Source organism: Panicum virgatum, chromosome 5K (assembly GCF_016808335.1).
Source record: "Panicum virgatum strain AP13 chromosome 5K, P.virgatum_v5, whole genome shotgun sequence".
In the NCBI taxonomy this organism is placed as follows: domain Eukaryota; kingdom Viridiplantae; phylum Streptophyta; class Magnoliopsida; order Poales; family Poaceae; genus Panicum; species Panicum virgatum.
In genome coordinates this window covers 3,569,469-3,637,860 of record NC_053140.1, presented here as the reverse complement: position 1 = coordinate 3,637,860, position 68,392 = coordinate 3,569,469, and the positions used below count along the sequence as shown (strand labels likewise).

General features: G+C 52.3%; 5 protein-coding genes and 1 pseudogene across 9 annotated transcripts; 3 read left to right on the top strand and 3 right to left on the bottom strand.

Moving 5' to 3' along the window:
* The first annotated feature begins 20,555 nt into the window (after window positions 1–20,555).
* Window positions 20,556–22,067, top strand: LOC120710429 (dof zinc finger protein 4-like). Its single transcript, XM_039996116.1, has one exon. The coding sequence runs from the start codon at window positions 20,654–20,656 to the stop codon at window positions 21,602–21,604; it is 951 nt and encodes a 316-aa protein (XP_039852050.1). The 5' UTR covers window positions 20,556–20,653; the 3' UTR covers window positions 21,605–22,067.
* A 3,080-nt stretch (window positions 22,068–25,147) lies between these two features.
* LOC120705722 (uncharacterized protein KIAA0754-like) lies at window positions 25,148–26,804 on the top strand. Its single transcript, XM_039990213.1, has 2 exons — window positions 25,148–26,123; window positions 26,219–26,804. Exons 1-2 carry the CDS (start codon window positions 25,159–25,161, stop codon window positions 26,499–26,501), a joined length of 1,248 nt encoding a protein of 415 aa, XP_039846147.1. The 5' UTR covers window positions 25,148–25,158; the 3' UTR covers window positions 26,502–26,804.
* Window positions 26,805–26,902: 98 nt separating this feature from the next.
* LOC120705721 (F-box/LRR-repeat protein At4g29420-like) lies at window positions 26,903–29,080 on the bottom strand. The gene is made up of 2 exons (XM_039990212.1): window positions 28,491–29,080; window positions 26,903–27,938 (listed from the first exon to the last, which is right to left on the bottom strand). Exons 1-2 carry the CDS (start codon window positions 28,957–28,959, stop codon window positions 27,082–27,084), a joined length of 1,326 nt encoding a protein of 441 aa, XP_039846146.1. The 5' UTR covers window positions 28,960–29,080; the 3' UTR covers window positions 26,903–27,081.
* Window positions 29,081–29,227: 147 nt separating this feature from the next.
* LOC120705720 lies at window positions 29,228–54,580 on the bottom strand (annotated as a pseudogene). The gene is made up of 11 exons (XR_005688043.1): window positions 53,945–54,580; window positions 53,691–53,861; window positions 37,439–37,548; window positions 36,799–36,907; window positions 36,329–36,484; window positions 35,949–36,064; window positions 35,630–35,796; window positions 30,185–30,315; window positions 29,965–30,090; window positions 29,793–29,859; window positions 29,228–29,706 (listed from the first exon to the last, which is right to left on the bottom strand). The product of XR_005688043.1 is annotated as an uncharacterized RNA methyltransferase BH0687-like (transcript).
* A 281-nt stretch (window positions 54,581–54,861) lies between these two features.
* Window positions 54,862–63,220, top strand: LOC120705718 (protein ALWAYS EARLY 3-like). Of its 4 annotated transcripts, XM_039990209.1 has the most exons (17): window positions 54,862–55,131; window positions 56,075–56,218; window positions 56,389–56,484; window positions 56,588–56,650; window positions 56,904–56,981; window positions 58,189–58,366; window positions 58,536–58,637; window positions 58,728–58,970; window positions 59,288–59,371; window positions 59,476–59,624; window positions 60,147–60,413; window positions 60,511–60,692; window positions 60,802–61,084; window positions 61,634–61,813; window positions 62,003–62,185; window positions 62,275–62,421; window positions 62,503–63,220. In XM_039990209.1, the coding sequence occupies exons 2-17, from the start codon at window positions 56,111–56,113 to the stop codon at window positions 62,701–62,703; spliced, it is 2,544 nt and encodes an 847-aa protein (XP_039846143.1). In that variant the 5' UTR covers window positions 54,862–55,131; window positions 56,075–56,110; the 3' UTR covers window positions 62,704–63,220. The 4 variants fall into 4 exon arrangements, 3 of the variants coding, with proteins under 3 accessions (XP_039846143.1, XP_039846142.1, XP_039846141.1); XM_039990208.1 differs by having other exon boundaries at window positions 54,862–55,127; window positions 58,536–58,970; XM_039990207.1 differs by having other exon boundaries at window positions 54,871–55,131; window positions 58,536–58,970.
* An 81-nt stretch (window positions 63,221–63,301) lies between these two features.
* LOC120705719 lies at window positions 63,302–67,033 on the bottom strand. Its single transcript, XM_039990211.1, has 4 exons — window positions 66,483–67,033; window positions 65,158–65,334; window positions 64,564–65,001; window positions 63,302–64,446 (listed from the first exon to the last, which is right to left on the bottom strand). Exons 1-4 carry the CDS (start codon window positions 66,825–66,827, stop codon window positions 63,625–63,627), a joined length of 1,782 nt encoding a protein of 593 aa, XP_039846145.1. The 5' UTR covers window positions 66,828–67,033; the 3' UTR covers window positions 63,302–63,624.
* Between the last annotated feature and the right edge of the window lie 1,359 nt (window positions 67,034–68,392).

Below are 68,392 nucleotides of genomic sequence, written 5' to 3'. Positions count from 1 at the left end.
TATAATTATCTATCTCACGTCCTCTTTCATCTATTATTCTAACACATACTCTTAAATACATATTTATCATTATCTAGTTGCAATAGATTTTATTTTGTACCACACCTCCGTATATGTATGTTTGAACCATTAATAATGAATTGGTATTCTTATCATTATCTAGTTCCAATATATTTTATTTAATTGAACCATTTATTTGTGAGTTGGTATTCTTATCTCTTCCATCATACATGAATACATGGTGACACATATCATGAGTAGTATTTTGTATAAATAATAACGTAAATAATATATTAATAAGGATAGAAATAGTAATCTAAAATTTTATATTGGTGCACTTTAATATTTTATTATAATTATAGAATTCATATTCAGATTTAAGTGTTACTTAAACTTTTAATGATGAAATAATTGGATAATTTATATGCAAATTTAGAGGATTACTTGTATTATTTTTATAATGACATATGTGGGAAATTTACATGAAGATTAGTGAATTACTTTAGATTTTTTTTATAATAGCAGAGGTGGGTAATTTGGATATATGTTTAGAGGGTTACTAGTCTATTTTCATAATGACAAAGATGAGTAATTTATTAGGAAAAATAACAGATCCAAATGGCTGTTATAGTTAGAAGAGTTGTCGGATTGATGACCGGATGTTTCTGATTTTTACGAGAATTTATGTGATTTCTCTATTTTGCAGAGTGTCCACCTAATATGCTATATGGCTTCACATGAAGGCTAAAAGTAGCCTCCAATTATAGTAATAGTAAGATTGTTGGATGACAATTTGGGATCTTGCTTTGTTGGCAATGAATCCGGTTTTGCTTACGCTGCGTAGGCGCCAGAAATGCAGGAAACCGTAGCCGCTGGAATTGACACAGCTCGACCGTGTGTGGTTTTGCCAATCAGCTTTCCGGAAAAGCAATGAGAAAACCACGGAGCTCGTTCAACGGTTTTGGGGGCACACGCACGCACGCAATTTTAAATTCCACGTCGCTTGCTTGAAAAAAGCATCTGGCTTCAGCGCTAATCCCTACATCAGCAACATCAGCATCAGCATCACGGCCGTGGGAGCACCAAAAGGGCAAATTTTGACCGGGTCCTGATTGTTGCCATATTGTATCCAGGAATGGTTGCTCCTGCATTTGAATCCAGCATGATTGAAATGGGGGCTACTGTATTATGGACGCCATTTATCCACCGACGGCTAGAAAGAGCCAAATGGTGTGCCATACCACCAGTTGGACTGTTAGGGTTTTCAAGGAAGAAATAGAAAGAAAAACAGGATGGATTGTCCAATGACTTGCAGTTTTTGTTTCATTCTTGTTTCTGTTTAAAACTGCATCATGCACGCTTTTGGTCTTTCATTACACCAAAAAAAAAAAGTGTCAATGTAAACTTACCAACCCCAACGAGTGTGTGATTGTGTGAAAACAAGCTTGGCCTCCTTTTCGAGTCCTTACTTGGCTAACGTTAACCATGGTCTTGGATCTTTGTTTATTTGGACGAGACGGAGCACCGCTTTCAATTCTTGGCTGATAGTGCTTTTATTTCTGTGTGTGCGTGCTTTGGATTGTGAAGGACGTGGTGAAGGACCGAAACCGGCGACCAGAGGGGGAGGTGAATGGGAGCCGATCAAAATTTCTTCGAAATTCGAACCGTCGGCCTATGTCCCAAAATCGCCGAAGCCCTCAAGCGTTCTGACCAAAGTTTGGAGTAGTTATTGAAAAGCTAAACCAACTCAAAAGACCTCGAACGAGCGAGCGAAACCACGAGGCAAATCGGAAGCGAATTGGAAAACCTGCAGCACTGATCTGCCGGGACCGGTCTGACCGGTGCACAGGACCGGTCCGACCGGTCGAGTCTGTTCAAAATCCAGCAGACCGGTCTGACCGGTCTTGCCTACCGGTCTGACCGGTGGCACCCAGAAAACCCCGAAAAACTTTGATTCAAATGGTGAATCTCGACCAAACGACCACGAAAATCGATGAAACTTGAGGAATTGCTTCGCCCCTACCCCGTGAACATATCCCCAAAAGATCTCGTCCTAAAGATAAAAAAATCTTGAGAATTATGGGAGAGATCAAAAGGGATTGAGGTTTTCTCAAGAACTCAAGAAATCGAATTCGAACGAGCCAGTGATTCCAGAGGGTTTAGGACAGAGTTAGAAGCACGGGAATCACAGCAAAGAACCCGTAGCCTCCTCGCAATCAAGTGCACCAAAAACGAAATCGAAATCCATCACACAAGGGCACAAAACGAGGAGATGGGATTAATTCAAAAAAGCCCAGAGGGCACTAGGAGGTTAGGGCCTCCTTTTCCAATCAAATTCACACAAGGTCTCACAAATCCATCAACCAAATCTACTCTAAAGAGAGGAACAGAGGGAGGGAGACGCAGGGGCGGCGGCCTAAAGAACAGAACAATTCACGGACACAATACAAAAGTCGCAATTAACCTAACACAAGTGAAGGGGTATTTATACCTGCGGGACCGGTCAGACCGGTTGGTTAGACCGGTTGGTTAGACCGGTCAGACCGGTTGGCCTGCAGCACCCCCTGTACATGATCTCATCCGACGGCCGAGGTTCTTTCTTCGAAACGAAGTCTTCTCCGCGATGCCGCCGTCTTGATGAAGATCCAGTCCGCGGTTTTGGAGGGTCCGCGAAACCCGGGTAGGTGGCCGGTTTTGAGAAAACCGCCAAAACTTCACGCGCGGGAAGATTCCCGCCTCCACGCCGTGGCCCTAGACGCCGTTCCCGCCTCGGCCTTCTGACGGCCCTAGACGCCGCCCGACGCCCGTCACCTCCTCGCCCGCAGCGAGGCCCTAGACGCCGTCGACGCCCGTCGCCTCCGTCAGTCCCGAGACCGACGCCCGTGCCTCCACGACTTGGCGTCTTCAACCGCCGTCCGCCTCCTTGGTTTTGTGGCGCAAATCAAGAAACCCGCCTCCCGTCATCGCTTGCGCCCTCGATCCAGGAGTGGACGCCACAGCTGCCGCCCAGTCCGAGCTCCGGTCCCGGCTGCCCTTCACCGCCGTCCACCGCACGGTCCATCGGCCACAGCACCTCCACCTGCAATCCAAAGACCTAGCGCACGATCACACCACACGGTTGACAATTCACTCATCACAAGTAGGATAGAGTACTCTCGTTCCTCAATCTCCCCCTTGATGAGTGCATTGTCAACACACCACAAACGAACCAAGAGAAGTGAAACCAAAGAAGAACAAAGAAGCACGAAAGAGAAGAACTCAAGCAAGTGACGAAAAGCTCAGAAAGACAAGAACAGTCACTTACTCAAGCAAAGATTGATTCCCTAAGACAAGGGCAACGGCTCGACGCAATCGATCAAAAGCTAAAACATGACTCCTCAAAGACAGAGGTAACGCTCGACGCAGTCATGCAAGAAGCAGAGGGAAAACGAGAAAACCAGGAGCCAAAACCAAAGCTAAAACTCCCCAAGAAAAGTTTTTCCCTCTCACAAGTGCAACTCTCCCAAAATGATGCACTCTCAAAGCCCTGTGCACAACAAGTTTTTTCAAAAATCAAACAAGTCTCCCCCTTGTTCGATCACTTCTCTCAAAATTCTCCCCCTTGTTGGCACATGCACACATCAAGCCTAAAAAGACCTAAAGCTCCCCTTGAAGCTGAAACTCCCCCTGAACAGATGCTATAAAATGAATGTGATGCAGGAGGTGTAAGTGAAAGCATTCAGGGATACAAAGATATGAGCAACATCTAGTCTCAAGCACGTGTGCATTCATAAACTAGACCTGCATCTAGCTCAACAGGGTATATCAAATCAATCTAGAGCTAGGCAAGTTCAGTTTAGGAGAAATAAAAGCATCACCCATGATCTAGCACTAACAAGTAGGAAATGGAAAGCAGTGCTACTCAAACTCATACAGGTGAGCCAAACCAGCCAAAGATGTTGTTAACATTCATTTTTCCATCAAATTTATAGCAATCAATTCTTAATGTCAGGGGTTGAAAGCTTGTCATGCTTCACTTAGCAACGAGGGCAAGCCTATGCCAAAAGACAATCAGAAGCTTAAAGCACTCGTTTCAGTCATGCACAGCCTTGCCCGGGTTCTCACAAGTTCAGTGTGAGCCGTCCCGAAAGCTCGATCAGTGCGACAAGCAATCCCACCTGGATCTTTTCAATCCATTTCAAGAATAGTTCAAGCGATTTTATCAGATTTAGATCATTTCAAGTATGAATTGCTGAACGAAAAAGGCACACTAGCATGAATAAGATAGCAAAGTACATCAACACGCCATAACATGCTAGTAGCCAAAACATGGTGATCATGTTTTCAGATTTTCAAATCAAAATAGCTTAACTCAGATGATGTCATATACACAATGGAGCAAGCTATACATGATCAAGTTTATCAACTCACACTAGCAGGCACTAGAAGATCATAGCAATTTATACAAGAATGCTAGTGCAAGTGAAACAATGCAAAATGCAAAATGTATAATGCATATGCACAATGCAACTACCAAACCTAGAAAACAAAGAGAAGCAAATAAAATCTACAAAGCTAACCAAAGAAAAGTCAGCAATCAAAAGGGGTAACAAACCCCAAGCTCCCCTCGCAAGCGAGCAAAAGTGTCCTGCTCAAGCGGCTTGGTGAGAATATCTGCGGTTTGCCTCTCTGAAGGGACATGGATCAGGTCTATGTGTCCTCTCTCATGGTTGTCTCGCAGGAAATGGAATCGGATATCTATGTGCTTGGTTCTGGAGTGTAGGACAAGGTTCTTTGCAATGCTAATGGATGACATGTTGTCTACAAAGATGGAAACCATACCAAAACTCAAGCCATAATCCTGCAAGGTTTGTTTCATCCAAAGTATCTGGGAGCAGCAGCTAGCAGCGGCAACATACTCAGCTTCTGTGGAAGAAAACGCTACGCTAGCCTGCTTGCGAGAGGACCAAGACACCAAAGATGTACCGAGAAATTGACAAGTGCCGGATGTCGACTTGCGATCCAACCGACACCCACCAAAATCGGCATCAGAAAAGCCCACCAAAATCAGAGAAGAATCCGCAGAATACCAAAGACCAAATTCAGGGGTGAATTTCAGATACCTGAAGATGCGTTTCACCACCTGCCTGTGGGAGGTGCGCGGCGAAGCCTGATACCGCGCGCAGAGGCAGACGCCGAACTGGATGTCCGGTTGCGTCGCCGTCAGGTACAGGAGAGAGCCGATCATGCTCCTGTACTCCTTCTGGTCCACCGCCTCGCCGTCCAAGTCCTCATCAAGCGCCGTCGATTTGCTGATCGGAGTCAGCTAAGGAGACAGGTCGCTCATGTCGAACTTTCGCAGCAAGTCTCTAGTGTACTTGGCTTGATGGACAAAAGTGCCCTGAGGAGTTTGCTTGATCTGCAGCCCGAGAAAGAACTGCAACTCGCCCATCATGCTCATCTTGAACTCCCTGGACATCTGATCAGAAAACTTGGAGACAAGAGCGTGAGAAGAGCCACCAAAGATAATATCATCCACGTATATCTGAACCAAAAGGAAATCAGTGCCAGATCGCATGAGGAACAAAGTTTTATCTACACATCCCATTTTAAAGCCCTGAGCCAGCAAAAAGGTTTTCAATCTATCATACCAAGCTCTAGGTGCCTGTTTCAAACCGTAAAGAGATTTCTGAAGTTTATAAACACGGTTTGGAAATTGGGATTTTCGAAACCAGGGGGTTGCTTCACATAAACCTCTTCTTCGATAAAACCATTCAAGAAGGCAGATTTAACATCCATTTGGAAAACCTTAAAACCATTGGAAGCAGCAAATGAAAGAAAGATTCGAATAGCTTCCAAACGAGCAACAGGGGCAAAAGTTTCCTCAAAATCAATATCCTCTTTTTGGCAAAACCCCTGGGCAACAAGACGAGCCTTGTTTCGAACAACCAAACCATCCTCACCCTGCTTGTTTTTGAAAACCCACTTTGTTCCGATGGGATTACAAGCAGGTGGAGGCTCGACTAAGACCCAAACTTGGTTTCTTTCAAAATTTTCAAGTTCCTCATGCATGGCATTGACCCAATTACAATCAAAAAGAGCGTGTCCAATATTTTTGGGCTCAAAAGAGGCAACAAACGCTGAACGAGCAAAACCAGTGATACTTGTTACCTTGGACCTAGTGCCTCGCTCGTTGAGATCACCTAGCATCTGTTGAGCTGGATGGCGACGCTGAATGTGTCGCGGTGCTTCCCGTGTCGAAGTCGCCTCCTCCTCAACCAAGACTGGTGTCTCCTCAGGTGCAGCTGGTGAAGCCTGAGTTACCTCCTCGAACAGCCCCCGGGAAGTAGACGTAGACGGGTCGGGGCCGTCGTCATCGTCCGAGCTCGTGGCAGAGATAGCTGGGTCCACAGCACGTGTGGTAGCCTCAGCGTCGCCATCTGCAGCTTCTTCCTCCTCATCTTCAAAGATGGAGGTGCCGAGCTCATCATCTCCTGCAACTTCAAAGACAGAAGAATTGCACGGTGCAGTCTCGTCGAAAGTGACTTCACAAGTCTCTCTGACGATGTTAGTATCAATAATCAGCACACGGTACGCTCTAGAGTGAGAAGCATAACCGAGAAAAATACCGTCAGACGAGCGAGACTCAAACTTATCAATATTTCCATCTTTCAGCACAAAGCACCGGCAACCGAAAACTCTGAGATGGTCAACACGGGGCTGGCGTCCAAACCGCAACTCATAAGAAGTCATGTGCATGAAGGCACGTAAGAAAATGCGGTTGGACACGTAACAAGCGGTGTTAACCGCCTCAACCCAGTATTTGCGAGGAGTCCTATGCTCATCGAGCATCGTCCTCGCCATCTCAACCAGCGTCCGATTCTTCTGCTCTACAACTCCATTCTGCTGTGGAGTGTAAGGAGAAGAATACTGGTGTTCAATCCCTTGATCACTGCAAAAGGCGTCAAAACGAGCATTTTTGAATTCTGTGCCATTGTCACTGCGGATCGCTCTCATGGCCTGGGGTAACTCGTTTTTCAACCTCAAGATCAAGTCTCGAACAAACTCGAAAGCCTCATATTTGGTTCTCATGAAAAAGACCCAAGAATAGCGAGAAAAGTCGTCCACAATCACAAGCACGTACTACTTCCCACCAACAGACATCACCCTAGAAGGACCAACTGTGTCCATGTGTAGCAACTCTCCAGGGTGAGCGGTCATCACCTGATTAACAGGTAGATGTGAAGTGGCAATCATTTTCCCGTGGCAACACGGATGGCAAACAAGGTCCTTTTCAAACTTCAATTTGGGCAATCCTCGGATCAGGCCAAGTGAACTCAGTCTCGACAACAAGTCAAAACTCAAATGTCCAAGTCTCCTATGCCACTTCCACAGATCAGAAGAAGGATCAGCCATCAAGCAATGAGAAGGGCCAAACGGAGTTCCAGAGAAGTCAACCAAGAAAACTCGATCGCGAGGTGTAATCCGGCAAACCAAATCTCCCCTGGAATCCAAAACACGCGAACAACCCTCCTTAAAGCGAACCTCAAACCCCTCATCAAGAAGTTGCGAAACAGAGAGCAAATTAAAGCCAAGATTCGAAACCAAAGCAACTTCTCTCAGGGTAAAGCGATCAGAAACTCGAACAGCGCCAAGTCCATGTACCTTTCCTCTTCCATTATCCCCGAACACAATGTACTCCTTTGAGCGCATCGGGGTGAGGCTGGAGAACCATTTGTCATTTCCGGTCATGTGGCGCGAACAACCGGAGTCCATGATCCACCTGTTCTCAACACTGAGGTTAGCAAAGTGAGAAGCAAACCAGTGTCGAGCCATTTGCTCTACAAAAGGGTTAGCAAAACCAGACAAAGCGTGTCCCCCGTCCCGTCTACCGCGTCACTGACGAACACTACCGCGAGAAAAGCGTGGAGCCTCAAAACCTCCTCCAAAGCCTCGGTCCCGTGGTCCATAGCCGTACTGAAAACGACCAGGAGCACGACTGGCAAAGCGACCACCCGCTGGAGCACGATAACCACCACCGTCTCCCTGACCTCCACCTACACGGCGCGACCTAGCATCTCGCCTATCACCACGCCGAGAAGGACCATGCACCCGAGCAGAGTACATGTCCGCGTTCCGTCTCTCCTGCTCTCTCCTCACAGCCCGCTTCCTCCTGAAGCAAAAATCCTCCAGGTGACCTTCCCTATCACAGAACTCGCAGTGGTACCTCTCCTCACGCTTGGGAGGTGGAGGCCTAGCCTGCGGACGGGGAGGAGCAGCCCTCTTCTTCTGGGCAACCTGGGCTGTGGCAGCAGGGAGCGTGTCGAGGGAATTCCTCAGCTCATTGGGCTTTGGAACCCAAACCTGCTTCTACGGAGGTGCTTTCGGTGGTTCTTTAAGCACACCATCCGCGGGGTCAACAAGCGAAGGCTGCGTGCTCGTGCTAGCAGTGTTTCCAGCAGCCTTGCCAATCTTACCATACAACCTGTCAAAGTCTGACTTCGTGTATGTGTAACCGACCTCAAACCCATCACCACGCTTGAACTGCTTAATCATCATGCCAACTGCGGCTCACTACTAGAAACCCAACTCAGAATCGCCCTAAGATAGGTATTCTCATTCTCCAGATTGGCTTTCTCTACCACAAGATTATCCAAATCAGAGATCAAACCAGGGCAAACAGAGCAGTCAATAGGTGGGCTAGACTCTACGACCTTAGTCTTTCCAAAAGACTTGATCAAAGCGTTCTTCTCCTCTAGCTCTGACCTAAGCGTGGGACAAAGCTTATAAGCGCCAAGCAAAGCAGGCCTAGATCTAAGCTCCTCTAGTTCACAAACAATAGTAGCAAATTTGGACTGCAAAGAAGCTAGATCAGACTTGAAGATAGGACACTCATCGCATTCAAGCACATCACTAACAATGGGAGCGTCCTTGACAAGTTCAAGCTCATGCTTGGCCTTGGCTAGCTCGTGAGACACATCAGAAAGCGAAGTCTTGACAACATCTAAGTTCGCGACGTTCTCATCATGCTTGGCACGGAGAGCAACAAGATCATTCATGTGAGATATGCAGCCAGCGCACTCATCTTCGCCGGAAAACACCGGGATCTTACCAAGACTCGCCATGGTCGCCGAGTGGTTTTCGAACCGGTTAAGGTACTGAAAACCTCAACCAAGCTCTGATACCAATTGAAGGACCGAAGCCGATGACCAGAGGGGGGGGTGAATGAGAGCCGATCAAAATTTCTTCGAAATTCGAACCGTCGGCCTATGTCCCAAAATCGCCCAAGCCCTCAAGCGTTCTGACCAAAGTTTGGAGTAGCTATTGAAAAGCTAAACCAACTCAAAATGGCTCGAACGAGCGAGCGAAACCACGAGGCAAATCGGAAGCGAATTGGAAAACCTGCAGCACTGATCTGCCAGGACCGGTCTGACCGGTCGAGTCTGTTCAAAATCCAGCAGACCGGTCAGACCAGTCTTGCCTACCGGTCTGACCGGTGTCACCCAGAAAACCTCGAAAAACTTTGATTCAAACGGTGAATCTCGACCAAACGACCACGAAAATCGATGAAACTTGGGGAATTGCTTCGCCCCTACCCTGTGAACATATCCCAAAAGATCTCGTCCTAAAGATCAACGAATCTTGATAATTATGGGGGAGATCAAAAGGGATTGGAGTTTTCTCAAGAACTCAAGAAATCGAATTCGAACGAGCCAGTGATTCCAGAGGGTTTAGGGTAGAGTTAGAAGCACGGGAATCACAGCAAAGAACTCGTAGCCTCCTCGCAATCAAGTGCACCAAAAACGAAATCGAAATCCATCACACAAGGGCACAAAACGAGGAGATGGGATTAATTCAAAAAAGCCCAGAGTGCACTAGGAGGTTAGGGCCTCCTTTTCCAATCAAATCCACACAAGGTCTCACAAATCCATCAACCAAATCTACTCTAAAGAGAGGAACAGATGGAGGGAGACGCAGGGGCGGCGGCCTGAAGAACAGAACAATTCACGGACACAATACAAAAGCCGCAATTAACCTAACACAAGTGAAGGGATATTTATACCCGCGGGACCGGTCAGACCGGTTGGCCTGCAGCACCCCCTGTACACGATCTCATCCGACGGCCGAGGTTCTTTCTTCGAAACAAAGTCTTCTCCGCGATGCCGCCGTCTTGATGAAGATCCAGTCTGCGGTTTTGGAGGGTCCGCGAAACCCGGGTAGGTGGCCGGTTTTGAGAAAACCGCCAAAACTTCACGCGCGGGAAGATTCCCGCCTCCACGCCGTGGCCCTAGACGCCGTTCCCGCCTCGGCCTTCTGACGGCCCTAGACGCCGCCCGACGCCCGTCACCTCCTCGCCCGTAGCGAGGCCCTAGACGCCGTCGACGCCCGTCGCCTCCGTCAATCCCGAGACCGACGCCCGTGCCTCCACGACTTGGCGTCTTCAACCGCCGTCCGCCTCCTTGGTTTTGTGGCTTGCGCCCTCGATCCAGGAGTGGACTGCACAGCTGCCGTCCAGTCCGAGCTCCGGTCCCGGCTGCCCTTCACCGCCGTCACCGCACGGTCCATCGGCCACAGCACCTCCACGGCAGCTCCCCGTCGACACTCGACGCCCGTGTACCTGCAATCCAAAGACCAAGCGCACGATCACACCGCACGGTTGACAATTCACTCATCACAAGCAGGATAGAGTACTCTCGTTCCTCACGTGGATCGGATTTCCCCACTATCATACATAAACTCTTCGTGCAAATAAGCAATGGTCTTTAACTAGACCAAACTAAAAACGTCAGTGCGTACTTAGCAACGGAATGAGTCTGAAATCAAGGGCAGCCGCTGTTCTGAATCTATCCGCTAAATGGGGAACTGAGCTAGCTAATCCTAAGCATGGTCTCCAAGCTTTGTTTATCTGAAGGAGATCGAGTGCCGCTTTTTGTCAGATATTTGGCTTGTGATGAGGACGTGGATTTGCCTGGGATCAGACATCGATGCTCCGGTTATTCCCGCAGAACCCATCTCCTGCCTCAGAATTGGAATCAAATCAAGCATGCCATATCCGTTAGGTGAACTAGCTAGGATCCGAGTTGATGAGGCCGGATGATGATGATGCTGATCCAACTGTGCGTATGCAGAATCAAATCCTGATCAAAAGGCTCTCGGGGTCATATGCAATCTCATCGGCTTCATATTTTACGGGATTTGAAAGATTGGTTAGGTGCTGGTAAAGTCGCAGACAATGTTTAAGCAGAACATGCGCGCGCCAATGCGTCGCGCTCCGGTGTCACCAAAGAGATTTGCATGGGGATGTAAAGAGATCTGCTAGCAGCTGCAACAACTTGTTCAAGCACTGAGGATTATTACTGAAAGGTAAGCAGCAGGTATCTACGTGGTAGTAGCTGACTGCTGGTGATAGAGCCATCCGGGTAGAGGGTGCAAACTTCTCTCTCTCTCTCTCTCTCTCTCTCTCTCTCTCTCTCTCTCTCTCTCTCTCTCTCTCTCTCTCTAAAAGTTGGTCTTTTTCGTTCTGTCCGGTCAAACTTGTATAACTTGTTTGATGAAAAACTTATATAATTTCAACCAAATCTTTCTTGAAAAATGCATAATTATTACAACATCATATCAAATGTCTTGTTAGTACTTGGTTTTGTAAATATTAATATATTTTCTACAAACTTGAACAAAGCTAATAATTTGGAAGAAAATGTTATTCCTTGGTTGATGCATCGTTGGAGAGAGAGAGAGAAGGGTCATTTGATAGGCTTTTTCCTAATAATGAGTTTACCGGTGGAAAAAGAACACCGAATTTAATTTACTCGATTACTAGATAACTTTAGTCTCTGTTTGCGGAAACGTTTCACACCATATTATCTTGCTTTGCTCGGTGTAAGGAAGTCGTTTCGGACACCAACACGGTCTCCAAAAAAATAACCACTATCTTTTTGCTATAAAAGAATTTATAAAATATATTTAATATATATTTTTACAAAACTACATTTCAAGATGAATTTACCTACACAGCTTTCATATTTTCAAACTCAACCCAAAAGAATTTATTTATAGTTAAAGTTTAAAATATTTGATTTAAGACAAACTCAAAATAACTTTCATTACCAACATGGAGGGAGTACCCTACCTCGAAACTTAAAATTCAAGGTGTGTTTGAATCCAAGTGGTAATGTCTAAAATGCTAAAGTTGCGTACTAGTCTGTCCAAACAGGAGTGGTAATAGGTGGCTAAACTTCAGCCAAGAATTAAAACCTTTAGCCATCGAAGCAGGCCTCAAATAAAGCACCGGCTGCCCGTTTGGGAAATGGAGGGGTTGACAAGCGAGCCGCATGTGCGCGAAAAGGAGCCCCGCAAAGACGAAACATCCTTTTCCCGACCGCGACCATCCATCCAGCAACACAAAGTATAGATAGAGAGCTCCAGCCTCTCTGAATCAAACGCAGCACTCAGTCGCCGTCTGTCCAAACTCTGTCGAGCCCTTTTCTCTCGCAGGGGAGGAGAGACGAGACGGCGTTTTCGCCGACACGCTCGCCAAAAGTCGCGGCCTGTTTTTTTTTCTTCAACAAAACTTAACGCTTGGAAAAGCGACCGTGCGTGGCGGGGGAGTAGGCAGCGGCCGACCGCGGCGCGACTTGTAGCGCAGTGCAAGGTCGATGGAGATCGACCTGACCGCGGAGGTCAAGGGAGTTGGGGACCCTCGCGATCTCCTCGCACGAGCACGAGCACGCGCACGCCGCCCCCGTTCGATTGGCCGGCCGGCCGTCGCCGGCGTCAATCCTCGCGGCGGTGGACATGACCAACCGGGCGGGCTCAGGTGATGAGCCTCCGTGGTGCCAGGCGGGCAGGCGGGAAGCCGCGGCGCCGGGACAGCGACCGGCGAGCTCGCGCGCGCGTGCAAGGCGTGCAGGCGTCGTTCGCTGCTCTGGCCTCTGGTGGCGGCGACTACGCACTGAGACCCCAGGAATTTTAGTGAGCTCAGCTAGGAGAGTTGGCTGACTAATGACAGCTGGCCAGACGCAGGCACACATCCACTAGGCATCGCTAAACAATCGCCTGATCAGCGGCTTAACGCGCTCAACAAGTCGGCGGCACGGTGGAGATGTTACAGGTGTGCGTGCGAGGCCGGACCAGGGGTAGTCACACGTGTGACTAGGCAATTAAATGTCACAGTCATGTTTTTCAAAACCGTGTATCTAAATCAAAGTCCGACTGCATCACTGTGTTACTTGCGGTGAAAATTTTCAAACAAGATCACATGTGAATGATTTTTATATATTTTTTAAATGCGGAACATTTTTTTTTTCAAATATTCCACCTTATGCGCTGAAATATTTCCGGACCAGACCTGGAGCCTTTTGTTTGCAGCCAAGAGATAACTAGAAGCCGAGTAAGCAAGGCCCATGAATTAGCTAACGATCGTGCGTCCGTCTCCGTCCGTTGTTGGGCCAAGGCCCGTCTACATGAATGGCCCAAAAAATCGTGCGTCCGTCCGTCCGTTGTCCATTGAAAAAAAAACTAGGCAGGTTGGCGCGCTTTGCGCGCCTGTATCAAAATGTTTGATCTAAAATAATAATAGAAATATATTATCATGTGCTACAGTTAAAGCAATATCGTATTGATGTATTTTAACAACGTGTTGATGTATCGTGTGCTATAGTTAAAGTAATATCGTGTTGATATATTTTAACAATGTGTTGATGTATTGGATGAAGTCTGAAAGTTACAGGATATAGGTATAGTAGTTTAAAGTCCGAGAGCACGCTAAATGTATGGATATATATATTTTTAATAATTTTTTGTTTTATGTTAGTAGGTACGGTAGGTGGAGTGATTTACATTTATTATTGATTTTGGTAGGGTTAAAGATAAGTTTAGTAATTTTATTTGATAGAAAAATGATAAGATTAGAAATGAATGGATGACTCAATTATATTTTGCGAGTTCACGAAGTGAAAACAAAATCCAATAAATAATAGAGGATAAATATAGTATATAAATTTTTTTATTATTTTTGTGTATAAAAAATAACTAAACATTTAAACATGTGGGTCCCACATGGTTTAGTTTTATATTGTAAATTATTTTTAATTATTTTTTAATTATGAACAGTACCTGGGCCCACATAAACAGTAGCTTTTATTATTTTCTATTATGAACAGTACCCCGGGACCACATGAACAGTGCTCCCAGGCCCGCATGAACAGTACCTCCGGCCCCACGTGGGGCCACGGCTCACGAGAGCGCGCCGAATCCTGGCGCTTTAGTATAGGTTACGAGTGCCTTGCGCGCGCCTTGGCGCGCGTAATTTATTTACTTGTTTCCGTTTGGCAATATAAGTTTATATAGAGGTTTGTAGTAGATGTATAAACAAATGGATATACATAGACAGAAATAGAATATTTGTTTTTAAAGCAAAAAAGTAGTACCTGAAATTCGACGTCTCAATCTCGCCGTCGAAGGCGGCCGGGAGCGGTCCTCGAGCATCTCCTCACCATGCAATGCGCGGCTATCACGCCCGACCTGTGGCACCACGGCGTACTGGAGCGAGGCTGGGTCGCCCACTGGTGACGGCATGAACTCGCCGCACCCGTCGAGGGCGTGCCCGGCGGCCCGCCCGAACTCGCAGCGTGGCTCTCCGGCCTAGCTTCACTGTCGTTGTTGTAGTAGAGCACACACCCATTCGGAGGCCACCAAAATTACCGGTCGAGAGTTCTAGATTTAGATATTTTGCAGTGACCGAATGGAGAGCTGACGTGTGGACCATTCGTGTCTCAAGGCCTCAAAGATAACGATGGCACGGCTAGTCACATGGACTGTCAATTTAGGATCGAATGGTGGGAATCTTTTTTACTGATATGGCCGGTCTGCCCTTGTGCCGACCTTCGGGGCATTCACATATAGAAATTAGGGCCATGATTAGATTCAAAAATTTATCCCAAAAACGTCATCGAATATTTGAGCACATGCATGGAATACTAAATAAAATCTATTTACAAAACTTTTTACACGGTTAGGATGTAAATAGCGACACGAATCTAATGAGCCTACTTAATCTATGATTTTGCAACAGTGATATTACAGTAATCGTTCACTAATTATATGTTAATCATGAATTAAGTATGCTCATTAGATTCGTCTCGTGATTTACAACCCATCCATGCAATATGTTTTGTAAATAGATTTTATTTAGTACTCAGAAATAGCAAGATTCCCTTTCATCCGTAGCCAGACAGCGATTCTACAATAACCGTCCACTAATTTTGAGTTGATCATGAATTAAGTGTGCTCATTAGATTCATCTCGTGATTTACAACCCATCCGTGTAAAAGGTTTTGTAAATAACTTTTATTTAGTACTTTGAAATAGAAAGATTCCCTTTCATCCGTAGCCATACAGTGATACTACAGTAATCGGGGCACTAATTATATGTTAATCATGAATTAAGTATGCTTATTAGATTCGTCTCGTGGTTTACAACTCATCCATGCAATATGTTTTGTAAATAGATTTTATTTAGTACTCCGAAATAGCAAGATTCCCTTTCATCCGTAGCCAGACAGCGATTCTACAATAACCGTCCACTAATTTTGAGTTAATCATGAATTAAGTGTGCTCATTAGATTCATCTCGTGATTTACAACCCATCCGTGTAAAAGGTTTTGTAAATAACTTTTATTTAGTACTTTGAAATAGAAAGATTGCCTTTCATCCGTAGCCATACAGTGATACTACAGTAATCCGTTCACTAATTATGAGTTAATCATGAATTAAATATGCTTATTAGATTCGTCTCGTGGTTTACAACTCATCCATACAAAAGGTTTTGTAAATAGATTTTATTTAGTACTCCGAAATAGCAAGATTCTCTTTCATCCGTAGCCATCGGATCGCGATCGGACGGCCGGATTTTTCCGGCCTACGTGGCCTGCTTGTCCGCGCGCCGCCCCTCGGGGCTTTAACATATAGAAATTGATGAGTATAATGATGCTTAGGCTCCTAATGCTTAATCCAACACCAGGCCCAGATAAAATCCAACACCAGGTTTTTGTTATGCTTTGCAAGTGAACGGAGGCCTAGAAATGGACCAGTGAAAAAGAAGCCCATGCATGGAGTACTAAATGAGGTCTATTTGTAAAAAAATTTTAGGGATGAGTGTAACTTTTCGAGATGAATCTAATGGCAGTAATTAGTGGATGATTGCTACAGTGATACTACAGTAACCATTCTCTAATCACGCGATCAAAGACCTCATTAAATTCGTCTCGCGATTTTCACGGACGGTTGTGGAGGTGGTTTTATAATTAGACTTGCTTTACTACTCTCCGATTTCTGACAAAAACCTGACAGGTACTGGTAGTGGTACTGTGGTAGCAGTAGCACGCAGTCCCGGATTCTGACTTTCTGTATGGACCAGTGCTAGCAGCTAGGACTTGAGATGCCATGCCATGACATGCGATCCGAAACGTCCAAGACGGCGACGCCAAGCCAAGGCCGGTGCCCGACGGGACGGCCATATGCTTGAGGGACTTCAAAAAAGTCCTAGGGACTTTTTAGTATTTAGAAGTATTAAATAAATATTAATTATAAAACTAACTGCAGAATCCTGGGGCTAAACTGCGAGACGAATCTAATGATGTATCTTAATCTATGATTAGCGAATGGTTACTGTAGCATCACTGTAGCCAATCATCGATTAATTAGGCTCATTAGATTCGTCTCGCGAAAAAGCACTCAGCTGTCAAAAAACATTTATAAACAGATTTTATTTAATAATATAAAATAGTAAGATTCCTTTTGATGTGATAGGGACTTTTGGAAAAAATACTGGAGCCAAACAGGCCGTCGAGTCGGTGTCGGAGGGGCGGAGCTCGAGTTCCCGACGGCGATGCCTCGCATGCATCACGCAGGCTAGCGACAGGCTGACTAGCGACGGCGCATCAGACGGGCGCCGGCGCTCCGGTGTCCGGCCCGCCGCCCGCGGCGCAAGGGTTGCTCCGCTCCATGGCCTTGGCCCCCCGTCATCGCCGGCGGTCAAGTCGCGGGTTGGCTAACCGTTGCCGAGAATCCCACGGCGATTGCTCGCATTCGCAACGCGTGACGCAGGAGGATGCGCGCACCGACTGACCGACGCGACGCCCCGGTCCGAGTTACTAGTAGCATGCACCTGGCCCGACTGTTGTAGGTCTGTAGACTGTAGCCCATCATATCGCGGCAGGTGTTGCCTTGTGTAGTTGTGTGCCCATGCTGCTGGCAGCTACTTTCAGAAAAGGTATAACGACCTCTCATTCACGAAAGAAGAAAATATGGGGGTGTTTTGGAATCAAATTTTTTTCAAAAGTCCCTATCACATTAAAAAGAATCTTACTATTTTATAGTATTAAATAAAATCTGTTTATAAATATTTTTTGACAGCTCAGTGCTTTTTCGCGAGACAAATCTAATGAGCCTAATTAATGTATAATTTACTACAGTGATGCTACAGTAACCATCAGCTAATCATAGATTACTATACCTCATTAGATTCGTCTCGCAATTTAGCCCCAGAGTTCTGCAGTTAGTTTTATAATTAATATTTATTTAATACTTCTAAATACTAAAAAGTCCCAGGGACTTTTTTTAAGTCCCTGGAACCAAACAGGGCCTATATATCATGATGCCAAAACTTTTCAGACCCTCAATATTCCCCCCCCTCATTTACCCATGGACATGAGTGTCCTGGTGTTTCAAAAAAAAGCCAAACATGGCCGATTATTGAATGAAATTCCAGGATACTTTTCACTCGAGTTGGATTATTGTAGAAATACCTATATATTTTTATTATATGTTCTGATCCTTTTGATTCAATAGTCATGCACTTTTCTTTCCCCTCTCACTCATCTTTTTCTTCTTCATCCGTTGCTAAAGTGAAACTACTATTGCGGTTCCTGTGCCACCATCTTGCGCACCGGTGGGCACCGGGCAGATCTAACAAAGGCGTATGGGGCAAAAGCCGATGTAGCAAGAAGGGAGGAGAAAGAAGTAAGAAGGGAACGAAATGAGTGGAGAGAGGGAGATGCCGGATGAAAGAGAACTGCTCTTGAGGTTCTTTTCTTTTCTTTTCTTTTTCTCTCTCGAAAATGCAGGAGAGTCCTGCATTTCATTGTGTTAAGAGGATCATGAAAAATGGAGTTTCTTACAACGATGCGGAGCGGCTAGCACTCACGCAAGCAAACTGAGGTTCTCTTCTGCTAAGACTTGGATTTGGTCACGGTGCTGTTTTTTGTACCGATATATTTTACAGGAGGTTCATCAGAGCTCAAATTCATGGGGCCTCAAAAGTTATAAACTCTTGGGGCAAACTTCAGCTTGAATAGCTTACGCTCGCTACAACTGACCTGATATTGGAGTTTGACAGATGGAAATAAGGTGGGTCGGAGGGGTGAAGGAGAAAGAAAAAAAAGCACCGGCAAGAAAAATGAGAACAGATTAAATATCCCGGTATCGTATGACAAATCTTTTCACCCGATTTTGAACCATTCACAGCTATTTGTCCAAATATATATTGCACAAACGTTACAAACGTGTGTGTGTTTCATCTTGTTTTTCCTACTTGGAGTTCCAATCCACGTTAACTCGTGTTAGGGGCACTAAATTGCACTTGCTCCTAGCGAGTTTTTTTAGCTGGTGTCAGACTGGCAGCAAAAGCCGCTTGCAGGATAACCCCATCCCGGCGGCGGAGCCACCGTCGGCGACGGCGAGGCTTGCTAGATCCTCATCGAAGCACCCAGCGCCATCCCCTTATAACTCGTGTTGGAAGCTACTGAGGGTCTCGGTGCATTCAAATCGAGGAGTTCAAACCGATCGATGTGGTGAGCCTGCTCATCCTGTGTCGTGCAAGTGCAACCTCCTCCGAACTCGGGCCGTCGAAGCTCAGCCGGTGCGAGTTCCTCGATGAATCCGATCGGCGATCGACCTGCAACGGCAGCGTGCCTTCACCAACTCCCTGCCGCCGCTCTGCTGCACGCGATTCCACTGCCCGCGGCCTGGGCGCCGGGGCAGGCTTGGCCTCCTCTGCCGGCGGCACGGGAGGAGCGGTGGACAGGACTGGCCGGACAGGCGCGTGGAGACAAAAAACTAGCCTGCCATGCGCTGCCCCCCCAGCACGAACCCTCCCTTCCCCTCTCCCCAGTCTCCACCTCACGCCTGCCACCGCCATGTCACGCACACTACGGTGCACCGCGCCGTGGCGCGGGCCGGCCAGGGCCAGGGCCATCCAGCCCGTTCTGACACAGCCGCTGCTGGTCGCAGCGTCACACGCCTACCGCCTTGTGCAGACGTGCAGTTGGGCATGGCCATGGCCGCCTCGCGTGCTCTGCTGCAGAGCCGAGCCCAGACAAACTGTGAGTCTTTTCGTTCTTCATCAGAAAAAAAAAAGCTATGAGTCCGACGCTGCCTCTAGCGGAAATTCGCTGGATCCCTTCACCAGCAAGCAGCCTCCGATCTCCGTCTCCATGGGTAGCCAGCCCACAGGAATACCGCATGATGGGGGCAGCGACGGCGGCGGCGATGCTGCTGATGCGGACCACCACCTTGGGAGGACGACGACGACGTACGGCGACCTTCCTCCACCGGCGGGGCCTGAGGTGATCGCGCGACAACTACCAGGTCCAGGCCTGCCAAGAAATCAAAACCATCGGCGTGCCGCGCAGCTTCGTTCTCGTTCACGCACCAGCGCCCCCGGGACCTGCCTGCCTGCTTGGTTGGTCACTTGGAGTCTTGGACAGCGGCGGCTCTTCGGTCTAGCTAGCTAGATAGCCGGAGTGGTGTGGTGGATACGCTAGCGTGCGCTAGACGACCATTGCTTGCACCATACCTGCACTAGTGCAGACAAAAGTTTACTCGGTTCAAGGCTTCAAGAACACAGTCCCAGTCGTCTCACGGTTGCTGCCTGCTGGGTCACGGAGCATATGTCCGGCTGGTGAAGCTGGACAGCGTTCGGAACACGAGATGCCCGCGCCGGGGATCACATCGGTCGCGTTGCGAGTCAAGGAACTCGGACGGGCACGGGAACGTCCAGCTAGCTGCAGGTCGGGCGAAAGAACCCTAACCTTTGTCCTATCTACGATACGACGCGAGCTGCCGATCGAGAGATGCCTGTTTGTTGCTCACTCAGAACAAGAGAGAGAGAGAGAGAGAGAGAGAGAGAGAGAGAGAGAGAGAGAGAGAGAGAGAGAGAGAGAGAGAGAGAGAGTAGGGAATCAAACAGGCACCGGTGGTAGTGTCTGAAACAGTGCCCAGGCCATGCGTCGTCGCTCTGCCGCTGCAGCTGCAGGAGCAGCCCCCACCCCAACCCCAGCAACCGAATCGCTCTGCAGATGCCACCGCACTGCTCCTCTCTCTTTGACCGGGGACACACACATCCATCTCGCTCGCCCAAGCGCCAACGCCGCGCCGCCTAGCTGGCTGCACCTGCACTGTACTCATCCACCGCAACTGGACACTGGGCACGCTCTGCCCGTCTGCCGGTGGTGGCCACCGGCAGCAACGGGCGGGCCAGCAACCCCATCAGGAGACAACGGCCTTTGCCCCGGCGGCCGGCTTGTCCGTTTCCCCGGAATAGAAGCCTCAAGCCCCCGATGCGAACGGAAACCCTATTCAAACCTTCCCTCCTCTGCCACCAGCTGCCACTGGCATGTCCCCACGCCGCTGCGAGAGCTTCTTTGTACATCTTGTCCTGCTCCCCGCGTCCCTTGTCTTCTTCCTCCCCCGCCTTCCTCCACTACAAATTGCCTCGCCTGCTCTCCATGTCGCCAGCCACTTCCTCGCACCACTACGATTTGCTGCTTTGGCTAGCCAGGACAGGGAGACAGGCGCGCGGGAGATTCGGGTTCTTGGGGGCGCGAGTGGAGTGGATCGGATGGTTCGCTGCGCTGCTGACATGGAGGCGGGTGATCAGGCGCCGGAGGGAGTCGCGCTGGCGGTGGTGCCGCCGGCGGCCGGCGGGGCTGGCGGCGGCGCTGGGGGAGGGAGGGAGCCGCTGGGCCTGCCGTGCCCGCGCTGCGAGTCCGTCGACACCAAGTTCTGCTACTACAACAACTACACCCAATCGCAGCCGCGCCACTTCTGCCGGACCTGCCGCCGCTACTGGACGCGCGGGGGCGCGCTCCGCAACGTCCCCGTCGGCGGCGGCACGCGCAAGGCCACCCCGGTCACGCGCCGCAAGCGCCCCGCCAGCACGCCTCCCGCGCCCCCGGCCGGGGCGGGTGTGCCGCTGCCGCCGCCGCCTCTCACGGCGTCGGGGCCCCACGCCGCGCTGCTGCGGCAGTACGGCGGCCTGCCGTTCCCCGCGCCGGCCATGGCGTTGCCGCTGGCCGCCGTGGACCCCGACCGCCGGCTGCTCGACCTCGGCGGCAGCTTCGGCTCGCTGCTCGCGGCTGCGCCCGGGCCAGACGTCGTCGGCGCTCACTTCTCCGCCGGGTTCCTGGTGGGCGGGCTCGCGCCGGCCCTCGTTCACGCGCCTGGTGGTGGTGCCGCCGCCGCTGCTGGTACTCTTCCCCCGCCGCCGCCTCAGCCGCAGCAGGTGTCTCAAGCGCTGCCGGAGGGCCTCCTCTGGAGCATGGGGTGGCCGGACCTGTCCATCTAGGAGGGAGCTCTACCTCTCCGCCGGCGGCGCGCGCAGTGCAACGTCGATCGGTGCCCCGACGGACCAATGACTACTGCTCGATCGTCTCTAATCTAGCCTTCTCTTTTAGCTCTTCCGTCGTTAACAGTAGACTGTAGCGCTGCATCCAGGTTATCTTTTTTGGGAGCCAAGTAAGTGGTCTAGGGATCAGGAAAGAGAGCTGTTTGTTCTTTTGGAGGTGGTTCAGGAAGAACTGTGAGAGTGATTTGAGGATGTAGATCTGCATGCTTGTTTGCTTGCATGAAGACCTGCGATGCTTGACGAATCGATGCTGCCAGCATCTTACCAGAACGGATTGCTTGTTTTTTTGGAGCCAGCGAGCTAATTGTGGCAGTGCTTGTTCGTTCTTGTATGATTTTCATTGCTGCTTGTCATTTCTTTTTGTAGTTCTTCGGCAAATACATCTCTTGTGACTTGCGATTAATGATTTTCTTGGTAGTTTCATGCGGGTGCTGGATTCGTTTTCTTCAGGAACACAATCTAGCTGTTGTTACGTGCGCGCGGAATCTGAACAGGAAAAGCCCCATCCCTTTTGGTTCCGTTGCACCTGTTTGGCTCTTTCCTGTTTCCGCTTCCCTGTGTGCAAAATGTCCGAAGACACGGTCCGTGACAAGAATCTGTTTTCCGGCAGAAGATACGATCCGACGAAGAATTGAGGCCACATGGAAATTGACATTTCGGGAAACCGACTCGATTTCTTTGGTTCGAAAGCAACAAAAAGTCGACTGAGGCCATGTTTAGTTATAAAATTCAAAATTCCAAATCTATCACATCGAATGAGAATCTTACATGCATGAAGTACTAAATCTAGACGAAACAAAAAACTAATTACATAGTTTGCTTGTAAATTTCGAGACGAATCTAATGAGCCTAATTAGGCAATGATTAAACACAAAAGTGCTACAGTAACCATACTCTAATGACAAATTAATTAGGCTCATTAGATTTGTCTCGTAATTACAGACGAGTTCTGTAATTAGTTTCGCGATTAGTCTATATTTAATACTTCAAATGCGAAAAGATTCCATTTCAAAATTTTTACACCAGCAACTAAACAAGACCTGAGTTGTTCGCTTTCAGAGTTCCAGAGAAAGATAAAAAAATTTCTCTGAAAAAACACACAAAGAGGGTTCTGGACTTTTACATCTCTTAAACCTATGGCAACCCTTCAATCAAGCCCAACAGAACTCTCACTCGTTTGCGGCCCATATGGGATCGCGTGTGGTCACAAGCCGTTGGGGCGCGCGCCTGCTGCCAAGCACTCATGGCGGCGCCGATCTGGGCCGCACATCCTCGATCGGACGACTGCTAGGCATACAGGGGCGGACGGTATAAACACCGTCCATCTCGTCCCTGTGGGATCGCCAGAGACGCCGTCTCCGCGCTCACGCCGTGGCTCGCCCGAGCGCCGGCCCACGCCTCCCATATCCTTGCTCCTAGAGAGCGTCCCGCCGCCGCCGCACCCGTGCAGTGACACTACCTCCCTCTTTTATCCCCGCCGGCGGCAGCTGCACTGCACGCAACCACGAACGCCGCATGCGCACCGGCCGGCACCGAGTTCCAGTGCGACGGCGAGCGATCAACGTGGTGGATGCGGCACACACACCACACCAGCACCTGCATAGCTGCGCTGCCTTGCTCGCGTTGGCTCTGTCCCAGGACCTGGTCCTTGGCGTTCGTGGCCGGAGTCGTTGACGTACGTCTTCTCTAGCTCCGATCCGGCCGGTTTCAGAGTCGTCGTTCGCTCACACGAAAGACTCCATGGATTCGGAGTCGTTTCTGAAGATCCCGTTCACTTGACGGTGGACGCTCGACCGGGTTCGCTGCACAGAGGAGACCACCATCAGATGCCAATTCGATAAACGATTCGGCGACATGAATTCCGAAATTCAGAGTTCGCTTGGGGTGAATGAACATTCATGCATGCTGCTGCTGCTAGAAAAGGAGAAGACTTTGCCAGCCGATCTCCAAACTGACGATTGTGGTGCTTGCGCCTGGTGTGCCGTTCGAGCGTCGAGCCCATTCGATCGGCATGCGTGAATGATGTGGACATTTTAGTTTTTTCCCCTCCGCGAGGCGGATTGCATTGGTGGCGTGGGCGAGTCGGAGATTGGGGGTTGGGGTGGAGTGTGGGTGCATAAATATCAGGAGGAGAACGCCAAGGCCGCCGATCAAGATCGAGAAACAAAAAAGCGCGCGGGGCGATGGAGAGGGAGGAGGCGACGGCGGGCGAAGCGAAGCCGGCGGCGGGGGCGCGGAGGACGAGGCTGGTGAAGGTGGACCAGGAGATCATCGACCTCATGCTGAAGCAGGGCCCCGCTAGCCGCCGGCCCCTGCCAGTCCTCTTCGACGAGGTCCCGGACAGGCCCGGGAAGCCCGGGCTCCGCGCCATCCATGCCAGCGCTGCCGCCATCGTGCAGAGGCTCAACGACAGGGACGAGGACATCCTCCACCAGTACCGCACCAAGGGGTACGCCGAGGTCGAGGAGGAGGTCAGCGACGACGACAGAGAGGAGGAGGAGGCCGCGCCGCCGGTGAGGAGGAGACCGTCGACGGGGAGGAGGAGGAGGCCAGCGACGACGAGGGAGAATCAGGCAGGATATACTGGTTGATTTTGGTAGTGGTAACTATAGGCCCGAGCTGGGGTTTAGAGTGAAAGGCATCGTTCAATCTACAGGTTTATTATTTTGGTAGTCGATCTCACTATCGACTATCGTGTAATCTGTTCAGGATTGTGATCCGCGTGATCTTGCGAGATCCGTTCCGTTCTTTGATTGGATCCTGATGATCATCCTGTTTCCATGCTAGTACTTGGGTAGTACTGTCAGTCCCATACCACGCCTGTGCCACGTGTTCTCGGCCGGCACCCGTGCCATCCACCTGGACGCCGGCGACCTACAGCAACACCACCGGGCGTTGCCTATGCCATCTGCAGACCTGCACCGCGCGGTCCTCGCTCCGGGCCTCCGGCTGCCGGCGGCGGCCTACTGATAGACTGCGAGCTCGATCTCAGCAGCCGCCGCCGCCGCACGCCGGCGTGTTACCGTCGAACTAGCTACTACGCGCTTCGTCCCTGACGCCTGACAGCTCCACCAGGAAGGAGAAACTGCCTGGCGACCTCCGACGCCTGTCTCACGGCCATGGCTCGATTTGGTGCGTGCCGTTGCGCATTTGAGCGGTGCCCCCGGGGTCGTAGCGCGTGCTGATTCGCCGCGACACGAGTCAACCAAAAATAGAGTGGCCTCGCGTCGCTCGAACCAACCGCCAAAACGGCGGTGCAGTCCTTAGCTGCCGCGGCTGCGTGCAGCCCCGGCCCTCCCTCCTCGTCGCGGCACCGTTCCCCAACTCCTCCTCGAGTTGGGGCTCCTCCTGTATCCTGTTCTTCAGGTAAGGGATTTGATCGTTCACAACCCGTCGATTTTATTTTATTTCTATTATCTGATCCGACTGTTAAATTAAAATCGACTGATTGATACGTACGGGTGATCGATGTGCCATGGCGGCAGGACGTGGTCATGGAGCCCCAGCCCGGCTCGCCGGCATCGCCGCCCTCCCCGGGCACGCCGCCGTCACCAGGCAGTGCCAAGGTGACGACGCCGGACGAGCCAACGGAGGAGGCCGCCGAGCTGGAGCCGGGCAGGAAGTGGAGCTCCTCGTCATCCTCCTCCTCCTCGTCCGAGAGCCCTCGCCATGTCGACGTTGTCGAGCTCGGCGACACGTTGCTGCCAGCGCCGGAGGACGAACCTAGCGCCGAGGGCAAACCGGATGGCTGGGCGACGGTGGAGGACGAGCAAGCCGATCCTCCCGTACAGGGCGCCGGGGACGCCTGTGCGACGCTGGAGGACGAGCACGCCGCCGCCGAACACAGCGGGGAGGTCAAACCGGACGACCGGGCGCTGCCGGAAGACGAACAGGCCGCCGCCCCCGCCGTGCACGGCGCGGAGGTCAAACCGGACGACTGGGCGGCGTGGCCGGAGCCACCGCCCCCGGCCGTCGACTACTCCTCCTCGTCGGACGGCAGCGCCGGCGCGGCACCCACGGGGCCGACGGAGGCGCCGCAGGTCCAGACGATGGCCAAGCTCGACGGCGCCGCCGCCGGGGCAGGGCCTGGCGAGTTCGACCCCCAGAGGATCCCGGCGTCCGTGTTCCAGACCAGGGCGTCCATGTCGCAGGCCGAGTGGAGCATGACGTCCAACGAGTCGCTCTTCAGCATCCAGGGCGCCAGCGACGTCGGCGGGCCCTACGCCAGCAGCAGGTCGCACTTCGACTTCTTCTACGACGAGGCCATGGCGGCCGCGGAGGCGGAGTCCAAGCTGCCGAGCGTCGCGGAGGGGATGGAGTCGGCGGAGTTCGCGGCGCCGGGCAGCGCGAGCTCGCGCGCCAGCGGCGGGAGCGGCAGCGCCAAGAAGGCCACCGTGATCCGGCGGCTCGACAGCGGCTCTGGCGGCAGCTCGAGCAATTTCTCCTTCGCCTTCCCGATGTACGTGACGCCGCACCACCGACCCTTCTCCTCCCTGTCTGTCTATATTGCGCCATGGCCGTTCTTGATGAACACCCCGTCCTCTTCATCCGCAGATTGGCACCGACGTCGCCGAAGAAGAAGGATATCCTCGTCGGCAGCGCGCTGTTCCGGCCGCCGGAGAAGGAGTACGACCAGCCGCCGCCGGAGATGGAGCCCCCCGAGTCGGCCTTCGTGGAGATGACGACGGAGGCGGAGCGGCGGCAGAGCACGGGGTGCTGCTGCTGCGGTTGCTGCTGGTTCGATTGCTCCTGGGCCGCGTGCTGCGGTTGGTGGCGGTGCTGCGGCTCCTGCTCCTGCCCCAGCTTCTGCCGACGCAGCTGGTGCCCTTGCTGCTGACAGAATTGGCGGGAGATCACTCGCTTGTTGACCGGATCATTTGACCCGAGAAGGTTCGCGCCAAAACAGAAGAGGTCTTGTCGCCATGGGAACTTAGATGGGTAGGCATCGTCTCAGGAGATGTAGATCCCATTCGGCAGCTCCTGGCTCCTGCTTGTGTTTTCGGAGGTTTATTTGGCAGATGGGTTTGGCGTGTGCACGTCGGCGGAAACAGAGTACTATACGGTACAGTGTACAATGCTGACATGGAACGGAAATTCAAATGCATGATTTGTTAGCTCACCTGATTAATGAACAATCGATCTCCTTGTTCCATGAACATGAACAAAGATGAACAGCTAATAACTTAATAAGTAAGAGCGAAATGAAATGCAAATACAGAAATATGAGATGGATCAGACTGAGATACAACCATACTTGATTTGTTAATAAGTCTTGCACGATGTTAGAGCACAATACATGCCAGCAAACAAACCAGCTCCCAGTTCTGTAAAAGGGGCTGCTATGATAACAAAAGGTTTAAATCACACAGATACTGTGGCTATGTGATTCAAAATAGTCTACAAGTATACATACATGATTACTTCCAAGTTCCCCACTGCCATATGATCCCTGCAAAACTTTGCATACCAATTGACATTGCACCTTGACGGATAGCATCAGCTGATTCAGTGTGGAAAAGGACAGTCACCTCGCACAGAGGTGCACAGATCTGAAACAATGGTAGCAGGGTTAACAGCTGAAACGAACTCTCTGATTGTGGCATATGAATTAGGAGTTTCTTCACGCAACTTTGAAACCCACTATCTTTGCATAGGGCGAGACATAGTGTCAGTCCACATGAAAATCTTGGTCCTAGCTTGACCTCACTGACGCTAGCAAGCATTTTCAGAAGATAATCTGGGGTACCGGCTTCAAGAAGATCACACTGGCTTGCAGACTCAGGTAGCTCAAGCTCCAACGTCCTGATAGCTCGACTGCCTACAAATACTGGAAACAGGTAACTAAGATCCAGTGACTCAATGCGAAGATCTGTCAAGCTCACAAGACCATCAACTTGGACAGTTGCACCAAGTTTCTGAATGGCGAGCTTCAGAGTAGACAAGGATGGAGTATCCAAAATGAGCTTATCTGGTCGAACACATTTCAATTCTAGAGAAACCAAGTTTGGCGCAAGGACAACCAAAGACCGTGGGACATTTGATACCTCCCAGTAGCAAGTCTTCAGTTGAAGAAGGTGAATCTTAGGGTCCTTGAGCCCTCCGACTCCTATAAGATTAAGAGTGTGAAGGCAAGGGAAGCATTCATTCAGTTGGTTGAGGTCTTCGTCATCTAGTCTAATGAACTCAAGTGTCAGATGAGTCAGATTTGGCATTTTCTTGAGCCCATCAACAGAAAGCCATGCATTTTTTATGCCCAGCCTGCTGAGATTGAGACCTGCGTAGAAACAGATCGCAACATGCGGGATTAACCAGTCAGAAACTTAGAATTAAAGAGAGTATGATGGATAGCTTCTTCATTACCCACATGATAAATATGCAGCATATTAAAGCAAATGCTCAAATGAGCTTACTTGCTTATTAAGTAATAACACCAAGTCTTGAGCTCAGCATTCACATAAGCTATGAACCAAACATGGTATCTAATCTTTCTTTCAGAAAATTTAGGATCTGACACTCATTGTTTGTATTTCAGAATTCGCCATACATTGCTTTAGTGATATGTGACACCCCGGACCAACATGTCAATAATGCATAGACCAAAAAATCATGAGTGCAGATTACACACCTAAACAAGGTACAGACATCAGCACAATTGACAGCCAAATATACATAAAAAGGATATAGCACAATATTACACTATCTGACAGCATAGCCAATGAGCAGCCAGTCAACCAATCTACAAACCAAGAACATCTAACATGGCATCACAGACGGTGGAAACAGCAAAACAATGAATCAAACTGGGAGGGAGGAAGAGAGGGCTCACAGTAGTGGGAGATGAGAGGGAGCGCCTCCGCCTTCCTCCAGCACGCCTGCGGCCAGTAATCGGCGATCTCCACCTCCCGGAGGACGGGTCCCGCGGCGGTGGCCGCCCACGCCGCCACGGCCTCCCCGCTGGTGAGGTGCAGGTCGTCGGCCTCGTCGAATTCCCCATCCTCCACCCACATCGCCTCATCGGGGAAACCCTGCCCGTCGGCCGCGTCGAGCGACAGGGAGCGGGGGTGCGCCCCGAGGAGCGACGCGAGTCCCCCAGCGGTCGCGCGGAAAGCGGAGGCCCCGGCCTGGCCATCGCCGCGGGCGGCGGCGACGCGCGTAGTCGGCGGCGCAGAGGCGGGCGCGGGGGCAGAGGTAGGACGCGGCCAGGAGCGCTCGCGAGGCGAGGCGGCAAGCTGCGATGTCCGCGGCGTCCGCGACGCGGCCCAGGACGTCCGCGAGGACCGCCGCCGGGAGGGCATCCATGGGGTCGCCGGAGGCGGACATTCGGAAATGGCTTCTGGAAACGTCTCTCGGAAGCGGCAGGAAGGCCGAAGCCCAGCTCAATTCTACGGGATCCCTCCTGGCGTCCTGGGCTAAGGTCTCAACTCGTGTCTGCAGCCCAATAGCCTAAGGCTGACCACAGCGGAGGGAGCAAGAGCAAATTTGCTCCCTCCTCGTTTCCCACGTCCTCTCTGTCTACAGTGCCAAACAGTACATCTACAGTATCAAACAGCCCAACCGCCGATGAAAAAACAAATTGGTCACAGCCACCACTTTAAAAAAACATGAACACAATTCTGCTACATTTACCAGACACAGTTTTAACACCAACTCAGAAAGTTTGGTCAAAATAATCAACTTATACAGCCTGCTTCACACGTTTGCAGCAACCGATGGCAATTCTTGATATCCTTTCATAAGTTAGCCTGTGTTTTCTATGTATTCCTCATGAAAAGAAAGCATCGTGCCTTTGCATACACTTTTTCTGTAGAACGCAAGGTCAGCTGCAACCATTGATGACCATCCAATGAAACAGAAGAGTAAACCATATAATATGATACAGGGTTTTTCTCGAGCAAACCAAGCTCCTTCGGTTCTGCTTCATATATATATCTAAAAAAGCTGCATACTCATCAAAAAGTGTTTCCACAAAGCCCGAGCCGGGGTCTTCAAATCAGTTGTCCAGTAACTTCCCAAGCCGGGATCGTGTATTGTATTGTTCTCAACTGCCAGTCCAAAAAGAGTTCCTCGGTCATGTCAAAATCATGGAAAGTGTACCCAGTAATGAAAAGTATCTGATTAGGTATCTCACCATGGCATACATGCCGCACAGCAATTTGCAAATGAGCTTTTCCCTTTTCAGAACACACGAACAACTTCTGCACACGGGACAAAGTGTTAACAAAAGGCATAGAATACAATGTTGATGTCATGAAATATAAGGACAAAACTGCAAGAAAGTAGAAAACCTTCCAGTGGGTTACCTTACCAAAACCAAAAAATCAACGCAGCTCCAATAAGCACACACACTCAATATGAGGAGTATGGGGAAACATATCCACAGGAATTACACTCTTGAGTTCATAGCATCCTCCCAAATCTTTCTCTTCCTGCATTCAAATTATTGAAGCAGTGACTAAGTATCACAAAAGAGCTAAAATATCAAAAGGAATTTAAATAGCTGCGAAGTAGGACAAAACATACCACACCATGACATAGGTAGTCCAAATCCCGTGCACAAGTAGCTGGATTACATGAGACGTACACTATCCGAGGGGCTTTAACTTCTAACAGCCACTTGATTAACTTCATGTGCATCCCTGGCCGATTGGGATCTGTAAAATATATAGTTGTCAGTTGGGTTACAAAGCAGAGTAGAATTATGACTGATCCAGCATAGCTTCCTAAAGTTTGAAACTTCATCTTATGTTTATTTATAAGTGCAACACTCATTAGGCTTCATACTAAAGCTGTTGTCACCTGTAATAAGTAGCTAGTAAATATACTAAAATTAAGGTGATTTTTTTTAAAAAAACTGTTGATACGATCACTTTATTGAACGAGATCACGATTACAGATAGATGAATCTCCCTCGCCCTCCCTAGGAGGCTCTGAGGCTAAGACCTATCCTTCTGCTTGCCTAACAAACTGGCCATCGGCCCCCTTAAATAACAAAGTTTATCCTCCTAAACAAAAGGAAACAAACCAATGTTTATCCTCCTAAACCGACGGAAACAAACCAACCAACTGTAACAAACTAGCCACTAGATGACGCCTGGGTCTTGCTCTTCCTGCGCTGGAACTTCTTCCCAAAGAATGTGTCCATAACACTACCACCCTCGTGACAGAAAAGCTCGTCCTCGAGCTTGAAATTAGGATACTCCTCCTTGAACTCTTCCAAGGGACGCCATGAAGCTTCAGAGGCATCCAGGCCTTCCCACTGAACCAGAATGTCCCACGAAGTGAGAGATGGGCGCGCACGGAGTACCTTGGCTGGACGAGGCAACACCCGACCATGAACAATCGGTGGAAGGTGTGCTACCTGTATTGGTGGCGCGCCATGAAACTTCTTGAGGAAGACGACGTGGAACACGTCATGGATGCGCGACTTGGGTGGCAAGCTCAGGCGGTACGCTACCGGCCCGACGCGTTCCACCACCTGGAATGGGCCGTAGTACTTGGGAGCAAGCTTGGCGTGGGTCTTGTCAGTGATGCCGGCTGCCGAGCGATGATGAAGGCGTAGCCAAGCCCATTCACCCACGTCGTAGGAGAGGTCTCTGTGGTTCTTGTCATGTGCGGTCTTCATGTAATCTTGAGCTTGGAGAAGACGTTCCCGCACCTCGGCCAGGAACTCGTCGCGCTGCATCAGCTGCTGATCGACAGCGGCGACCCTGGCGAGGCCTGGCGCGTAGGACATCAACGTGGGTGGGTCACGACCATAGACCACCCGGAACGGCGTTGACTGGAGCGCGGATTGGTGCGAAGTATTGTAGCAGAACTCGGCCCATGGCAGCCATCGAAGCCATTGCCGTGGTCGATCTCCGGCGAGGCAACGAAGGTACACTCCGAGTACCTGGTTCGTCACCTCCGACTGGCCGTCCGTCTGCGGCCGAAAGGCGGAACTGAGGCGCAGTTTCACCGCCGCAAGAGCGAAGAGCTCCCGCCAGAGAGCACTGGTGAAGACGGGGTCCCGATCACTGACGATCGAACACGGGAACCCATAGAGCTTGACGATGTTGGCGAAGAAGGCCTGTGCCACGGAGAGCGCGGAGTAGGGATGCCCCAGCGGGATGAAGTGGGCTATCTTCGAGAACCGGTCCACCACGGTCAGCACCACCGACTTGCCGGCGACGCGCGGGAACCCCTCAACGAAGTCCATGGCGATGTCGCTCCATGTAGCCGACGGCACGTCCAGGGGCTGAAGGAGGCCCGCCGGGTGTAGATGCTCCGTCTTGTTGCGCTGGCAAACGATGCAGGCCTTGACGTAGTCGCGCACCATCTTGGACGCCTGGGCGTTGTAGAACGAGGCGCGCAGACGCACCAGTGTCTTCTGTGTGCCCTCATGCCCCGCGCCATGCGCCGTCGCGAGTAGCTCTGGCCAGAGCACCGAGGACGACGGAACGAAGATGCGGCCACGGTGCATGACGAAGCCATCCGCCAGCGACCACGCCGCGCCTGCCGAGCCGTCGGCGATCTCCTGCTTCTTGGCTTGGATCTCCGGAAGTAGCTCGGCCTCGCGTCGGAACTCCTCAAAGAGGGAGAACTCCGGCCTGGAGATTGCGTGCATCGCAGCGGTCACGTCGCCTTCGTCGCGGCGGGAGAGTGCGTCCGCCGCCCTGTTCAACTTGCCGGGCTTGTACTCAACCTGAAAGTTGTAGCCAAACAACTTGCTCACCCAAGTGTGCTGAGGGATCGTGGAGAGGCGCTGATCGAGTAGATGCTTCAAGCTGCAATGATCAGTCCGCACGATGAAGTCGCGCGTCCACAGATAGGGACGCCAGTGGCGCACGGCTTGAACCAAGCCGATGAGCTCCCTCTCATAGGCCGCCAACTTCGCGTGTTGTGGAGCGACAGGGCGACTGAAGAAAGCGATGGGGCCTTGTCCTTGATGGAGAACAGCACCAAAGCCCGTTCCCGAGGCATCACAGTCCACCATGAACGGTTCTTTGAAGTCAGGAAGCTTGAGAACCGGTGCTGTGGTCAGGGCGTTCTTGAGGGCCTCGAACGCCGCTGTTGCTTCCGCCGACCAGCGGAACGCCTCCCTCTTGAGCAGAGCTGTCAATGGAGCAGCAATTGTACCATAGTTATGTATAAACTTAAGGTAGTATCCGGTGAGCCCGAGAAAAACCACGCAGCGCCTTGACGGATTTGGGCAGCGGCCACTCCTGGACCGCCTTGATCTTGTCATCATCCATGGCCACCACGTCATTGGATATGACATGTCCCAGGTACTGAACACGCCGTTCGCCGAAGATGCACTTGGAACGCTTGAGGGCGAGGCCGTGGGCGCGCAGCGTGGTGAACACCGCGCGGATATGCTGAAGATGTTCGGCCCACGTCCTGCTGAAGATGAGAATGTCGTCGAAGAACACCACGACGCAGCGGCGGAGGAACGGCTGGAGCACCTCGTTCATGAGCGCCTGGAACGTTGACGGCGCGTTTGTCAGCCCGAAAGGCATGACTAGGAACTCGAAATGCCCATGGTGTGTGCGGAAGGCCGTCTTGTGCACATCATCCGGATGCATCCGCACTTGGTGATAGCCGCTTCGTAGATCTAGCTTCGTGAAGAAGATGGCGCCCTTGAGCTCGTCCAGCAATTCGTCCACGATGGGAATCGGGAACTTGTCGCGAATCGTCTTGCTGTTTAGCGCTCTGTAGTCAACACAGAATCGCCAAGTTCCGTCCCGCTTGCGAACCAGGAGGACGGGCGAGGAGAACGCCGATGTGCTTGCCCTGATGATGCCCTGCTCGAGCATCGCCTTGCACTGCGTCTCTATTTCGTCTTTCAGCAATTGTGGGTATCGATAAGGCCTCACAGTGACTGGCGGTGTAGACGGTAGAAGATGGATGCGGTGGCCGCATGCCCGCTGGGGAGGCAGGCCCGTCGGCGTGGCGAAGAGGTCGGCGAACTCGTCGAGGAGGAGGCGCAGCAGGTCCTGCGCCGTGGTGATGGCGAGGTGTGGCGCGGGGGGCGCGTCGAGTCCCAGCCACTTGACTCGGTGACCGTCGCGCCAAAAGGCCATGGAGCGGCGGTCGAAATCCCACATGATGGGACCAAGGGTGCGCAGCCAGTCACACCCCAACACCAACTCGTAGCCGTCGAGGAGGACGATGTAGATGTCGACGTGGAAAGTCTCAGCGCCGATGGTGATGGGGACGGCCTTGCAGACGCCCGTCGCCGGAACGCGCTCGCCGTTGGCAACGCCGACCGTCAATCCTGGACGTGGTTCCGGCACCAGGCCGATCCTCCGGGCTGTAGACTCAGCGAGGAAGCAGTGGGTGGAGCCGGAGTCGATCAAGGCCGTCAGGTTGGTGTCGCCGATGGACGCGGCCAGATTGAGTGTCCCGCCCATGCGAATGCCCGCCAGAGCGTGCATGGAGATCGACATGTCCTCCTCTGAGTCTTGCTCCGAGGCGGCGTCGTCGGTGTCCATCTCCAGGAAGTAGATGCCACGCATGGTACATTGCTTGGCGTGATCACGAGAGAATTTCTCGGGGCAGTTGAAGCAGAGACCGTCGAGGCGGCGGCGCGCCATCTCCTCTGGTGGCAGGCGCGTAAAACGCGGACTTGGTGGTGGAGCCTTTTCCGGAGCGCCCGGGGTTGTTGTCGATGGGCTAGATGCGTTCGGCGTCGATGGAGACTTTGCGGATGAAGCGGGCGTGCGGTTGCTGGGCTTGGGGGAGCGCGCGGGTGCTCGCATCGCGTCGTCCGTCAGCTGCGCGCGGTGCTCGTACGACCGCGCCAGGGCCATAGCGTCCTCTAGGGTCGCCGGTGCATGCATCTCGACGTCGGTGCTCATAGGCTGCAGGAGCCGGCGGTGAAGAGATTGATCTGCTGCTTCTCGCTGACGTCGTCGCAGCGGGCCAATAGCTTGAGGAACTGATCGACGTACTCGTCGACCGAGCCCGTGCGGCGACACTGGGATAGTTCGCCAGGGGGTTGCTGCGGAGGGGAGGGCCGAAACGCTTGTTGACGCCGTCGACGAAGTCCTTCCAAGATGGAACGCCGTGGTTCTTCTCCCAGCGGTAGTACTACTGGCTGGCGGCGCCCTGAAGGTAGAACGTTGCCGTCCACACCTTCTGGTCCTCGGGTGTACCGTGAGCGCGAAAGAATTGTTCGCCCTTGTGCAGCCACGTGAGAGGATCGTCGCCGCCGTCGTACTTGGGGAAACAGAGCTTGTGGACTGGCGGCGCCGGTGTGCCATCGCCTGGGAACGATGAATGGCTGTCGAAGCGGCCTTGTTTGTCCAGCAGCTGCGTCTGCACGTTCTTGATGGAGGTGGACAGGAGGGAGCACTCCTGACGGACGGATGACACCTCGGTGTCGAGCTTCTTACCGATGTCACCCATCATCTTGACCATCTTGTCGACGGCTTCTTCGAACTCGGCCTTGGAGACCGGCGAGGTGTCGTCATCGTCGCCAGGCATGGCGACAGGGACGATGTGCGGCAGGAAGCGGTGGGGTTAGCGGCGCGCAGGGGAAGGGGTGGACAATATGGAAGTGGATGGCGAGGAAGGAAAGCCTAGTCTGATACCAGAGATGATACGATCACTTTATTGAACGAGATCACGATTACAGATAGATGAATCTCCCTCGCCCTCCCTAGGAGGCTCTGAGGCTAAGACCTATCCTTCTGCTTGCCTAACAAACTGGCCATCGGCCCCCTTAAATAACAAAGTTTATCCTCCTAAACAAAAGGAAACAAACCAATGTTTATCCTCCTAAACCGACGGAAACAAACCAACCAACTGTAACAAACTAGCCACTAGATGACGCCTGGGTCTTGCTCTTCCTGCGCTGGAACTTCTTCCCAAAGAATGTGTCCATAACAACTGTTCATCTCAAACAATTTTTTAGGGAACATCATGATATGAATATATTTGAGTGGAGTGCCAAAGAACAGTAGCAATATATGAACCAATACAAACCTGAGATAATTATGTTAGGCTTTGGAAATTCCTTCCCGAATGATTCATTGATTTTGTTGAGGTCTCCCTGAACGAATGTTGCATTATTGATACCATTCAACTTCGCATTCTTTCAAGCATCTGCAATGGCTTCAGGGACAACTTCATATCCATATACATGCTTTGCCCTGAGTCAAGCAGAAGTGTCTACTGAACATGGTTGCCTTAAGATGGTTTATTGCAATAGCAAAATGGTCTATGTGAACCAAAGAAAGCAATAGCCTCTCATAGAGAGTAATAACTATTTCATATAATATGTACACCCAGAAGAAGAAACTACCTCCTGGCAAGGGTCAAACCAATGGTTCCAGTTCCACAAAACAAGTCAAGAACAATTTCAGAGCCATCTCCTTTAAGCCTAGCAGAATCTTCAATCAGCTTGTAAAGGACATCAGCCTGCAGAAAGTCATAGGCAGAAGAATCGTCATTTGACCATTCAAATTTCTGCCATTTATTGGTCTTTCTCATCTAGACAAGCATACAAGCTCGTTTATCTGCTTATACAGTTCTTTTTTAACTTATGCTTTCCTTAGCTCTTTTCATTCATCTACTGAAGTACTGAAGGAAACACATGATTGGAGAAGCAGCACTATGTCATGGTGCAGTGGTGGCTACAAAATATGTAACAAAACCACAGTTCATTATGCAACAAAAACAAACCTGTTTTGTATTAGTCTGAAAAAAAGAGTTGGCAGATATCTGGAATGTAAGTCCTCTCAACATCTCCGTAATGTTTGGCTTCCCATACAAGGTATATTCTTGTTCACCCACAGATGTATTGCCAACAGATGTGTTCACATTATTTATGACACTGACCTGAATTAACAGTATAGGAATGTCAATAGGGCAAAAAATTACTAGGATTTAGTACAAACTATTTATGGCCTGTTTGGAAAGGCAGTTTTGGGATCCAAATCACTAGGATTTAGTACAAACTTGAACTAAATCCAAAAAATTCCTAGAACAATCCTTCCCTTCCAAGCAGTCATTATCGGCACAAAATATAGAACAGTCCTTACATAAAAGAGCTCTATGTTAATTATAACAATTATACGATAATAAGATCAAGTAGCTTAAGAATCTTGTTATCATCACTATAGTATCAGAGTAACAAGGCTCATATTACATACCACTTCAGGTATTTTGGTGATATTGTCAACAAGAGGCATCAATAGATCTGGTTTATAACATGATGTCACAAAATTGACCATGACTTCTGGAGCCCCAGTGCTGATGTTTCTGGACAAAACAAAACAAAATGGAATCTTTGAAGGTACTCATCACACAAAATGATTTGCTCAGTGGGCAAAAAAGATTCAATGGTAGTTTACATGGAAATACTAACATCTCTCTAATTAGCATTACTTGAGCTTCAACAAGAAAAATGTGGACGGGACATCGTCCTAGATAGAACTACCAAAGCCAAAAATACTAACTAGGTTAAACATTTAAATATCAAACTATAGTATCTTGGTGAAGATGACAGAAATATGCGTCGCATTGTAAAAGAACATCTTCTAAATTCATATAAAACATTATATTTGCTATCAGAAGTGAGTCTTGTATAAGCATTACTCGTAGTTAAATTCTAGCGCTTAGAATGTATCACACATAAAACTGGCATAATGGTATGAACGGAATAGAAGATATCAGATACGTGAAAATAAGATGATAAATACAATAAATTATATTCAGGTATTAACCTGGAAACTGAGATATGCAATACATCACTGGTAGAACATGTGGAAAACACAAGATGGAATGCCATACCTTCCGGTTCTTATCATAAGATGCTTAAGAAACCCAACATGCTTGTGGACATCATAAGGTGTGAGGCCTAGGGCAGGATCCATCCAGGTTTCTTGAACAACTGCAAGAACCTATGGACATTAGCAACTAATCAATTCAGCATCCCATATTGTTAATCAAACAATCAAATGATATGGCTATTCACCCACCAATCAACAATAGTAAAGTAACACAATCACCCAAGGTTTCGAACAAACAAATAAAATGTAACACCTCCAACTGTTTACACAGACATACATCAACGGACTCTAGTACGGCAGAGAATTGGCAATGCAATGTGGCTTAAACAATCATGCTTTGAGAGAATCTCTAGTACGTTTCTGTCGGGTACCATAACTATGGGGCACCCTAACCCTGAGCTAAAACACGCGCAAAACATAATACAGCACCCGGGCCGGATCCTTCTCGAATTCGGACGCCCGAAGCCTCTTTAGGCACGGAAAGCCCAAGACGCACTTGGCCCACAGCCCAGCACCACGATTCGGCCCCTCTAAGGCCTCGCTGACCGAAGACGAAATCTCCGCCTCGCTCGAGGGTCGCCCGTCGGGGCCCCTCGGTGTGAGGATGAACTCCACCTCGCTCGAGGGTCGCCCATCGGGGCCCCTCGATGCGAGGACAGACTCCGCCTCGCTCGAGGCTCCCTCGGCTAAGCCCTCCGTGGGGCCTCGGTGTGGGGGAAATCTCCGCCTTGTTCAAGACTACCCTCAGCGGACGGAAGCTACGGCTCAACCACCCCGCTGGACGGGACACATTTACTCACCAACCACTCCGCGGCGGGGGGCGGACGGTGTCAGGCGGCGTCAGCTGGCGTTGGCCATCATGCCACACAGCGGACATGACCGGCGTCTCATCAGCCTGCACCCGCCACTATGCCGCTATTCCCGGCGCGGGGCGGGACTGTGGAACTCTGTGCGGACTTGCCTGACACCCCCCGCTATTGTCTCGCCTACCCCTTATACTTTACCTCTCCGCAGGACTTTCAGAGAGCATGGGCGGCGACCCTCGAACGCAGTACGGCTCTTGACCGGGGCAAGATTTGGGCGGCAGCACCCTCGACGCCTCACCTCATCCGACGTGGGGTTCTGCGCACTTCTACAGCCGTCACCATGCCGTTGACTAGCGCCACAGGACAAGGACGCGCTCCGGGCATAGGCGGAAGGATTCGCAAGGACGATGGACATGACTTGCGCCATGCCCCACAGCGCTCGGCGACAGGGAGGACCAACTGTTCTCCCCCAGACCACGGGGGGAGAAGTAGACGCCCTCACTGATCCCCATGCATGTAACCCTACTTCCTTGAGTCTATAAAAGGAGGAAGGGGGAACGAATCGAAGAAGGACAACGAGAGCTCACGCTCACCCCTACACACTTACACCCCACCCGATATTGGCACTTGCCAAAATCAAACCCCCACGCATCAAGGGACTTGGGAGCTTTCCTCCCTCTCTCGCCACAACTTGTACCCCCTACTACGAGCACTTAGGTGCAAGTAATATAGTACATACCCCTCTGCTGGACGTACGGCCTCGTCGGCCGGAATCAGGATAAACCCGGTGTCATTGTATTTTTTCTTGCATCAACCATCTGGAGATAGGGACACGCAGCATACTCACTAGTTGGTGCTAGACCGCGAGGTCCGGACACCGACAGTTGTCGCGCCAGATAGGGGAAGCTGCGTGACAACTCTTTTCTGTTTCCCAGTTGATCTCCAGATGGCGGGCAGACCAAACCCGTTTCCGATGGGCGTGTCGGATCCGTTCCCAGCCGGGTACGTGATCTGGTTCGGGAGCCTCGAGTTTCGGGCAACCGGCAACGGTTACCTCAATGAGCGCCTCCCACCCAGAGTCAACTCCGACTTCCTTACACCACCACCACGACACCAGAGCCGCACGGGTCGACGCGCGCGGCAAGCGCGCGCTGAACGGCGTAGGGTGGCACCCCCTGGCCCCCCTGCGCGGGTTGGGGCGAGCGTGCCACGAATTGGGACCACGGGGGGAGACGCCGCCCCCTCACCGGCAACACCGACAGCGACGCTGACAGGAGGAGCGTCAAGGCCACCGCCCCTCCCTCGCGGGATGCGGCCCTCTGCCATGATCTACGCGTCATCTGTCAGCACCAACATGAGCGCGTACAAGGATTTGCCTGGGCATCACCTGCTCTCGATCCGCAACCTCATCGCGTACGCCCGATAGCTCATACACTGGCTCCTCGGACGAGGAGTCTATCACCGCACGAGGTCGCATGAACTCGGAGTGGGATTACTCCGGGGTCCGTGATCTCGAAGCTTTCTTGTCATTTCAGGCCGCGGCAGACTATTGCCTCGCCTGTTCCGACGAATCCAGCGAGGGGGGCTACGATCCAACTCGGGAGTGCTTCGTCGCTGTGATAGGAGAGCCCGGCGACGATGACGACGTTGTGGCTGACGCAGCCCGCACCGCGATGGCCGCGGCGGGCCCAGCTGCGGTGCCTGGGCCATCCACCCCGGCAAACGTGGCGGAGCAGCAGGCACAGCTGGCGCAACTCCGAGAGCTTGAAGCCAAGCTCGACGAGGAGCGTCGGCAAACGCAGAAGCTGCGCCACACGCTCGAGCAAGGACGCACCAGTCACGGAACAGGAGCTCGGGAGTCGGGACGTGTTGCCCGGGAGCGGATCCTGGCGGAAGGCCACGAAGGAAGCCCCCTGCCGTTACCCAGGGCTAGCCAGAAGATCACCGCGGCGGCACTCCTGATCCGTGCAATGCCCGAGCCGTCTACGCCCGAGGGCCGCAACCTGCGCAAAGAGGCGCAGGTACTCCTCGAGGAAGCTGCAGTACAGCAGGCCGAGAGTTCCGCGTCTCGGCTGCGCTCAGCGGCCTCGGCGAGAGCTGATGAGGCGCCGCGGCAGGACCATGAAGCCTCGGTGCATACCCCACCGGCGAACAAGGCGATGGCACCCTCTGTGCACGATCGTGTCAAGCCGACTCCTGTGAAAGACCGACTTCGGGACACGCGCGGCAACGCACACGACGGCGACGCCCGCAACGTCCTGAACTAGAAAAAGGAGGATGGTGCCGCTCACAGTTACCACCCTCGACGTGGCGGAGGCTACGATCGCAAGGAGGATAGGAGCCCATCACCGGAGCCTCCGGGCACCCGTGTGTTTAGCTGGGAAATATGTGCCGCTCCCTTCCCCCCACGCTTTCGACAACCCACCACACTCACCAAGTACTCGGGGGAGACGGATCCCGGGCTCTGACTCAACGACTACCGCTTGGCGTGCCAGCTGGGCGGCGCGACTGACGACGCAGTCATCATCAGCAACCTTCCTTTGCACCTCGCGGACTCTGCACGAACATGGCTCAAGCATCTTCCGGCCAACCAGATCTACGACTGGTCCGACCTGGTCAAAACTTTCGTGGGAAACTTCCAGGGCACATACGTGCGCCCTGGGAACTCCTGGGATCTTCGAGGGTGTCGTCAGCAACCTGACGAGCCCCTGCGGGACTACGTCCGACGCTTCTCCAAGCAGTGCACCGAGCTCCCTAGCGTCAAGGACTCCGAAGTCATTAGTGCCTTTCATCTGGGCACCACGTGCAGGGATCTCGTGCGCGAGCTGGGACGGAACCCTCCCTCCAGCGGGAACGAGTTATTTGACATAGCGACCAACTTCGCCTCTGGCGAAGAGGCAGTTGGTGCTATCTTCGACAACGAAAGGGGCAAACGCAAGGTGGACGCGCCCGCGGAGGGCAGCAAAGCCAAGGAAACCCCGAAAAAGCCCAAACGGGGCAAGAAAGGCAAGAAGAAGGGCCCGCCTAACCAGCGCGGTCAGGGGCGAGATGAGGACTCTGACGAGGCTCTCATTGTCACCCCCGACGGCAAAGGTCCTCAAGGCCCCCCTCGAGGCAGCGGCCTGTTCGACGATATGCTCAAGAAGCCATGCCCTTATCACAAGGGCAGGGTCAATCACACCCTCGAAGAGTGTGACATGCTCCGCAAGTACTTCAACTCTCTCGGCCGCAAGGACGAGACCAAGAAGGAAAAGGACGAGGACGACAAGGGTGGCGACGGCTACCCCTCGGTGGAGAACGTGTTCTTTATCTTCGGCGGACCTACAGCGAACATGACCGCTCGGCAGCGCAAGCGGGAGCGCCGAGAAGTCTTCTCCGTCACTAAGGCTACGCCATCCTACCTCGACTGGTCGGAGGACACCATCTCCTTCAGCCGCGACGACCACCCTGACTACATCCCAAACCCGGGTCTATACCCACTCGTTGTCGACCCCATCATTGGCAACACCCGATTCTCCAAGGTTCTCATGGACGGGGGCAGCAGCCTCAACATCCTGTATGCCCAAACCCTCGAGCTCATGGGGATCGGTCTGGACAAGCTGCGTCCCAGCGTGTCGCCGTTTCATGGCGTCGCGCCGGGAAAGCGAGTTCGACCACTCGGACAGATCGACTTGCCCGTCTGATTCGGCGCGCCTTCAAATTTCCGCAAGGAAGTACTCACCTTTGAGGTGGTTGGGTTCCGTGGGGCGTACCACGCCATACTCGGACGACCATGCTACGCCAAATTCATGGCGGTCCCCAACTACACCTATCTCAAGATGAAGATGCTGGGTCCGAAGGGTGTCATCATCGTCGGCCCGTCGTTCGAGCATGCCTACGAATCCGACGTCGAGTGCGTCGAACGCGCCGAAGCTCAGGCGGACGACGAGGCCCTCGCGACCACCCTCGACAAGATGGCAAGCGAGGCCTTGGACTCCATGCACCGGCACGCAGGCAGCTTTGAGCCAGCTGAGGGTAAGGGTGCCCCTCGACCCAAGCCATCCCGACGGCAAGGCGTTGAGGGTCAGCGACACCCTCAGCAGCAAATAGGAAGTGATGCTCGTCGACTTTCTCCGTGCCAACGCCGACATCTTCGCGTGGAGCCGCTTGGACATGCCGGGCATACCGAGGGAGGTCGCCGAGCACTCCCTTGACATCCGACCCAACTCCAAGCCGGTGAAGCAGCGCCTGCGACGCTTTGATGAGCTCAAGCGCCGGGCGATCGGCGAAGAGCTGCAAAAACTTCTGGCGGCTGGATTCATCAAGGAGGTATTTCATCCCTAGTGGCTAGCTAATCCTGTATTAGTTAAAGAAAAAGAACGGAAGCTGGAGGATGTATGTAGATTACACTAGTTTAAATAAAACATGTCCGAAGGTTCCCTTTCCTTTGCCACGTATTGATCAAATCGTCGATTCAACTGCGGGATGTGAACTTTTGTCCTTTCTTGATGCTTACTCTGGTTACCATCAAATCAAGATGAAAGAGTCCGACCAACTCGCGACTTCTTTTATCACACCTTTCGGCATGTACTGCTACGTCACGATGCCCTTGGCCTCAGAAACGTCAGAGCTACATACCAGCGGTGTATGCTCCACGTATTCGGAGACCATATCGGGCAGAATATAGAAGCATATGTCGACGACATCTTGGTAAAATCCAGGAAAACGGGCGACCTGGTAACCGATCTCAAAATCGCGTTCGATTGCCTAAGGGCCAAAGGGGTAAAACTCAACCCAGAGAAGTGCGTGTTCGGGGTGCCTCGAGGCATGCTCTTGGGTTTCATTGCCTCCCAGCGAGGCATCGAGCCCAACCCTGAAAAGGTCGAGGCCATCAGACGGATGGGACCAATCCGAGACCTGAAGGGGGTGCAGAGGGTCCTGGGTTGCCTTGCAGCCCTCAGTCGGTTCATCTCACGCCTTGGTGAGAAGGGCTTGCCTCTGTACCGACTCCTGAGGAAAACCGAACGCTTCACATGGACCCCCGAGGCTCAAGGAGCCCTCGACAGGCTGAAGGCGTCGCTCACTCACGCCCCCATTTTAACGCCACCAACAGACGGTGAGCCCCTCTACCTATACGTAGCTGCGACGACCCAAGTGGTCAGCGCGGTGATCGTAGTAGAAAGACAAGAGGAGGGTCATGCTCTGCCTGTCCAACAGCCGGTGTACTACATCAGCGAAGTGCTGTCCGAGACCAAGACACGGTATCCGCAAATCCAGAAACTGTTGTACGTGATAGTTTTGGCTCGGCGCAAGCTGCGTCACTACTTCGAGGCCCATCCCGTCACCGTGGTCTCGTCTTTCCCCCTCGGAGAGATAGTCCGCAATAGGGAAGCCGAGGGTAGGATTGCTAAGTGGTCAGTGGAACTCATGGGAGAAACCCTCACGTACGCGCCCCGCAAAGCGGTCAAATCCCAAATCCTAGCTGACTTTGTTGCGGAGTGGACCGACACCCAGCTGCCCCCACCACAGATTCAACCAGAATGTTGGACCATGTACTTCGATGGGTCTGTGATGAAAACCGGCGCCGGCGCCGGCCTCCTTTTTATCTCACCCCTCGGAGAGCACATGCGATATGTGATTCCCCTACATTTCCCAGCGTCCAACAACATGGCGGAGTATGAGACACTCCTCAGCGGCCTCCGCATCGCCATCGAACTCGGCATCAAATGCCTCGACCTGCGTGGCGACTCACAGCTTGTCATCGACCAAGTGATGAAGGAGTTCAGCTGTCACGATCCGAAGATGGAGGCATACTGCAACGCAGTGCGCTGCCTCGAAGATAGGTTCGACGGCCTAGAACTTAACCATGTCCCGCGCAAGCATAACGAGGATGCGGATGAACTAGCTAAGATCGCGTCGGGGCGGACCACCGTCCCCCCAAACGTCTTTGCCCGCGACGTTGCCGAACCCTCCGTCAACTTCAAGGATCCAGAGGAACCGGGCACCTCAATTGCCGAGCCCTCCGACGGGAACCCCTCGGCGGATGAGGCCGAGCCTATGGAGACAGAAACCGAGATCTTCTCGGCGGATGGGGGTGAAGCCATGCAGATCGACGAGGCTCCACTTTCGCAAGACTGGCGCGACCAGTACCTCGACTGGATCAACCGAGGGGTACTACCCTCGGATCGCGCTGAGGCGCGACGCGTCGCCAGGCGAGCCAAGTCCTTCGTCGTGATTGACAAAGAGCTCTACAAGCGCAGCCCCTCGGGGGTCCTGCAACGATGCATCCCTATCCCCGAGGGCAGGGAGCTGCTTCGAGACATCCACGCCGGAGTATGTGGCCATCATGCGGCGCCACAAACCCTCGTGGGCAACGCGTTCCGACAGGGTTTCTACTGGCCAACCGCGGTCGCCGATGCCACAGAGATCGTGCGAACATGTGAAGGTTGCCAGTTCTACGCCCGTCAGACGCAGCTCCCGGCTCACGCTCTGCAGACCATTCTCGTCACATGGCCCTTTGCCGTGTGGGGACTGAATCTCGTCGGACCGCTGCAGAGAGCGCCCGGGGGCTACACCCACTTGCTAGTGGCGGTGGACAAATTCTCCAAGTGGATCGAGGCACGACCCATCGCCAAGATCAAATCCGAGCAAGCCGTGCAATTTTTCACCGACATAGTCTACAGGTTCGGGGTTCCAAACTCAATCATTACGGACAACGGCACCCAGTTCACAGGCAAGAAATTCATAAGGTTCTGCGACGACTTCCACATACGCGTGGATTGGTCGGCTGTGGCGCACCCACAGACGAACGGTCAAATAGAACGTGCCAACGGCATGATCCTACAAGGCCTCAAGCCAAGAATCTTCAACAAACTGAACAAGTTCGGCCGAAGATGGCTAACGGAGCTACCCTCGGTCATCTGGAGCCTGAGAACAACCCCGAGTCGAGCCACGGGGTTTAGCCTTTTCTTCCTGGTCTATGGCGCAGAGGCCATCCTCCCCACTGACCTGGAATACGGGTCCCCGAGACTCAAAGCCTACCAGGAGCACCAAAGCCGACAAGCCCGCGAGGACTCACTGGAAAAGGTGGACGAGGCTCGAGACGTGGAGCTTCTACACTCGGCGCGCTACCAACAGTCTCTGCGACGATACGAGGCGCAGAGGGTTCGACGTCGTGACCTCAACAAGGGAGATCTCGTGTTGAGGCTGCGGCAAGACAGCCGAGGGCGCCACAAGCTCACGCCACCATGGGAAAGCCCATACATCATCGCGGAAGTCTTAAAGCCCGGCACCTACAAGCTAGCTAACGAAAAGGGCGAAGTCTACACCAACGCTTGGAACATTCAGCAGCTACGTCGCTTCTATCCTTGAAACTCCAAGTCGTTTGTACATACTTTGTATTCGTATCTTAAGTTTCCCGGGACAATAAAGAAGTATGCTTTACTTTCGAAATTTCTTGGGGAGTCGCCCGAACTCTCGGGGGCTCGGACGCGCGCACAACACTGAGTGAGCCTCGGCTTTGCCCTCGACAAAGCCGAGCCTCCCTCGGGGGCTACAATGGGGGGAACCCCCAAAACGTCCCCAAAACTCTACGTTTTTTCCGAAAATTTCTTGCTTCCAAGTCTCTCGAGCGCTTAGAAAAACGAACGCAAGGCGTAAACGACTCGAGCGCGGGATCGCCTACGCCTTAGGGATACGACATCCTCACTCACCTCCCTATGCTTAAGTAGTTTACGAACGCGATAGTCCTTGCAGAAGTTTGTCTGAGTTACACGTGAGCACGCGAGAGAGCAAAGAAATAAGTAGGAAAAAACAACAACACACGAATATACACGCAAAGGCCTCGAACGGCCACTCCGTTAAGATATTGTCTTTACAAGGCAAAATCCTAACTTATCTACTTGGGCCTCGAAGCCCAGGCTATCTACAGGTTGCAGCCTCCCCCTTCGTCGCGCCCCTCCTCTTCGTCGTCCGCGGCGTCAGGGAAGAGGTTACCTTTGAAGAGCCCGGCCAAGGTGGTGGCAGCACCTTCTGCGCCTGCGTCAGCCTGCTCCATAGCCTCGATCTTGGCGTCATCATCGCCGTCGGGAACAATGTAGCCCGTGGCCAAGTGCTCGAAGTCGACGACGTAGTGTGTCGAGACGACACCGAGGGCCTTTTGGACGCCGAGGCGGAGGGCGCCCTTGAGCCGCTCGGTCATCCGGTCACCTAAAGATCTCATGCGACTGACCCGCGAGCTGCCGACTGGCCACCCTCTCCCTCGGCACCCTGGCACGCGACTATGGCGGCTTCCTCCAAGTCGTCGTGGTCCCTCTGCAGGGACGCGTACACGGCCTGGAGGGCCTCCTTCGCTGCGGTCTCCTCCGACACCTTTTTCCGCAGCTCTGGACACAAACAAAAGATAAGCCTCAGCAAAATCCAGTACACTAAATTTAACCATGGTACTTACCCGCAATGCATTTCCTCCCCTCTTCTATCTCCGCCTTCGCAGCGGTGAGGGTAATCTCGGCGGTGAGGATGGCGCTTTCCTGCCTCTCGATGAGGGCCTCCTTCTCCGTAAGGGAGACAGCCTGCGCATCTCGAGCCTCCTCTAGCCGCGTGCACTGGGCCGCCCTCGCCTCGAGAGCCTCGTCCTTCTGCCGTAGCATAGCGTTGAGCAGCTCGACCTCTTGGGCCTTCTGCTCCGCCGTGGCCCTCTGGACGTCGCGCTCCTCGATGGCTCGGGCCAGCTCCTCTTTCCGCACACGATCTTGCGCCCCCAGGTCGGACACCAAGGTGTTTGCCTCGCCCAATCGCTCGATCAGAGTGGCGTTCTGCTGCTCGAGCCACTGCACCTCGGAGTGCTGCTGGGCCAGCTCGGCGCTCTTGTCGCGCGAGATTTGCCTCAGACGCTGCGGGTGGAGAGTGTAAGCGGAAGATGCACAAATAAGATCAGAAATAGACGAGTCCCGGGGAAGGCACTTACACTGCTAATTTCGAAGTCCGTCGTCTTGTGGAGCTGAAAGGCGCGTTCGAGGACGGCTTGGATTTGGGAGTCAACTTTGTACTGCGCCTTCCATACCTCCTCCTCCTCCTGTTCGTTGCGATTAAAACCCGGGGCGCCCCCGCGCTGGACCATCACCCGCCCGGCTCCTGTGGGGGGCCCTTGCCCAGCATCAAGGCCACCCTCGAAAGCAGCAGCAACGCCGGTAGCGCCGAGGGCGATGTTTGGGGCGACCCGCTCCGGGTCCTCGGACTGCCCCAACACCCTCACCTCCGGCTCGTCTTCCGGCGGCATCTCCACCACCGGCACCACCTCTGGAGCCGGCCGCAGCACCGGCTGCACCACCGACTCCGCCACCATGGCTCCTTCGTCCCTGGCCTCTGTGGGCTCCGGGATGGGGCCTGTTCTCTCCACCTGACCGACGGGCTGCTCCGGCGCAGCCCCGTCGGTCCTCTCCTCTCCCCCGGTGTCCGGCCGGGCGACGCCTTCCTCGCCGCCACGGCCGGTTTCTCCCTCGGCACCCCGGCCGGACTCCTCCTCGGCGCTCGGACGAATGACGTCCTTCGCGCCATGCCAACCGGCGACATTCGCGCCCAATTGTGCGCGGGCCGACGCAGCCCCCCGGGCCATCGCCGCCCGGAGCTCCTCGGCGATCTCCTCCGCCGTCCGAGGTCCCCCGCTCGGGGGCTGCGGTGGCGCCGTGCTTGGCGTCGTGGACCTCCCCGTCTTGAGGGCCTTGGCGGGCGCTAGCAGAGCGGTCCGGGCGGCAGGGACTCTCATGCTGAGCCGAGGGAGAAAAGCGTCAGAACCAGAAAGGGGTAGTGTGCAAGAAAGCATAAAACAAGCGGAGGGAAACATAACCTGCTGCGGCGCCGAGCTTGCACTTCTTCGAGCCGCTCTTCGGGGCCCGCGACAACCCGCTGGCTCCTGCCGAGCGACCACCGGATGTCGCGCCCGGGCCGGTTTGACCCCTCGGCAGCGACGCTCGTTCGAGGGTCCCCGCGCCCGGCTGCACGGGTGACCCCTCGGCCGGCGACTGCGCGCGCGTGTCCTCGTCCTCAGCCTGCACCAGGGGCTCGGTGCCGGCCCGACGTTGGCTCGGTGCCCCCGGCCCCCTATGTATCGGACTCAGGCCACATCGAGCAAGTCGACTTGGCCCACCGCCGCAGAGGACGGAGACTCCGGCTCCGGCGTAGAGTCGGGCGTCGGGATGGGCGGCTTGCCCTCCTTCTCCAGTGCCCGGTTCGCCTTGTCCCTCGCCTCCTTCTCCTTCCTCTTCCGGTCACGCCGCTGTTTCTCGGCATCCTTCCGCTCCTTCTTCCTTTCCGCAAACTCGCGGTTCACGGTTCGGATCTCGGGGAGCGGAGGAACCGAGGGGTACCTTTTGCGGCTCACCCCCTGCGAGCGAGACCGGGGTCAGGAAAAGGGGGGCAATGTCAACGACGAAGCCTGGAAACGAAACTTACCACTTGAATGTACCCCGCCTCGGGGCGCATCGAGACCCTCCAATAGTCCGCAAGGTCGCTCGGGGGCTGGGACACCGCCCGCCCCGCCCGCTGCGCGGACACGCCGTCGGACAGGAACTCCTCCACCATCCGGGTGCCTTCGTACGGGGCGTCCCCCGTCATCCGGAAAAGAGGAAGCTTCCTCTCCATGAGGGGAAGCACCCTCCGCCGGTGGAAGTTGGCGATGACGATGGCCGCGGTCAGCCCCTTGCCCGCCAGGTGCTGGAGCGTGTCGGTGTACACCTCGAGCCTCGCCTGGCGCTCGGGGGGCGACACCCCGTACGATCAAGCATCCGGCTTCTCTAGCAGCACCTTGCCGGTGTACGCCGGGAGCTGCCCGTCGTCGTTGCGAAGGTAGAACCACCCTCGGTCCCACTCGCTGTTGTTGGTTGTCATCTTGCAGGGGATGTAGAGGTCCTTCCTCGATCCCCGCAGCTGGAGCGTCAGGCCCCCGGCGCGGACGGGCCTCCTCACCCCCGCCGAAACGGACTCGGTGTAGAGCTCGCCCCGGAAGAGATGACTCCACAGGTCCCAGTGGACTGGGATCCCCAAGTAGCCCTCGCAGTCGGCAACAAAGACCGCCGCCTGCGAGATGGCGTTGGGGGCGAAATTGTGCAGCTCCACCCCGTAGTGGTGGCAGAGCGCACGGATGAACCTACCGGCGGGGACGCCGAAGCCCCGCTCGTGCAGCCGCGCCAAACTGACGACGTAGCCGCTCGGAGGGTTCGGCGTCGCCTCTGACCTCGGCGCGATCCACAGTGGGCGCGCCGGATCAGTGTTTGGCTCAAGCAGCCCGCTGGCGACCAGCGACTCCAGATGTTGCCGATCGGCGGTGGACCAGCCCCATGGCACCGGGTCGACGAGCTGCACCTTCGCCATCGCGACGATGGAGGACAGGTAGAGGAAAAAGGGCTCGAAGAAGGGGAAGGTGCGCCCGCTCTCTCTCTCTCTCTGCCTCTCCTTCTCTTTCGTCTGTTCGCTCGAGCGAAGGACGGCGAGAGGAGGAAGAATGTAACGACAAGGTAAGCCGAACCACCCCGCCCGTGCCTCCCTGTTTAACTGCAACAGCGAGGCGGATTCCCCGCGGCGGTTCCCAATCTACCGCATTCAATGCGTTAGATACCGCTGACACCGACAGCTGAGCCCCACGATCACGAAAGCACGCGTGCGCACGCAGTAACTGCAGCGGGACGGCTCCCGAAGCGGCGCAGGCGCACTGTTGATGGTGTCCCATCATTCTGCGGCCGCCCGCGCCGTTCCGTCTGCCCGAGAGCGCCGCCTCAAAAGGCGCGCCCGCTCTGCGCGCATTGAGCCATGACACGCATTACTCCCGGATTCCGCGCGCTACGCCGAAAACTATGACGGAATATTCCCTTCCAAGGGGGGTTCCTTACCAACGAAGGAACAGCTATTCCGAGCCCTACTGAATCAGGGATTCGAAGGCTGGCCCGTCGAGGGATCGACAGCCGCCCCAGATCAGCAGAGTCAGGGGCAACCCGGGCATGCTCATACAAAGCCTAAGCCTCGAACACGGAGTTCGAGATGCCCGACGTTGTGGTCGAGGTCGGACAGAGGCGGCTAGTTCGAGGGATCCCATCGAGGGAGAGCATCGAGCCCTCGGACCCAATCGAACGTGTCCGAACCCTGCCTAGCGAACCTCTGCGAGTGCTTTATGGAACGTGTCTCCGGACCACGAGCCTACCCTCATCAAACGGGGCACGGACGTTCACTCGAACTACCCGCTAACAGCTCGCTGAAGCATCCATGTCTCGCGGCCCGGGCAAGGGTAGCATGGCTTGTTTCACCCCTCCTCCTTGCGGAAAGAATGATCGAGGGTCGTACCAACAAGACGAGGGTCCCCTTTGATCGCCCTCACATGGGCTAGGGCTCGGGAGCTCCTCGCACATCCCGGCAAGAGCTGTACCCTCGAACGAGCCGGTCATCGCCCGGTGGTGAAGTCCTGCATGTTGGGCTGACCCCCTTGCGCGCTCAGAGAGCCGTTTGAATCGGTCTAGAAGGAATACGGGTCACATTTCCAGCTGAATGCCGATGCCGGCTGAAATAATGCCGAGGCCGGCTGAAACGAACGCTGAATGGCCTTGCTACCCGGTCAACCGTACAAACACGATGCTCATAGCCCTTGGACGAGTGTTCCCACTCCTCCAAGGCCTCGGGGGCTACACCCGCGGGTGCGCTGACGCGCCCCCACGGAAAGAGTTTCACAAACTCGAGGGACAAAACCCCGAATAAACAGGCAAAAGGCACGCCGCGCCAAAAAAAAAATGAAGACTTCATTGTTTTTTTGCAAACCAAGATTACAAAGGGTCATCGGCTCGAAGCCGTCGAAAAGTACAAACGCATTGCCACCTGCGTGGCAATTTTTCTTATCTTAGGGAGGAGCAAGCGCCGATGAAGAGCACCGAGTCCTTGGCCGACATTGCGACCAGGCTGCTCGAGATTGCGAGCAGCAGCCCATAGACCGCACGGGTCCGAAGGGATGCCATTCTCGCAAACTTTCTTCTAGCTTCTCCTCCACCGAAGACCTTGCGGGGGGTCAAGATGGCGAACAGCACCCTCTACGCCACCTCCCCGAGAGCGACGTTGTCGCCAAGAGGGACGGTGCGAAGAACGACCGCCAAACCTGGCGCCGACGCCATGGTCAGGCGTCTCAACGCCCCTTCAGGCCGAGGGACATCGCAGAAGAAAGACCCCACGGGCCCGATGTTCTTCTGCTGATCCCACTGAAACTAAGGGATGGTAAGCATGCCCTCTCCAGCATTCGCCCACCGCTCGCAAGCATTCTTCTAGCCTCAAACCTAAGTACTTTGGACCACCCAGTCTGGGGGTCGGCCATGGGTAATGAGAGGAAACATTGCAAGTTAAAGGGAGGTTAGGAGCAAGAGAGGGAAGCTGGAGCGGCAAGGGAGACCCTGGACCCCTATTTATAGCCCCATCGGACGCTAAGCCTTAGCCCAACAGCGTGGGTAAGGTCTGTAGCACCCGTGAAGGCACAACGCCTCACAAGCAAAAAATGCCCTCGGTGACCCGTGCCGAAGCGTGACCAAACAAGGCAAAGCCGAAGCCCCCTGGACGCTGGGCAGTGCAGCACCTGCGCTGGCCGACTGCCCTCGAACGGCGCGTGCGAGGCAGCCAGGGAAGGCAGAGCTGAGACCCTGCGCGCGGAACAGCGCGGCGTCAGCACTGGCAGCGGAGCAGCAGGCGTCATCATGACCCTGGCCCGCTCAACGCGCTGATGCGTCTCGTCACCGAAACAAACAAGAAGGGGCGCGCGTCGGAGTGTTTTTTCTGCAGGCGCACTACCCCGGCGCCTGAGCTGTCGCATCCAGCAAGAGCGCTGCGACGATCGATCACGTCAAGAAGTAAAGTCTCCAAAATACCCTCTGGCCGAGTCCCCCGACTCGACCAAAGGCTCGGGGGCTACTGTCGGGTACCATAACAATGGGGCACCCTAACCCTGGGCTAAAACACGCGCAAAACATAATACGACACCCGAGCCGGATCCTTCCCGAATTCGGACGCCCGAAGCCTCTTTAGGCACGGAAAGCCCAAGACGCGCTTGGCCCACAGCCCAGCACCACGATTCGGCCCCTCTAAGGCCTCGCTGACTGAAGACGAAATCTCTGCATCGCTCGAGGGTCGCCCGTCGGGGCCCCTCGGTGCGAGGATGAACTCCGCCTCGCTCGAGGGTCGCCCGTCGGGGCCCCTCGATGCGAGGACGAACTCCGCCTCGCTCGAGGCTCCCTCGGCTGAGCCCTCCACGGGGCCTCGGTGTGGGGGAAATCTCTGCCTTGTTCAAGACTACCCTCGGCGGACGGAAGCTACGGCTCAACCACCCCGCTGGACGGGACGCATTTACTCGCCAACCACTCCGCGGCGGGGGGCGGGTGGCAAACGGTGTCAGTCGGCGTCAGCTGGCGTTGGCCATCATGCCACACAGCGGACATGACCGGCGTCTCATCAGCCTGCACCCGCCACTGTGCCGCTATTCTCGGCGCAGGGCGGGACGGTGGAACTCTGTGCAGACTTGCCTGACACCCCCCCGCTACTGTCTCGCCTACCCCTTGTACTTTTCCTCTCCGCAGGACTTTCAGAGAGCATGGGCGGCGACCCTCGAATACAGTACGACTCTTGACCGGGGCAAGATTTGGGCAGCAGCACCCTCGACGCCTCACCTCATCCGACGTGGGGTTCCGCGCACTTCTACAGCCGTCACCATGCCGTTGACTGGCGCCACAGGACAAGGACGCGCTCCGGGCATGGGCGGAAGGATTCGCAAGGACGATGGCCATGACTTGCGCCACGCCCCACAGCGCTCGGCAACAGGGAGGACCAACTGTTCTTCCCCGGACCACGGGGGGAGAAGTAGACGCCCTCACTGATCCCCATGCATGTAACCCTACTTCCTTGAGTCTATAAAAGGAGGAAGGGGGAACGAATCGAAGAAGGACGACGAGAGCTCACGCTCATCCCTACACACTTACACCCCACCCGATATTGGCACTTGCCTCAATCAAACCCCCACGCACCAAGGGACTTGGGAGCTTTCCTCCCTCTCTCGCCACAGTTTGTACCCCTACTACGAGCACTTAGGTGCAAGTAATACAGTGCATACCCCTCTGCTGGACGTACGGCCTCGTCGGCCGGAACCAGGATAAACCCGATGTCATTGTGTTTCTTCTTGCATCAACCATCTGGAGGCAGGGACACGCAGCATACTCACTAGTTGGTGCTAGACCGTGAGGTCCGGACACCGACAGTTTCCTTTAACGTGAGTAAAGAAAGATTATAAGAATATAACAAGAAGAACAATAGAAGCTATATTTCTGCCTCATCTACAGAATATATCTTAGTAGATTATGAAATGCAACTGAAATTCTGTGATATAATGTCCTAGATCGAAAGCATCAGCATTTTTGGAATGAAGCAAACTCAAATCATTGTATATAAGCAATTCGTTACCTTATCAGCAGGTTCGCTCTGCAGAAAACATTTCTCAACATGCAGCACCTTGTCGAAGAACCCTGGTGCATGCAATCCAAGCGCATATCCATCAGCCTCGTTCACCACCTCCTCCTCCTTCTCCTTCCACTCCCTTTGCATCCATCTCTTCGTCCCAAACGAGAACTCCATCTGGGGAATGGAAACGAAAAACAAAACAACGCGTTACAATTTGCACCCAAAACCCATCCAAAACCCCGCACTCAAAACCTCACCTTGTTCCTGTACCGGAATATCTCGTCGCACGGGACGATGGGCTTGAGGATGGCATCGGGCTCCGAGCTCTCCAGCAGCTTGGTATCGAACTTGCCGAAGTTGACGAGCAAGTCGCGGACCTGGAGGTGCTTGTGTCGGATCTGCGCGGCGTACGCGAGGGACTGGGTCTTGAATCCGCCGCAGTCGGCCGCGAGGGGGCAGGGTGCCTCGACGGCATCCTGGTGCGGCTCGAGGGTCTTGAGCTTGGCGGCCTCGGCGAAGGCGCCGCGGCGGAGGCGGCGGACGCGGGCGAGGAGGCGCTCGCCGGGCAGCGCGCCGTCGCAGAGCAGGACGAAGGTGGAGCCCGCGACCTTGCAGACTCCCTTGCCCTTGAAGGCCAGCGCCTCGCAGGTGAGCTCGACGGTCTCGCCGCGCTTCGGGTAGTAGCCCTTGCGGGGTGGAGCCGGGGACGGGGACGGGGGCCGATGCGACGGCGCGGGGGTGGGCGCCGGCGCTTCCGGGGCCACCGCGGCGACGGCGAGGAGGCGGCGGCGGGGGTGGAGGGCCGCCCCGCGGCGGAGGAGGCCGCCGGTGAGCGGGGAGACGGCGTGGGCGGCCATGCGGGCGGCGGGAGGTGAGGGGGATGGGCAGTGGACGGCGGAGATGGCGCGGGATAGAAGGCGAGAACGGTGGTCGGTTTTGTCCAAGTGGGCCCGCTCTTCCAGTCAACCGGGCCCTTCGCACGGGCCGACCATACCATCAACCGGCCCAAGGCCCACGTTGCGGCGCGTCCGCCGAGTTACCACCCACCGACCCCTAATTTTCAAACGCGCGAACTCGCGTGTGGCCCACCTGTCAGCCCCCACCCACCTCGGCAAACCTGCTCCCACCCGTCCCTCTTCTCTCCCCCTCCCCCTCCTCCTCTCTACTTGTATCCCTCGCCCGCCAAGCCGCGGCCGCAGCAAAGCAGAAACGCAAACCGGCCAGCGCCCCTACGCGCCGCCCCATCTCCTCCCCTCTCGCCTCCGATCCAGCACCGCCCGCCGCCGGAGCCCTAAAGCTCCGGTCCCGGCCGCCCCGGCCCTCCTCGTCGCTCGAGGCCTTCATCGGCACGGTCGCGCGGGCGCAGCGGCGGCGGCGGCGGGAGTTCGGCTCGGGCGTTCAGGGGGCGCCTCAGCGCTCGCGATTCCGTCCAGATCCGAGGCAGGTGAGCTCCGCTTCGGGTTCTGCCGCTGGAATTCCGCGGGTGGGTGATCTCTGGGGAGATGTTTTGGGGGGCGCCGCGAGGTCGATTTCTGCTTTGTGGTTTTCTGCGCGGTTTTGTGGTGGGGGGGGGGGGGGGGAATTTGCGGGGTTCGTTGTTTCTGGGACGAGAGGGTGGTGAGCCCGGGTTCGTAGGAGCCCTCGGTGCTGTGGGCGGGGGGTAATCGAGTCGAGCGCGGCGGCTGGCGGCAGAAGCCTCTTCGCTGCTCGCGAGGCCGCACGGCGCCTGGATCGCGGCTGCCTTCGAAGGCGCTCCTCCCCAGTCGGCCTTGCCCGCACGCCACCGCGGTAGTGCCCAGTTCGACCTCCTCCTTCTCCCGCCCGAAACCACCGCGCCGCCGCGACGCTCATCCCGCCCGCAGCGGGGTTTGCCACCGCTCTTCAAGCCTTCGTGACAAAAAAGGGCGGCACGTCGACTGTGCTGTGACCCGTCGTTGTCATGCTGCATAAATTAGGACGGAGTTTGATTGGTTTTGTGGGTTTTGTGTAGACTTGGTTTTGGCGTTTGAATTTTGTGCGGAAAAAATATGGAGCACTTTGTTTCATTCGAGATATTCTTTAGGCACGGGCTTTGGAAAGTATGGATTTTTCTAATGGAATCCACTCCACTTTTGATGCTTCAATGGTCTGGGATGGGTTGCCTTGGTTAGTTTCTTATCTTTTCTGAGGTTGATAGGTTGCTTTGATCTGAGTAGTTAATGGGTTGCGGAATGAGTTTTTTTTTTTAAGAATTCGATCCTTTTCACTGCATCTTAGCTTAGACTAAAGCGAGCATGTGAAACTATTGAAGGTTGCAGGATATTCATTCCACAACTTATGAATAACTCTTTTGTAGCCCAATGCTCCATTGATTTCTGCCTTACTGATCTTTCACTTGTTGCTCGCAGCAATATTTCTTGAGTCTGAAGTCAAGGGCCATTTCTATGGCCCCAGCAAAAGGTTCTCGAACTATTAACAAGACCATAATAAAAGGATATGAGGATCAACAGCAGTACGACGATCCACCTAGTTCAAGCAAAGCTAAACAAAAAGTAAGCATACTTATTTGGAAGCTGTATGAAGTTTTATGATAGATGACCTGTAGATAGTGACTGGTAATTGTAGCATCATATCCTCTAAATTAGCACTCTGTGCTGCTGTGTATGATCTATGATGTACTATTCAGTTCTCCCTCCTTCATCGGATTATTTTGATTCCGCAGAAGAGGAAAATTTCTGACTTAGATCCCAAATGGAGCAAGGATGAGCTTACACAATTTTATGAAGCCTACCGCCGACATGGAAAAGACTGGAAAAAGGTTTGAACTGACCATTTCTCTTAATTCTTTTCGATTATTTGTAAATATATTTGTCGATGTATCATGGCTATGTGAATACTGATTGTTGAAATTGCTTATGCAGATCAGCTTAGCAGTAGGCGGTAAATCGTCAGACATGGTGCGATCTCTTTACAGTGTACATCGGGTGAGTCTGGACTCTGTAATTCTTTCTAAGTCTCTGCATCCTCTACTGTTTTACTGAGCTTGAAAAACTTAAGGTGATATTTTGCTACTCATATAGCACGTGCACGATATATCGTAAATAGTACTTATTTGGAGGTTCATGTTTTAATGCATATCTTTATGCTGAATAAATGTATCTAAGCTACAGTTTGGCTTGAATGTCATGTTTCCTCTATGATCCTTGTAGATTGACATGTTTTTGTTTCTTTTGGTAGACTTTCTTATCTCTTCCTGAACGTCAAGCCACTGCCATGGGATTTATTGCGCTGGTGACTGGTCATCACAATGCTTCAGTAAGCTTGTAGTGGATTTACTTGTATTACTTGTTTGAATTACTGTTTTCTTTTGGATATGTCAAATGGCCATCAATTTCTTCCCTTTTTTATTTGATCAAGTGACCATTTGTACAGTGCTAAACGTGTTCGATTGAAGATCATCATGATCATTGTTGTTCCAACATATGACGACTAGATAGTCCCTTCATTTCGTAATTATGGTCTGCCGGTCTGGTCTCCAAAGCTAAATTTTTACCATTAATTTCTCTCACTATAGTTATATTGTTGACAAAAATAAAATCATGATCATAGGAAAGTACTTTCAAATATGAATGCAATGATACCATTTTCACTATGCAAAATCAACATACACAGTATTTGATGAATTGTCGGTCGAAAAGACACTAACCATAAATCTTAAATTATGTGTTTGCCCTATAGAAAAAGAAACGGAGGGAGTACTTCAAACTTCAAACAGCGTCAGACACAGAACAGCTTCTCTATAGTTGGCACTTATTAGGCTGTTAGGCTCTGAAGCACGATTCATACAGACCTGCGAATAATAGAACGTGTTGAAAAGGAAAATACAATATGTGATAACTTGATGCGCAGTTTAACCAAACTTCTTTCTTTTCCAGCATAATGCCTTGTTAGCTGCTAATTCTCACTGGATGTCAAATTGCTGTCTGTGCAATCAAACTTTTCAGCATTGACTCCTAATATACAAGTATTAAATTCTGTGGCATAATAGCAATACAAGCATGTTGATTAGAAAGTTTTATAAAATTGTAACTTCCGAATGATGCAATCTTTTGCCAACATACTTTTCGACCAGAAGTCTTTCTGACACATTTTTTTACTGGAAATCTTTTGCTACAATAATGTCCTGAGTTAAATATTGGAGTCTCAGTGTCCAAGACCGCATATTTGTCATATAGCATATAGGTATATTTCATTTTAGGTGGCAGCATTTGCAGGGAAAGCAAAATGCCAGTGAATACTAGAGATTTTGAAGTGCATCTGAAACTGGCTCACTTTGAAGCTGTAATTAGAATATATTTTTCAGTTCTAGCTTAGCACGAGATTTTGAAATGCATATAAAACTGACTGATCTTTGTTTTGTATTTTCTTTTTGTTAGCCTGTACACTACAACAAACATGGTTTTGTCTTAATTAAATTGGCATAAGGTTTTAATTGAGTGACTTGTGATGCTTAAAATGGTAGGAAAAATTCACAAGTCATATAGGAGATGATAAAATGATCAGAGCATCTGGGAAGGCAAGGCGACGCAGTGAAGCTACACAACAGAAAGCAACTGGAAGGCCTGACGTGCATGAGCATGACTGTCATGAAGGAAAAATTGCTGGATTTTCATCTTCCTTCAAAAAACGATACTATGGAGGTGAGTATTGTGACAAATATGTCATGGTCTTTTTCCCTTAATAATCTTTCAGTTTTTCTCATAAGGATTGCCGACTGAGAAGGAAGAAATTGTTAAAGAAAGGCTGAGAAATATTTCCACTGTAGAATTTGTTGCCTAAGAAGTTTAAACAACTTCATTGTTTCCTCAGATTTTGTCAGGAATAGCCAGAACCATGCTGTTCGAAGGCGTACTCCTCGTATACCGGTCATAGCTCCTGCAGTCAGGAATACCATTGATGAGGTCTCACCAGGTATTGAAAACATTGTCAATACTACCAAGAGAAAATATGAAGCGACAAATAAAGATTGTGCTATGGTTCCAACGAATGAGTGCTCTCCAGACAGAAGTTCCGGAATCACTGAAACAAATAAGGCTGGTCAAGATCATATGTTCTTGAACACCAAGGCAACTGGAGACACAGCGATATGTCAGCAACAGTTGAAGAAAACAAGGATTCAGCAACCTACAGGGGAAGGTCAGACCGTTAAAGTTGAGCATGAGACAGTGATGGCATCTGATGAAGGGAATATGCTTGTTGATTCACTCAACCAACATCATATTCATAGAAACATTATTTCTGAAGGTATTTTGACAATGTGTTTGTTCTTTTCGCTTTTATTAAGAACATTATACTTAGCAACATTTCTCCAGACTTTATTATCCACCTATCGAACATTCTTTAAGCTCACTTCTCCCACATAATTGATTTGTGATGCATCTTCCTCGTCAATTGTCATAGGATTCCAGTCATTGTTGTTGAAAGGCATCAATTAGTTGTTATTTTGACCTATTAATCCTTATCAGTAATACTTGGTACTGCTGAGACTAATGCAATTTAAATGTTTTAATAATGTTTTTAGGTGAAAATATTTGACTATTTGTTATCTGTTATGATTGCAGATGATATGTTGGTCTTAGATGTACTGAATAGTCTGGTGAATGCACCCTCTAAAACGTCAAAACTCGAGATCAAAGTTCCTTCAGGTCAGCTTCTTTTTGACAACTCATAGCTCATCTTGTTTTTTCACATTATATGTTATCTCACTCATGTTGGTCGTTTCTTATGAATCTCTCGTCTACTGATCCAGGATCTCATGGAAAAACTGACTCTGTGTTATCTGGTAGAAGGGAGAAAGATCACCCTACCATTGATCTATCTAAACAAGGGAGGGCAATTGGTAAATCCAGTGCTTCCAAAACTGGGAAGAAAAGGCATAAGAAGCTATTAGGTGCAGAGGTAATGTTTCTTTTTTGTACTTTCTGCAATGTACTTCCTCCCTTGTTGATTTAGGAAATAAAATTGAATTTGCTCATGTTTGTTCATTTGTCTTTCCCCACCCGGCCGAGTTTTAGTCAGTTGTTTCCTTGTCTATGTTATGAGTTTATTTGTTTGATGAATCAGGATGGAATCAATGAACTTGTGCGATTTGGCTTTAATGTATCTGATATTGTCGGTACTCGCTTCCATAGTTGTTTTATTTCTTCAATGCTATTTTCTTAACTCAAATATCTCACTTCATCCCATTGAGTTTATAATGTTATGGGCATGATATTAATTGAAGGTTGTTCTTTATTTGTTTAAAGGTATTAATTTTGATCACTATATCCTAGTTTGTGGTGCCCATTCCACGGTTTACATATGTTTATCATTCGAAATCGTTGTAAATTGCTCAACATTGATATGTTCTCCTGTGCTAAATTTTAATATTGTCAGATATTTGTATGATACTAAACGTTCTTTCCTTTTTTTGTGCCACAGGTGCTTGCTGAAGCACAAAAAATTTCTGTTAACAATTTAGTTCTGCCAGATGCACCGAGGGTTGGTATCACCGATGATTCATCCTTGTGTACTGACTCTGCAAGAGTGGGGATACCTGAAGCATCTGAAGATATTTCCACTAAAGCCCCCAGGGCATCAACAGAAATCAAGCCTGAGATTAGAATGTCTAGAAGGACCAGAAGGAAATACCAAATGCAATGCAAAAGAAAGCACGTGTCATGCAATGAAGATTCAGATAATTTACAGGTAGTCTATGCCATCATTTATCAATACTTGCATATCTATTTTGTAAGTTGAGATATGCCCTACGCTTAGACTTCTCTCCTAACTCTTGACTGGTCAGGCAAAGAAATTGCTGCACTGTCTGTCATCTGAATCACTTCGTAGATGGTGCGCGTACGAGTGGTTCTATAGTGCAGTTGATTATCCATGGTTTTCGGATAATGAGTTCGTGCACTACCTAAATCATGCAAAATTAAGTCATCTGTCAAGGTTGACAAGATCAGAGTGGAGCGCAATTCGAAGGTAAGCTTGCATCCCTTGGCGGCCGTAGTATTTGTTCTGCTCTCAGTTCTGTACTTCTGTCAGCTTTCTGTTTGTTTCTGCCATACACTGAACATTTTTTCCCCTGCAGTTCCCTTGGCAAACCCAGGCGATTTTCAGATCATTTTCTGGCTGTGGAAAAGGAAAAACTTGAGGATTATCGAGAGAAAGTAAGGAAAATATATGCTCAACTTCGTGATGGTTCACGGGATTCTCTACCGGCAGACCTAGCTAGGCCATTTTCAGTTGGTCAGGAGGTGATTGTGCGTCATCCAAGTTCTAGAGAACTTTGTGATGGCAAAGTGGTGATGATGGGGCCAGATTGTTACAAGGTTCATTTTGTTAACCCTGACCTTGGTGTTGATATTGTAAAGGTATGTAGTTGCTATTTCAGTTGCTTTCATCAATTATCAGTATGCTTATTTACATTATCATGGTAATAAGCCCTTTTTCATATTAGTTATCAATTTTCACATATGGCAAAAGAATCAATTTTGCAATTCATTAAGCATGACTCTAGGTTTTTCCCCCTCAAGCCCATTCCTGTGCAAATGTGGTGCCAAGTGGTTTTGTCATTCAGTATGCATGAAAGAGTCAGATGCTTCTTTTACTTGGAGACTACTAGCGTTTTTTTAACTTTACAAAAGCAAATTGTCAACCTTGGTACTTTGGTAGTCACTGCATAGAGGCAAATGCTGATGAATCAAGAATGATGATCCCTGCATTCAAATTGCTGTCTTTTATTTGGCATGTGATCATCCATGCATGCTTGCTTTGTGATGCATTGTAGTAGTTATACTTGGGGAACATATCAGGTGCAAACCATGCAAACTTCAATCTGTGTTCATGTGGTTGAGAATCTTTCTGATGATCTGATGCTATATGTTATATAAAGAGACATAACTGAACCTTTTTATTTTCAGGACACTGATTGTATGCCAGTTAATTGGTTGTATAATCGTCCTGACAACATGAGAAGGATCTGCCTTTCAAATAATGTGTACAGCATCCTGGAGACAGAGCACATTCCTGACCTTGCAGCAAGTGAGAACTGGGACCTTGCTGTACATGGAGTTACTGTAACATCAGATAAACAGCTCAAGGTAATTATTCTTTAAAATTCTTTTTGTCGGGATTCATAAATTCTAGAGTAAGGTTTAACATATAGCGTTTAATCCGGCTAAGTAACTATATATTAACAGTTCCTGCTCAGTCTTTAACTCTTCCACAAAATGCAGTTATCATGACTGTTGTATCTCAGGGCTCATTTTTCCTTGACGCTTCACTTGCAGGTTGAATCTGTTGTAAATGGTGAAAGGCCACCGTATTGGAGTACATCCGATGGCCATCCTACAAAATCTAGAGGTTGCCCAGACAACAATGGTGGTCACAACAATGAGCTAGAGTCATATATAGCTGCCTTTGTACAAAAATCGCTATCCCGGGCCAGGCAGATGGTTGATGAAGCCATGAAGGTAGGTTACAACCTAGCTGGCAATTACCTGACACTTTTGCAACCTGTTATTCATAATTTCACTGGATATGTTGTTTACATGTTATATAGGCGAACTCTGAAGGTAGTGATGTAAGGGTACGGATGCCAAATCAAGAGACAGATTGTGTGGGCCCACAATCTGAAGCTACTGTTCGTGGCGCCCAACTTCCTTCCAACCTGATATCAAACTGCATTGCGACAGTTCTTTCTATCAAGGTAAATGTTGACATGTCTTTATCAACGAGATGTGGTTACAGTTGTTCCAATCTCACTTTAAGTTCCTTCAATGTTGTGCAGCGCCTTAGCGACTCACGGCATCCACCTGCTAACATAGCAGGTGTCTTGGAGCGTGCTTCCTCAATGCTATGCCCAAGCTGTCCGGAGAACCTTGCAATCTACAAAGACATAGAGACTTGTCTCTCTGTCATAGCAAACCAGATACTTGCACTTGTGCCAACAGCGTTGGGCAATTGTGGACCTCCCATGTCACCTCTGTAACTGGCCCCTGGGCCAGAAAGATTTCCGGCTGCTTTCCTTATAGGCCCCGTGCGGTTGAACATGCTACTACCGTTGCTGTGAGTTCAGAACCCACAGGTTTTGCGGCCATCCTACTGTGACTTGACAATGCCATAGATAAGTCCTGTTGAATGGCAGCAAAGCATAGCATATGAAGGAAAGAATTCTGATGTGCTGACTTGAGCTTGGATACATAGGGTAACACTGACTGACTAGCTACCCTTGTAACCCTTCACCGTGTTCGGCAGGCTGGAGTGGTAATGTGAGTATGTGACATCTCACTGTAGAGAATAATGATGCATTGTATATACCTCAATGAATAGGTTATAGGTTGAAATACAGATTCAGGATAGCTGACATCTCACTGTAGAGAATAATGATGCATGTCTGCAGCCGTGATTCTTGAATGTAATGTGAGTATGTGACAGAAGGCTATCTTGAATTTATAGAAATCGTGATAGGAAATTTACATATTAAAAAGGAATGATGTTTCAAATTCCATCTTGGTGTTTGTGTGTGTATGTGTGCGAGGAATTTGTCCAACTGAATCTTCGTTCAAAGGTGATGCAGATGAATCAGATCACAACTGCTAGGTAGGCAAGTAATTTTCATGTAGTACTGAGCTCGCTTACAAAAAATAATATGATACAAGTGAAAGGTATCCAGAGGTGGATCCAAACCCTTTTGAAAGAAGAAGGTTACCAAACGAGCACTGCCCCCTGTATTTTTCCACTACCTGTTTCCTATCTAAAATGGTACAAAGAGAACCAACAATCCTAGCCTGTATTTGTAGTGCTGCAATTTCCTGTTTCTTTACCGTGTGTATATGAATTTACATTATGTTAGTACAGTGAAATCAGGGAAGAAGATACATCCCATCACTGCTATAAGATCACCTGCTGGTCATCTTTCGTCGTGCTGCAGGACTGTGAAGTGGAACTCGATCTGCAGCCGCCGGTGCGGCGCACCGACGGCATCGATGCCGCCAGCACCTTTCTTCTCGATCTCCAGCTCCTCCCTGAGCGGTATGGCGGCCAAGAACCTCTTGATGAACTCCCTGCAGCACTCCTTCCCGGTTACGATCACCTCCTCCTTGTCCTCGGCCGGCGCCGTCGACAGCATCTCCGACGTGCCATCGAACCTCAGCATGTAGGCCCTGTCGCAGCCCTCGTGCAGCCGCTCGCCCAGCGTGTCGATGATGTAGTAGCAGTCGCTCTCCACCTTGAGCACGAAGAAGTGGTCGTTCCAGCTCACAATGTAAACGTCCGCGCGCCCCGGCTCGCGCTCGCCGCCGCCGATCTCGCGCCAGATGTCGTCGAACGACATGGCGCCGGACAGCGACGCGAAGCTCTCCGGCTGGAAGAAGCCGACGAAGGCCTTGTCGTGCTGCACGGCGATGGGCCGCGTCCGGGCGGCGAGGACGGTCTCCAGGTCGAAGTGCCGGTTCGGGAACTGCGCCATGTGGGCCTCGTCGTCGCAGAGCTTCCGCCACTCCGACGAGCCGTCCCGGATGAGCGCGTCCAGCTCCGGTCGCGTGGGCATCGTTGGGTGGTTGGCGTGGAGCGCCGCGGCGAGCACCGCCACCAGCGCCGTGCACGCGCTCTCCCCGCCGGCGCTGTCGTCACGCTGGTCGATGGACGCGAAGAACACCGGCGTCCGGAGCTTCGTCTCCGCGTCCCTGCTCGTGAACTCGCGCGTCTCCCAGCTGCCGGCTGGATCGTCGTCCTACAGAGATTCGTCATCGTTACACGATCACCGCTACCATCCAAAGCCATCCAGCCAATGCATCCATGATCAGAATTCAGAAACGTTTTGTTTCATCACGTGTCAGACGGAGCTCACCATGCACTTCATCGGCAGTTCCTGGGAGAGCGACTCGGAGCTCCTCTTGTCAAAGTCCCTGCTTCTCCGCATCCATGGCAGGAACCGGCGCTTCGACGTCGAGGCGGGCTCCGGGCTCGCGCCCCCACTGGTGCTGGCACTGCTGATGCTGATTGTGCTGCTGCTACTGCTGCTGCTGCTGCAGCTGCTGCTTATGCTGCTCACGCTGCTGGAATCAGAGATCCTTTTGCTCCCGAACACAGCCACCCGGCCCTCCTTCTCAGCCAGGTCAAGCAGCTGCCTCAGATCAAGAACGTCATGGTACGCCGCTGCCTCCAAGCTCTTGCGGAGGTCTCGCATTGCCGGGGGCGGCGGCATGCTCGTTCTTGGCTTCTCCCTGAACGAGACGGCCCTTTCGACGTCGGAGCGTGTGTTCACATCCACGAGCTCCACGTTCACCTGAATCATTAGCCACATCGTTAAGGCGATAATAATTCCATAAAACCTGTCAAATCTATCATCCAAGGCCAAAGCAATTCCACTAAAATTGCAAATGGCCAGCAAGGCAATTGAAAGCGGAGGGTGGGGGGAAAGACAGGAGAAGATCGCGCTTACATAAAGCATGGCATCACTTGCCCATCCGTCCTTGCTCAGCCTGATGGGGACAACCACCAGCTGCTGGCGCTGCTGCTGCAGTTGCATCTCCCAGCAGCACTCCTCCAGGCTTATCATGGCTGTCCCGATCTCCTCCAGCCTCACCAGGTCCTTGCCCCGGCCATGTTCTTGGAATCCCTGCGTGGCAAAGCAATTCTTAGTGCCAGCCTCGATGGTTACAACTTACAAGCCCACGCATCCACAGCAGGTAGATGCCTTGGTTGCTACTCTGGTTCGAAGTCTCAACATTACCCCGAAATGGCAAAGGAATAACATTGCTTGCTACGTAAATAGTACTCGTGCTGCCCTTGAAGATTACTGCTTTGGAAGGAACCCAGATATTCTTTGATTCCTAATTTGGTTCTGTTCCATGGTAGGTTTACTAGGTTACAACATTTGTTTGTCAGTGTGGTACAAGCTAATTAAACTTTTTTACTTTTACCCAAAAAGGTTATTAAAAGGGTTGTTACAAAAGGGTTCATAAATTGGAGTACTATAACAGAAATGTCACAGGAAAACTGACAGGCCACACATCAATGATTGTGAGAAGAGCACCTCCTGAAAAATGCAACTTTAACGCACATGACAGCGAGGGGGTACTGTTCAGACATAACCCTCAAAATTAACACCATGACATAGATCTCGCAACCTAAAAAAAAAAACTAGCAAGCATAACTGAAGTCAAACTACGCTGACCAATCGGAGCGGCCCACGTGTCCCCGGTCCCCCTGTTCACAACTTCAAACCACGCACACAAAACTTTAGAGAAAATGCTCCCCGGCAAAGGTGAATACTTTTTTTCCCAGCCGAGCACTAAGCTATGGATTATGGGGGCATGCTTAGCCCAACATTTGACTTGCCATCCCCAATTGCTGACCAGACCGCCGCTACATGGGGAAGAAAAAGGCTTTGCATTAACCGGAAGCATTCCACACCCAAGCTGCGGTCACAAGCCTCCAATTCACAAGAAACGGTATCCACACAACTTGCCACCAATCCGGCGCCAAAAACATCAACGACAGGGTTGATTAAAAAATGAGCAGGATTTAAGCTAAAAAAAACCCGAGTATTATAGTTTATGTTTGTAGAAGGTAGAAGTGAAATCAGGGCGCGTTAAACAAATCACGCCGTGTTCTTACGGTTTGAATCGGTGCTAGAGCCAGCAGAAAAGATCTACCAAAGCTTCCGATTCGCGCGTGCTGTTTGCGTTGATGGTGCCAAGCGATTTGATCGGAGGGAATCATCGGGAGCGGAGCGGAGCGGAGCGGAGCGGAGCGGGCACTTACATAGAGGACGGAGAAGAAGACGCCGCGCTCAGCGCGGCCGCCGGCGGGCCCGACGTGGAGGCTGAAGCGGTTGCCGTCGCGGGGCTCCCAGCGCGCGGTGCCGCCGGCGGTGACGGGCTCGACGGCGGTGACCCCGCGCGCCCACCGCCCCGTGAGCATGTGCGCGAGCGCGCCCCCGGGCGTGGGCCACTTGACCTTGACGGCGGCGGCGCCCGCCGGCCACGCCGCGGGGAGGCCCTCGAGCCTCGCCGGGCCCACCCTGACGCCGCCGCCCCGCCGCCCCGCCGCGCCGGCGCCGGCGCCCGCCGCGGGCGGCGCCTTCGCCTTGGCCCTCGCGACCACCATCCCGATCCTCCCTCCCCTTCCCCGCTTGGCGGCTTGTCCGGTTGCGCTTGGCCGGGCTTGGCACCGACGAGGCCGTCGGTTGCCTCGCCTGCTCTTCCTTTCCGGGGCGCGCGCCACTGGCTTGCTGTTACGCTGGCTGTCCGAGTCCGGCTCGCTCGCTCGCAGCTGTCCGCCCGCCCGGTCTCGGCCTCGGCCTCGTTAATTTCAACCGCCCCGAGGCAACACGAGAGCGAGGCGCCTTTAATAGCCGGCCGCAGGGGATCCCGGTGGACGCGCTGGGAGGGAGGCCGCGCGCGGGCCCGGGGCGTCAGCGGCGGAGCCAGCGTGGCCGCGGGGGACTGGACGCGGACGTGTGGGGCCGGACAGCCCACTGGGCACCAACCGCCGCGGGGGGCGAGGCGGACCGGACGGCGCGGGAGCGGGCGCGCAGCTGCGCCTGCGCGCCACATGCAGGCCCAGCACCGAACGCGGGAAGGGGTGGAGTGGAGGAGGCGCGCGCGGCGCGGGGGCACTTTTTTTTTTCTTCTCCACGCGCATTTACTGTGCTCGGGAAGGGTGGGGCCAGGGCTCTCGTTTGGTTTTCGTTTCTCCGCCGCGGGCGTTGGTGGCGCGGCTCCATTCGTTGGGAACTTGGGATCTCGCCTTGTTTTGTTTCAAGTGTGGGAGCCTGGGAGGGGTTGAAAAAAAAATGTTGAGAATCTTTTTTCTGAAAGAAAAAAAATGTTGAGAATCACATGGGAGGGATCGCATGCAAATATTGCTGGCTGTATTTAGTTACTCCAAATTTTCCAAATTTTCCGTCACATCGAAATCACATCGAAACATTAAATACATCCAATGATGCATGCATGGAACATTAAATATGGATAAACAAAACAACTTATTACACAGTTTGGATGTACGTTGTGAGATGAATTTTTTGAGCCTAATTAACCCATAATAAGACAATATTTACCACATACAAATGAAAAGTGCTACAATACTTTTCAACCTCACTTTTCGCATCTAAACACAGCCCCTGTGGAGTGGGGGGAGCAAGCTGGCCTTCTAGAAGACCTTCTGACTTGCGGGTTCCGTTCGGGTCCGTGTCGGGGCGAATCTGAAGCCCGCGCACGCACACGGACGGTCGGAGTCGACCCTTACTCGAGAGGTCGCCGTTGGATCATCGATCAGGGAGGGGGGAAAGTCCACAGCTCAGTGAAACCGTACATACCTGTGTGCGTAGTAGAGGAGCTAGCACAGACAGCAGTGACCGGCACGACTGGCAGGCCGGCGACAAGCTCGCGTGTACGGGCGACCGTGGATTGGCGGCCGATGGATGGAGGCATGGAGGTGTCGGTCCGGGTACCGGGTCGGGGTCCCGGTAGTTGCAGGGCTCATTCCCGGCGACACGGTCCTTGCGCGCTGCACCACCACCGGGGCCATTGGCTCGGTCGATCCGGTCGTGCCGGGCGTCCAGCTAGCGGGTCTGTCTGACCTGGCCGGCCTCGCGCGTCGGCGCGTCGTGGGCCCGTGGCGATCAGGTCAGATCAGTCGCGGTGTCCAGTTGATTATTACTACGAGTA

What these genes read in the sequence shown, in the direction of transcription:
- LOC120710429 (XM_039996116.1), top strand. Translation starts at nt 20,654, where the DNA reads ATGTCCCCACGCCGCTGCGAGAGCTTCTTTGTACATCTTGTCCTGCTC.
- LOC120705722 (XM_039990213.1), top strand. Translation starts at nt 25,159, where the DNA reads ATGGAGCCCCAGCCCGGCTCGCCGGCATCGCCGCCCTCCCCGGGCACG. An exon ending in TTCTCCTTCGCCTTCCCGAT is followed by an intron (nt 26,124 to 26,218) that starts GTACGTGACGCC and finishes CTTCATCCGCAG; the next exon opens with ATTGGCACCGACGTCGCCGA.
- LOC120705721 (XM_039990212.1), bottom strand. Translation starts at nt 28,959, where the DNA reads ATGCCCTCCCGGCGGCGGTCCTCGCGGACGTCCTGGGCCGCGTCGCGG. An exon ending in CCCTCTCATCTCCCACTACT is followed by an intron (nt 27,939 to 28,490) that starts GTGAGCCCTCTC and finishes GTTTCTACGCAG; the next exon opens with GTCTCAATCTCAGCAGGCTG.
- LOC120705718 (XM_039990208.1), top strand. Translation starts at nt 56,111, where the DNA reads ATGGCCCCAGCAAAAGGTTCTCGAACTATTAACAAGACCATAATAAAA. An exon ending in TAGAAACATTATTTCTGAAG is followed by an intron (nt 58,971 to 59,287) that starts GTATTTTGACAA and finishes TTATGATTGCAG; the next exon opens with ATGATATGTTGGTCTTAGAT. An exon ending in TGGTTGATGAAGCCATGAAG is followed by an intron (nt 62,186 to 62,274) that starts GTAGGTTACAAC and finishes CATGTTATATAG; the next exon opens with GCGAACTCTGAAGGTAGTGA.
- LOC120705719 (XM_039990211.1), bottom strand. Translation starts at nt 66,827, where the DNA reads ATGGTGGTCGCGAGGGCCAAGGCGAAGGCGCCGCCCGCGGCGGGCGCC. An exon ending in CAAGTGATGCCATGCTTTAT is followed by an intron (nt 65,002 to 65,157) that starts GTAAGCGCGATC and finishes CTAATGATTCAG; the next exon opens with GTGAACGTGGAGCTCGTGGA. An exon ending in AACTGCCGATGAAGTGCATG is followed by an intron (nt 64,447 to 64,563) that starts GTGAGCTCCGTC and finishes GAATCTCTGTAG; the next exon opens with GACGACGATCCAGCCGGCAG.